Source organism: Hibiscus syriacus, unplaced genomic scaffold (assembly GCF_006381635.1).
Source record: "Hibiscus syriacus cultivar Baekdansim isolate YM2019G1 unplaced genomic scaffold, ASM638163v2 tig00001349_pilon, whole genome shotgun sequence".
Taxonomy (NCBI): domain Eukaryota; kingdom Viridiplantae; phylum Streptophyta; class Magnoliopsida; order Malvales; family Malvaceae; genus Hibiscus; species Hibiscus syriacus.
Window position 1 is genome coordinate 981,965 of NW_024061867.1, and position 71,947 is coordinate 1,053,911.

General features: G+C 34.9%; 2 protein-coding genes and 3 pseudogenes across 5 annotated transcripts; 2 read left to right on the forward strand and 3 right to left on the reverse strand.

The window, feature by feature from the left end:
* Positions 1–1,436: 1,436 nt before the first annotated feature.
* On the reverse strand, positions 1,437–4,198 carry LOC120126293 (vacuolar protein 8-like). 3 transcript variants are annotated; one of them, XM_039144526.1, is made up of 2 exons: positions 4,083–4,198; positions 1,437–3,292 (listed from the first exon to the last, which is right to left on the reverse strand). In XM_039144526.1, the coding sequence occupies exon 2, from the start codon at positions 3,252–3,254 to the stop codon at positions 1,584–1,586; it is 1,671 nt and encodes a 556-aa protein (XP_039000457.1). In that variant the 5' UTR covers positions 3,255–3,292; positions 4,083–4,198; the 3' UTR covers positions 1,437–1,583. The 3 variants fall into 3 exon arrangements, with proteins under 3 accessions (XP_039000457.1, XP_039000463.1, XP_039000451.1); XM_039144532.1 differs by lacking the exon at positions 4,083–4,198 and adding an exon at positions 3,970–4,018; XM_039144520.1 differs by lacking the exon at positions 4,083–4,198 and adding an exon at positions 3,404–3,576.
* Positions 4,199–7,914: 3,716 nt separating this feature from the next.
* Positions 7,915–15,927, reverse strand: LOC120126317 (annotated as a pseudogene).
* Positions 15,928–16,323: 396 nt separating this feature from the next.
* LOC120126327 lies at positions 16,324–20,658 on the forward strand (annotated as a pseudogene).
* A 24,834-nt stretch (positions 20,659–45,492) lies between these two features.
* Positions 45,493–46,514, reverse strand: LOC120125611 (ubiquitin-related modifier 1 homolog 2-like). 2 transcript variants are annotated; one of them, XM_039144007.1, is made up of 5 exons: positions 46,378–46,514; positions 46,135–46,210; positions 45,961–46,043; positions 45,734–45,854; positions 45,493–45,529 (listed from the first exon to the last, which is right to left on the reverse strand). In XM_039144007.1, exons 1-4 carry the CDS (start codon positions 46,398–46,400, stop codon positions 45,737–45,739), a joined length of 300 nt encoding a protein of 99 aa, XP_038999938.1. In that variant the 5' UTR covers positions 46,401–46,514; the 3' UTR covers positions 45,493–45,529; positions 45,734–45,736. The 2 variants fall into 2 exon arrangements, with proteins under 2 accessions (XP_038999938.1, XP_038999931.1); XM_039144000.1 differs by lacking the exon at positions 45,493–45,529 and having other exon boundaries at positions 45,579–45,854.
* A 12,652-nt stretch (positions 46,515–59,166) lies between these two features.
* Positions 59,167–62,088, forward strand: LOC120125506 (annotated as a pseudogene).
* Positions 62,089–71,947: the final 9,859 nt, after the last annotated feature.

Below are 71,947 nucleotides of genomic sequence, written 5' to 3' on the forward strand. Positions count from 1 at the left end.
TTTATCGCGTTTACCTATATAAGTAATTAGAACCGGTCAAAATAATGATGTTTTCGGTATTTTTTTACCGATTTTGTTATTTAAAATAATAACAAAACCGATAGCACCTTATTTTACTCGTATACTAAGGCGCCGTACGTGAGCGTTTCCCTTTTTTCACTCTCTGTCGTAAATGTTAAAATTTGAATATTATTGTATAAATATTGTGTTCTTTTCTTTTTAACAATTATATTGTTTACTCGTAATTATTTATAGGCTTAAATATATAAAATGTGTTCAATTTATGTTATTTTTTCAGTTTAATATCTAACGTTTATTTTATTTCAGTTTAGTGTATAATATTTTATTCCATGATTCAAAATAAGTATAGTCATAATAGACCGTTAAGTTTAGCGGTTAATTTATTAAAAATACCATCTGACATATTTTTAATATTAAAAATAATTTCTAAAAATAAGAAATTATTTTGTTCCAATTCGATACATATAGTTTATTTCGTTCTTTCTCTCTTCTGTTTCTCCGCCCAAAAACCCTAAATTGAATTCAATAACCCACCTTCTTCCACTTCTTCCTTTGTTCCACTCCAAACTCAAGAACCCACCTGTTTTGGTCGGCTCTTGCCTTGTTCTTCCAATTTGGAACTGGTGGTTTTGTTTTTTTTGGTATTATCCCTTCTTTCCATTTCTTCTTAGTTTGTTTGTTAATTTTATTAGTGGGATTCTAAGGGTTAATAATAAGTGAAATAAATTAGTTATATGAGAATTAGGATGAGTTTGAAATAGTTGTAAATGACAAGATTAAAGATTATCAACTCATATTTCTTTGGCAAAAACTTAGACGACGAAGAAGAAAAAATTCAGGAGAAACCATACATGATTTTGAATGTTGGGTCGTCATTGTGTTAAGATCAAAGGAGTGGAACAAAAGTACAATGGGTTATTGAATTCAATTAAGGGTTTTTGGGTGGAGAATGAGATGGAAAGAAACGTTAGTCACCAAATTGAATCGAAATAATTTCTTATTTTCAGAAATTATTTTTTATTATTAAAAAAAGATATGACTAACTGAATCGAAATAATTTCTTATTTTCGGAAATTATTTTTATTATTAAAAAAATATGCATATGACATTTTTAATAGGTTAATGGTCAAACTTAACGGTCTGTCACGGTTGGACTCATTTTGAGTCACGAAATGAAATGTTAGACACTAAACTGAAATAAAATAAATTTTAGGCACTAAACTAGAAAAACATGCATAGATTGAGCACCTTTTACATATTTAAGCCTTATTTATAACAATCAAACTTGAATTAGAAGCATAAGATCTGCATTGACACAAATAAACCGGAATCCAGAATTCTTACAGAACATCAAAAGGTTTATGATTTACGTCTGCAATGATCTGATGGAACATATAAACACAAGGGGATCTTGCAATAAATATAGAAACATTGATAGCATATATAACTACATTGTTTCATACAGACAATGGAACATCATACAAGGAAGATGGATGAACAAGGGGAAAAAGGGGAATTTTTCATTATACAGAAACGAGGGAGTTCCTTTCGTTTCTTTCTCACTATTTCCGGTTAAACAGACACCGGATTTTCCCCCTTTCGAGCCTCTCGAGTAGCTTCTTCCCACCGGGGACATCCATCTCTGAAAGCTTCTTGAGATACCCGATCGCTCCGTATGCGATCATAAGCTTCTTGCATTTCTTACTTGATGAAAGAGATGATAGGCATGACACTGCGTACTTTTTTGCAGTGTTTTGCGGGCTCGGATCGAGCAACTGGACTAGATTCGGCACGCTTTGATCATTCCTTTTCACTTCTCTGCAATTTTGGGAGACGGTTACCAAGCTTGAAAGGGCTTGAGCAGCTACTTCTCTAGCATTGCTTGATTTAGCCTCGAGCATTCTGATAAGATGAGGAATGAAACCGGCTTCACCCACGAGCTTTTTGGTTTCGCTCGTTCCGCATACTTGACAAATTGCCGATGCGGTAGCTTGTTGTGCACCCGGCGATCCGGATTTAAGCACATGAACTAATCGAGGGAGGAAGCCGAGTGACTTAAGAACTTCTATGGATACCGAGCCTACCAAGTTCCTCAAGGCTCGAACTGCGGATTCTTGGGGCGAAGGACTATCGAGGTATACCAATAGACTTCGAATTCCACCTTCTGATATGACGGACCTTCTCAGATTCTCATTGCTGGCAGTAAGGTTCTGCAGGCATTCTGCAGCATATTCTTTGGCACCCAACAAAATTCCACAATCAAGGAGATTGATCATTACCTTTATTATTCCTTCCTCTGCTAGTACTTGTCGAACCTCGGGAACGGCTGATATGTTTTTCAATGTACTAGCGGCTGCAGCCTGTGTAACCGAGCCTCCAGTTCGGCAGGTTTCGATTAGTGGTCGAACCCCACCATGTCCGACAATTGCTCGGGCTGTTTCGGTCGGGATCGATAATCTCTGCAGCGAAATTATTGCCTTCTCTTTACCAACTGTGCTACCAGATTCAACAAGCCTGATAAGAGGTGGCAAAACACCTTCCGAAACAAGCCAGCTCTCACAACTCCCGCATTCTGCAAGCGAGCAGATTGCAGTTACAGTCTTTTCCCGAATACGAGGCGAAGTCGCGGTTAACAACTCGACTAAAGCAGCAATATTACTCCGTCCCATAACAGACAATACACCCTTTTCATCCTCCTCCATGATCTCAACGAGGCTGTCAAGCGCTTTGTGCTTTGCTTCCAAGTGCCCTATATGAAGACGTGCAAGCAGTTCCTTTAGATGAGCCTGCGTCACAATCTCCGATTCCGACGAGGATGGACCGACCAAAGACACAGACAAAGTAGCTTCCCCGAGTACACCGGTCTTGATCAAAAGTCCACAATCCCTTAAATTCAGATCCAATTTCCCAGATAATGCATCCAGATCACTCTGCATCTTAAGCTTCCCTTCATACTTCTCCTTCAAACATGAATCCGCCAATTTGATCGCTTCCTTCAACGTCTTCGACACGGCCTGCAGTTGCTCCTTACATAGAGTGTTCTTCGAAAAGAAAGGATGGCTCGACAAATCCGATAACCGTGAAGGGACCTGCTCCAGTTTGGAAATTATCATCTTCCACCTACCGGGGAACACTTTCACCTCCCTTGCCTTATCAAGTGCCATCGGAACAAGCTCTTGAGCACACGATAAGCATTCATCGGCCGAGACCCCATTTCGCGTACCATCTCCCATGATTCAGATATGAATTTGGATCAAAATGATCATCAGAGCTGTATCAATGAACCAGATGAGAAAAAAAAAAGATGATTAATACAGAAAAAAATGATAAAGCAGTGCAGTTGCAATCATCAACCATGAAAATTATTAAATTATACAAATACTATTAAAGAAAAACAAAAAGGAGAGTTTCTAGAGAATCTTGTCCAACCACACAAAAGCTGGTTCACTGGAAATTGAAGTACCAAAAGAAGCCCTCAGGAAACCCTCTGCTTTAGCAAGTGATCATTAAATGCCAACTAAAAAAATTATGATCTTTTAAACAAAACATGTAACAATCATATGGGAATGAACGAAGTTTACTTTCTAACTACTAAAAGTTGAAGCCTAATCAATAAGCAGTCAATCCAAGTACCCAAAATACCCTTTTGAAGTAGGTAGAGAAAAAAAAAATAAACTTTTAACCATGGGAAATCCTTGTCTTGCCTTGTGAAGAATTTGCCTGACAACGAAAGCAAAAAGAAAATTGGATTTCTTATTATAAACCCAATAAATAGTGTTAGCTGGTGATGGTAATGAGGCAGAGAAGAAGACTTCACTTTGAAGAGAAGATAGTCCAAAGCTGGTGTATTTTTCGAGTGTATTTAAATTCTCCACGATGGAACAAACCCCACTAACAAATATATTTATTCCAAGAAAATTCAAAGCAATAAATTCCAAAAGAAAATACCTCAAATTGCTTTGACTTACCTTGAAATTCACAGCACTCTCTAGTCTCTACCATTTACAACATTCAAGCTCATATATATGAGAACAAAACGAAAGAAAGTAAGCTATACCAACCTTTACGACTCAGGTACTCCAAAGTTTGTCCCTTTTTTCTCCAGCAAGCAACCCACTGTGGCTTAACCTTCCAACTTTTCTTTCTCTTTTAAGACTCAACCCAGAAAAATAATGCTTCCAAGAATCAGCAACACGCCATGGATTTCGAAACTTTGAAACCTGCAGTCTGATTTCTATATAAAAAATACTCAGAACCCATTGTTTGTTCCCTAATGAAGGATCTTAAACTATGAAAGGCAAAGCAATTTCAAAACCCATTTAAGTATTCGAGGCTTGGAAACAATCAGATTCAAAACTCAAACCAGCTTCTGGTTTCTCTCTCTGTGTGTGTATTTCTCTCTTTATAATACTAATATAAAATAGAAGCACTGTGTCAGAACTCAAAGGCTTTTCAGATTCGGGTTCTTCTCTCTGTATAATTTTTAAAAAAGATTGTTTCTTTTTAAACTTTTGCCAGTTGCCAGCGAGGTTTCGATTTCCTAAAGACAGAATGACCATTGTGTTTTACTCATTTCGGACAGGAGTGTTTAAATGTCGAGCAACTTCTACGGTTTTGATTCCGCTTTAGGACAGATCCGACCGTTCGGATTTGGTTGCGATTTTTACAAATCGTGTTCCTTTCCGGAACCCTTTTCCATGCAGGGTTCGTTCCACGTGTTTTGTCGGTATTGGTTGAAGTTGGATATGGATTTGGTAAACCCAAACCCGACAAAGGTCAAACTCCAATCTATTTGTATAAGATAGAAATTTATGCATGCAGAGCTTACCTAGGATGCTTAAAAGTTCAATGGTGGTGGTAACTTACATTACACAGCAGCTTTTTCAAGTTTTAGACCTGTGAAAGTAAAAAAAAGTAAACTTGTAAAACTTGATCATAGTTATCCCAATTGTGAATCTTTATAAAAATTTATCCAAATTAATCGGACTAAATAATATATAAAAAAAATATTTAACATGCTATGTTAGTGTCGGCGTGGCCATGATGGGACGCTGGCGTTTGTCGGCTCTCTCTATAACTGTTTTGGTTTTTGGCTTTTTCTTACACCAACCTCCACGAAACCAAACAAAAAGAAGAATTGGCTCTCTTGTTTTACCGATAGTCGAGTAATTGACATTAACTTGACCAAAGGGGGGATGTTTTAGTAACATATAGCTTTCTGTTACCAAAACATGTCCGGTTGTAATATATTTGTAGGAAAATAGAATAGCTTTTACGTTATATAGCAATTTGTATAGTTTTTGGATTGAAGTGAAAGCACACCAACTGTATATATCATGAACCGACCAAATCCCATGAATCGATTCTAGAAACCGATGCCTAGAGGCTAGAAAAGCTTGTTCCGAGTCAAGCTGTACAACCGGCCTTGGTTGTCTCTTGGTTTTAGTAGAAATCACACATCTCTTACCTTCCAAATAATTATAATATATGGCATGATGTCAAATGTGGTATTGCGATTCAACAACGAAGTTTAATATCTTAAAGACGTTGTTATATCGATCAAATCAAACTTGAATATGCTTTTATACAAATTTATTATAATATATGATGATAAAAGTAAGTAAAATGATCACACACAAAAATGAGATATCAAAATTTTACATAAAAACACTAATCTGGAAAAACTATGATCAAAGGGAAGAAATTATTTGATTGCAAAAGAAACTTGCATAATAAAAAATCTACTCAAATTAAGTTTCTTACTTTTAATAGTCTAACAGTAGAAGTATAAACATGTATGGATTCTAATTGTACGAATTGCACCTATGATTTTTTTTGACAAATTTTAAATTTAATCTTAATTCTACTTAGATGAGAGAGGAAGGGGGACTCTAGAGGAAAGGAGTGCTCCCAGTAGATTTGAAATCTATGACCTAAGAAAATATGATTGAACAAAGGTAAGCAACTTGACCGATCGATCAAATGTGTTTACTCTATGCGTATGAATTTTTTAAATCATAAAACTCTAACAGAATCAACCTGCCAATTGAATTTATACGTAAATAACACTTGTTGCTTGATTATAGTTCAATATTAGATTAACTTTTGTGAATGAAATCTTTTAGCTCCGCAAGAGGAGTAGCACATAGTTCAATGTTCATCCGCAGGTCCAATTGTTTTTTTTTTCTTTGCTAGCATATTGTACCCTGGAGACAGATTATATAGCATTGGGGGAGAAGAACTTGGATAATTATAGCAGGCGTGCAGTTGCTAATATGTAAAATGTTTGGTATTCATGCCAAGTATTTGCATCCTGCAAGTTGCATACATCATGAATGTTATTGACCCCACACCAAAACGGGACCACTCAACTGCTTCCACTCTTAGTACCAGCACCAAACAATGATCACCGACTAGCTCTACCTCCGGAGTTAAATCGGATTCAGGATGAACAACTCGAAACAAGATAACGAAGAAATGGGCATTAGACAAAAAGGCATAGATATCTGGAATAACTTCACATTCAGTATTATGCACAAAGTGAAAGATCATGATGCTCTACATTCACATGATGGATCAAAAGCCATTGGTTGATTGAAATGGCGAAAGAGAAGAAAAAAAAGACATCCTTGGAAAGGATCAATCCTCTCTCTCTTTCTTTACTCTCCAGCTAAACTTAATCCACTCCAATCAACTAGTGACTCTTGACACATCAGTAATCACCATTTATTTATTTACTTCTGCAAACAAAGCCCTCTTATATCATTTTGAATATGATGACATGAACATCCTATATCTAGAATTAATACCCTTATGATTGGGTTTTGCCTTTAGAACTAGCTAGATAGTTTACCGTACGAAACTTATCTTCAATAAAAGCTTTTAATGCATTTTTCTCTTTTTCACAGAAAGTTTAGTTCACATATTCTTACTATAAAGTATATATCACATGCTATATATGTAATAAAGATCAAGCAATTGCTGCATCATGCACATGCATTTACTTGTTGTCTCTATTGTAGGTGGACCCTCCAAAAGTGTGAGGAACCACCATAGAAGTCAAAAAGAAACCTTGAAACCTCTTTTTCATTGAACCATGATGATGATCAGCAGCACTTATTCTTCAACTAATTTTGGGCTGTCGATCCATCCCATCGGTCATTAAGACTCATTGCCCCCATATCTGACCCATCAGACTCGAACCCATGTTATCGAGACCACTCCATTCATTGCTGCAATATGAAACGATAGAGCTTCCCCAATATGTGGATGGGGGCTGCTCATCTACCACATGGGACATAATGATGCTTTGGTTGCACCACTTTTCCAGTATTCTCCATATCAACTGGGTTCTGGTGTTGGCAGCTCCTAAAGGTTTTTTTTTTTGAAGGATGGCAGCTCCTAAAGTTAAGTGGTCACACACACTGCCTTTTGTAATTTGTATCACAAGCCCCTAGTCCCGGTCTCACACATTGAGATGAATCCTTGTTTTCTTCCACCCTAGGCTACTTTGCCTGACTCCCAATGATTTCAAACCATTGGCTCTGTTGGCTTAGTTATGGTATTTGCTGGTGTTAGTGATGACAGTGGTAGCCATGGTGCTTTGAGATCCTGCCATTAACACCAAAACTTGCAAGCAAAAGAATTAGTCTACTAGTAAGTGTTTAACTGAGAAACTAGCCTTGTTAGATCCAGTGAAGACATGTCAAATAATTTTTCATATATTATATTTGATTCAAAGAAAATTCCACTCAATAGTATGCTAAGCCCAGTCTGAATACTGTAAATAAATGATATTGTATTCGTTAGGGCAGCATGCACCATCATACAGAGATTGTGAAGAGGAAATCAGCACCATTCTGATAGCATATTCATCTCACAATGACCATAAAATAAATAAACTGAATAATAATGATCTTCCTCACACAAATTTGTTACAAACAGATAATGTCCGAAAGAAAAGTTACTACATACAGATGTGTAAAAGCACTTCCAGTCTTGACGTGACTATACATTTAGCATTCTCAGATAGTCATCTATTATTGAAATAGCAGATGAGCGGTAACCGGAGCCAAAGTGATTGTAATGATTTAGGTAATGATACAACAGATAAAGATCTCTTCTCTTTTCAAAGCCTGGTTGTTTGGGCATCACCTGGTAAATGATAGCAACACGAGAAAGTAATATATGAAGCTCAGGTTGCATTGATGAGGTTTTCTACAAGACTTAAATTCAACATGATGTGATTTCTGATGAATTTATGACTCAAGAAAATCAATAGTTATAAAGGGTAGCCAATCATTAAGGCCGAAGCTTCAGCAGTTCCATGAGCCGGAATGGCATTCAAATTGATTACAGGTCCCAATGGCAACAGTTAGCAGCCAGAAAACCTTTCAATTATTATTTTTTAAATCAAATGCTAGTGACCCTGAAAGATATTAATGTCTTCCAAAGCAAAGAACAATTATACAGGAATTTGATCATTTTTTAAGTCCACTGTGACTGTAATGCTTAAAACATATAAAGCTTTTTGAGAAGAACAGTACCTCAAAGTAAGAATTGTAGAAAGATCCTCCAAAGCCAGCACACCATGACATTCCAAATTCAGCCTCATTGTGCCCATCTGTGAGGGGCACAAAGATATAGTGAATTATTTCTTTAAGCAGCCAATTCCAAACGTATTCATGCCACTATTGATATGATAGATAACTCAACATCACAGTATTTGGCCTTAAATTGTTTTAGATTCAAGAACAATATAACCAATATGTATATTAGCTCCTTCAGGAATTCTAGGCTGTTGGTACGCAGAATTAGATTGATTCAAGTCTTAATATACGTACAAAGGAAAAATAAATTTACCAATTAAGAGTGATTTTTATCAATACAAATAATAACTTACAATAGCAAGCAGGATCAAGTATAACAGGTTCGCCATTCTTGTCAGAAGTGATATTTCCACTCCATAAGTCTCCATGTAACAATTATGGCTCTATAACGATGTTTTCAAAAAGAGGCTCCATGTTCTTTATCAACCTTTGCCCTGTAAATAAGTTGTCCATTGTTATTTGAAAAGTGCATGACACTCTGCTTTAACAAGCTGATGTTAGAGTCAATATCTATCTCATTTGAATTGGAATTCCTAAAAGTAAAAATTTCGGGTAAGTGTTTGTGAATGATAATTGCACTTTCAAATGTTTTTGAATCATCTTGGTAAACAAACTTGTCGAAAAAAAGTAGTTATCACTTATATCTTAAGAAGTGCAACTACCAAGATGCACAAAAACCAGAAGCAAGGAGATAAATATTCTTGCATAAATAATGCAAATACTCTAAAATCGTCAATTAATATGCATGTAAGTTACACATAATTAATAAATGTAGATAAACTTAACTCGCTATCTGTATCAGAGTATAAATGGCAAGTCACAGTGTTGAATACAATGTACATGAGAAACGTATACAGTGGTTCATGGTGCAAGAATAACCTCTTTGGTAAATGGTTGAATCACCATACTGGTCCTGTGCCAACTTCAGCTGGTAACCTAATCTCTGTTCTCCATAAAACTGAATCCAATCAGAGCACCAAGTATTTATCTGCGGAGTACTACAAAGGCAGCACATATTCACGCGTTAAAACTCAAAAAGGAGTTCTAAAGCATACAGACCATCTTGAATTCCTTGATACCGTCAAGGCTAAAATATCCAAAAAAAAGGTAAAATGATTGTAATGGCATTAGAAGAATGACCAATATGATTGAAAACAATCATGGCCTTTTAAAGATTGCACCTTCCAACAGTATTATTAACCGTAAAACCAAAGCCTTTTTCTGATTTCCCAGCCTTATGCATTTCAGCTAGCTTCCTTCCCAGTTCAGACTAACAGATAATAAATAGTTAAGGGTTAATAGGCAAAATAATATTACCGTTACCACTATCTACACAAACACACACAAAAAAAAAAAGAATTGAACTGGCTCACTTGATTGCTCCGAGATGCACCGAATTCAATAAATTCCATAATGATGAATGATCCACTGTTTCTTAAGGGTCCAACCTACAAATGCATAACAAAGTTCAATTACAATTTTCCGTGTAAAAGAATAGCATTATAGAAGTTTAAGAAACCAAGTTTTTTGGCATCAGCGTAAACTTAGACTCTTACCTTATAGGGCTTAGGCACACGAATTGTTCGAGTTTCATAAATGGCATCTAAACCGATAGCTTCTGCCTCAAACATTGACGGACCAATACTCCTGATCCATTTTTAATAGCAAAACAAAAACGTTCATTCATTTGGAAAACAATAACTCATCAAGCAAAAGAAACTACCAATTGTTGTAAATTAGCTGCATTACGAATGCCCAAGGCATTAAATTTTTTTGAACTTTGCATAACGTACCTATTTGTTTTAACAAAAAAAGAACCAGCATCAGTTTCATAACAACTTGCAAGATTGATGCAACCACCACCTACGGGGCGAATTCTTGTAATCTGGGTTGCTTTCCCTTAAGTGAGAATCCATTCTTGAACAGGATCATCACTCAATGCTGCCACTGTAGGATAACACCATCAATTAAGCATCAACAACAATTTCCAAATGAAGTCCTTCGAAGCACAATTTCAAAGCACACAGGCAAAACTCAAAAGTAAAATTCATTAAAGATTATCATATTTTGGTCTAAACAAAACCTTAAAGCGACTTCCAGAAGAAACATACATGAAAATCTTTCAAAGGAACTGTTAAATTTATAAAATGAATAATACTTCTCATTTAATTTAATGTATCAAGTCAATACAAATATATATACAAATTCAGCCTAACTAACTAACTGCTAATTAGTTACAACTTAAAACAGAAATAACAAACTTTCTACTTCTAACACTCCCCCTCAAGTTGGTGGGTAGAAGACATCCTTTACCCCCAACTTGGATACAAGATATTCATGTTGTTGTACTCCTAAGGCCTTAGTAAACAAATCAGTCAATTGCTCTGAAGAAGGCACAAATTCTGTTTTGATGAGTCCCTCTTGTATCTTTTCTCTCACAAAGTGGCAATCAATTTCTATGTGCTTTGTGTGTTCATGATACACTGGATTTGCTGCAATCTGAAGAGCAGCCTATTTATCACAATACAACTTGATTGGACATTTCTTTTCTAACCCGAGCTCATTAGCTAAGCCGTTCAACCAAGTCAGTTCTGCTGCAGTAGTTGCCATGCTTCTGTACTCTGCTTTAGCAGACGATCTGACCACAATATTTTGCTTCTTGGATTTCCATGAAATCAATGAACTTCCAAGCTTAATGCAGAAACCAGAAACAAACTTCCTTGAATTAAGACATGCTGCCCAGTCTGAATCTCAAAATGCCTTAAGTTCACATCTGCTACTTGAATCCATCAGAATTCCTTGACCAGGATTCCTTTTGATATACCTCACTATCCTCAATGGTGATTGCAAATGAGATTCTTTTGGTTGCTGCATAAACTGACTTAAGTGATGTACAACAAAGCATATATCTGGTCTAGTATGTGTGAGGTAAATTAGCCTTCCAATGAGCCTTTGAAAAACACTCTTGTCTACTAGCAACTTGTCATCAACTCCATTACTCCCTTTGGTGCATAACTCATCATATTCTGTTGTGGTGAGCCTTGCATTTTGCTCAAGAGGTGTCTTTGCTGGTTTTGAACCGCTTACACCTGTTTCCTCAATCAATTCAAGGGCATACTTGCGCTGATTGATTAAAATTCCTTCTCTTGATCTCATAACCTCGAGACCCAAAAAATACTTTAACTCACCAAGGTCTTTCATCTTAAATTTCTTGTTCAGAAGAGCTTTTAAGTCATCAATCAAACAACTATCATTTCCAGTGATCAACAAATCATCAACATAGATCAACAAAACTACAATCTTGTCATCCTTCTTCATTGTGAACAAAGAATAATCAAACTTACTTTGTTCATAACCAGCCCCTAAAAGAGCCTCAGTTAACTTCAAATTCCATTGTCTGGATACTTGTTTCAACCCATAAAGGGATTTTTGCAGTCTACACACCTTATTCTCCCCCTGACTGCAAAAACCAGGAGGAAGTTCCATATATACCTCCTCAAACAAATCACCTTGCAAGAAGGCATTATACACATCAAGTTGAAACAAAGGTCAATCATAAACAGAAGCTATGGCAAGAAGAAATCGAATAGTAACCAATTTGACCACTGGTGAGAAGGTGTCCACATAATCCACACCCTCTCTTTGACTATAACCCTTGGCCACCAATCGAGCTTTAAATCTCTCTATAGCACCAGCAACATTGTACTTAACTCTATAAACCCATTTGCATCCAATAGAAACTTTTCCCTTGGGTAAAGGAACAATTGACCGAGTTTTATTTGTTTCAAGGGCAAAAATATCATCCTTCATAGCTTTTACCCATTCAGGATGATGAATGGCCTCATGATAGGAGTGAGGCTCAACAGGATGTGAAATAGAGGAAATGAAGGATTGTGTAGCAATAGGAAGATGAACATAGGAAACAAAATTTGAAATAGGATAGGTAGAAGTTGAAACAGAATTGCAAACAAAATCATTCAACCATTGGGGTTGTTTAGAAACCCTAGTAGACTTCCTAACCAAAACTGGAGCTACTGAATCTATTGAAGGTGCTGACTATTGTGATGATTACCCAGTGTCAGATGCAGAATAAGGAGCAGAAGAAGCATCAGATTCAGATAGGACAGTATGAGTAGTTTGTTGACCAAAAGAATGAACTAAAAACTCAGAATCAAGAATGAAAGGAGTGGAAGAAAAAAAAAAACTCTGTTTGAGTAGGAAAATGAAATGGAAATATCTACTCATGAAAAACAACATCACTATTAACAAAGAATTTTTTAGAAGTGAGATCAAACAAGAGATGCCCTTTTTGAGTATTAGAGTATCCCATTAGAACAGAAGGTAAGGCTCTAGGTGCAAATTTATCATTTGGTTTGACATTAGTGGCATAATACAAGCAACCAAAAACTCTAAGAATGGACAAATCAGGGGGTCTGTGATAAAGCAATTCATAAGGAGTTTTCCATTGTAAAACAGAAGAATGAAGTCTGTTTATGATGAAGCGGGCTGTTAAAACACATTCACCCCAAAATTTAATTGGTACTTTTGATTGAAAACGTAAAGCTCTAGCTACTTCTAAAAGATGCCTATGCTTTCTTTCTGCAATTCCATTTTGCTGTGGAGTTTGAACACAGAAACTTTGATGTAAAACACCAAAAGTTGAGAAAAAAGGAGTACAATGAGAGTTGAAAAATTATGTACCATTGTCACTTCTAACAATCTTAGTGACAGAAGAAAACTGAGTAGAAACAAAGGAGATAAATTGTTTAAGGAATAAAACAACATCATTCTTAACTCTCAAGAGGTAAACTCAAGTCATTCTGGTGCAATCATCAACAATAGTCAGAAAGTATCTATGACCACTATGAGTGAAAATCCTATAAGGACCCCATAAGTCTATATGAATTAATTCAAAAGGTGTTGAGGATCTGGTAAGACTAATAGGAAATGACAGCCTAGTTTGTTTAGCTAAAGGACAAATATCACAAGAATGGACAGTATTTAAATTAAGTTTATTAGAAACATAAGGAGATAATTTGCGCATAGATGAAACAGAAGCATGCCCAAATCTAGCATGCCAAAGACCAGTTTTATTAGAAATTGAAACAGAACAAGCAGAAGCAACATACCCAGAACGAACTAAAGAATCAGGAAACAAACTAGTAGCTCTTTTAGACTCAAAAATATAAAGGCCATTAAATCTTCTACCAATCCCCTTGATCATGCCAGTGCAAAGATCCTGCAAGATGCAAATGTCAAGATAGAAAGAAACAATACAAGCATGATCTTTAGCAAGCCGAGAGACAGAGATCAAATTGTGAGATAAGCTAGGAACAAACAAAACACTAGAAAGAACTAAATCAGATGTTAACCTATGAGAACCTATATGTGATACTAGTTCAATTTGACCATTTGGTAGATGAATATAACGAGGGGAAGAGCATGAAACAGGAGATTGTAAACCCTTGAAAACAGATAAAATATGGTCAGTGGCACCAGTATCAATAATCCAGCGAATGCACAAGCCATTAGAAGCAGGTAAACCACAATTAACAGTACCTGCAAGATTCACACTGGAATCTGGAGCTGGATTCTTACTTAACAAACTGAGAATTTGATTGTACTGCTCAGTAGTAAACGCAGGCACAGTCGAAATAGAAGAAGAAACCATCGATTCAGTTGCAGTCTCTCCATCAGCAGTGTGCACCGAAGTAACTGCCATGGCAGCTTGAGGAGTCTTCTTTCGACTGAACTTGAAATCCGGCGGAAAACCGATAAAGCGATAACAGCGATCGCGACTATGGCCTTTGACCTTGCAATACTCACAGGTGCCAGTAAATCGCCTTCTATCACTCCCTTTAGAAATAGCCTAGAACATTACAGAGGATTCAATGGGTGCACTATTTAGCTGAATCCGGTGAGACTCCTCCTGAATGATCATTGAATATGCCTTATTAACAATGGGAAGTGGCTTCATAATGAGAATTTGGCTCCGAATGGCAGAGTAAGTCTCATTAAGACCTATCAGAAACTGAAAAAGTCATTGTTCCACATGATCAGAGTTCTGTCGTGTAGCCTCACACTCACAAAAAGAATAAGGGACAAGAGCAGTGTACTCATCCCACAAGAGCTTGAGACGAGTAAAATACACCGAGACTGAAGAGTCACCTTAAATAAGTGTAGCAATCGAACGATGCAGGAAAAAAAACTCTAGAACCGTCAACTTTATCAAACCTTTCCTTGAGATCTCTCCAAACATCTGCTACATTCGAGGCAAAGACGATCCCAACTGACAAATCTTGACTTACAGAGTTCAAGATCCACGAGAGCACAAGAGCATTGCATCGTTTCCACTGAGGCTGCAACGGTTCATCATAATCCTCTCTTCGACAGGTTCCATCCACGAAACCAAGCTTGTTCTTGGCGAGGAGCGCAATACGCATTGATCTACTCCAGATAACATAGTTTTCGTAGCCCGAGAGTTGATGCGAGACCAATTGGATGCCAGGCGTATCTGAAGGGTGCAAAAATAGGGGGTGATTGGAATCGATGGGGAAAGCCATGAACCCTAGTAAACGATAGGCAAAAAAGGGGCGAATCTGATTTGGGAGAAAGCGATGGAAGCAAGAAAGCGGGCCTCCGTGCTCAGCGAAAGATGAGCCACGCAGAAGACCCAAAAACGAAAAACCTGTAAACTGATACCATGTTAAATTTTTAGAATGAATAATACTTCTCATTTAATTAAATGTATCAAGTCAATACTAATATATATACAAATTCAGCCTAACTAACTAACTGCTAATTAGTTACAACTTAAAACAGAAATAATAAACTTTCTACTTCTAACAGGAACATCAAATAAATGGTGGGTAATGGACTCGATTAGTTCTCAAATCAAAACAAATGATTCATTCAGTAAATACTAGGGAATTCCTCAAAACCCCGTGGCTTGGTCCTAATTCACCTGAAACATCTAAATTCAACCATAAACAAACAAGTCCTGCAATTTTTTTTAAAAGGTAGTGGTAGTGTTGCTTACTGAGAAATGGTCTGCGTTTGGTGAAGCCAATTCGAGGAAGACAAAGCATAGACGGTAAAGAAACGCCCAGGGAAACAAGTCCCGCGTATGCTACCATTATCTGGAAGATTATAATCTCTCACTATGTTTCTCTTGTACTCTCACGCATACATCTGACTAGCAATTCTGTTCTGATAATGTCAAGTTTCTATTGGCTCACTGTTTAAAAGAGTTTTGGTCTGTTTGGCTGTGGGGCTAACCCTATTCCTTCTAACTTTAATCTATCCGTTATGTACCATACATATTTGTATTTGGTCAAGCATCATTCTATTATTTGAGTTTGAGTCTTCTCGATTAATTATTAGTTTTTTTTATAGATTTTTTTAAAGATTATTTTTTCCCTTTGAAATATTTTATATATTATGAAAAATCATATTTTCACATTCCCCCTAAAGTCTACAACTTCATTAATTTATCCTCTCTTTACATGCGGATTTCAGCGACATAAAAGCATTTAAGCATTGGAAGCGTTTGTATTGAGCGGGTAAAGGAGCGCAAGCATTCACCAACATATACATACTACCCCGCCCATCACGCCCATTCACCCGTTTCGCATGGCATTACCTGTTACTATTTGCTAACGTACAGTATACTGCTGGGGTTATTATAGCCTTCTCTAAAGAAAAAAAATAAAGGAGAGGGAAGGTAACGATGAATACCGCGCTGACGAAGACGACGAACTGAGCTGAAACTCACCTCTCTCTCTCTCTCTCAGTTCAAAATACATTAATCTATTTCACTCTCTTTCCAGATCTGCCAGCATCGCCATCCAACGACGTCGTTTTCTATCCCAATCCGGTAACATTTTCCGTTTCATTATCATTTCGGATCTGATCATTGTTCGTTACTTGATGTTATTGCTGATTGTTAGGATAATTAATTATGAATTTTAGGATGATTGTGCTTTGTTGTTATTGGCTGAGGAAATGAAACTGGAATTCGACGGTTGCAGGATGTAACTTTGATTGAGATCGAGTAAAAGAACCTGACAAGCTCATGTTTGAAAATCCGTCGGCAATTGGTTTTTCTCACAGTCCTCATCTTCGGAAACCTGGCGCCAAATCTGTTTCTTCTGACCTAGGTAATTTTTTTATCTGTTTCGATAATTGATTTTCCTTCTACTTAAATTCATCTAAAAAAAATGCGAATCGTTTTGTTTACTTATTTATTGGTTATTTAGGGGCTGGTGAACCTGGAAATATTGTTCAAGAAGGTTACGTGTTCCCTTTCGTGGTTGGAGAAATGAAGGGTTCCAGTTCACCTATGCACACCGCAGCCATAATGCCTTCTCCTACCTTTCTATGGAGATTTAAAGTCCTATGGTTTCTGATCTGGGCCTTCACTTGTTGCAAGGTCAGTATTTGTACCGTTAGCTAGAGTTTTGATTCTTGTGAGAATTGATCTCAAGAATGTTTGATTTCTTTTTCTGAAACAGATTGGATGGGATTCGGTCATGAGAATGAGTGTAGACTTAAGAGACTTGTTCTTGTATGAGGCATTCTTATATTATAACCCTCTCCTTCTTGTGGTTAGTTAACATATCTTTGAGTATGATTACAGATTGATATTTGATATTAGATGTCCATCGAATCTTAATTCTTGCTCTTGCAATTTGTAGACAATGATGGTTTGGCTGTGGGGGGTGTGTTTATGGGTCTTTTCCCAGAGCACTATTAATTATGCAAAGATATTTGATCTTGATCAAAACCACCTTACTCACAGAGAAATATGGAAGGTAATTGTTTTAAATGTGCTCTTCATGTTATTTGGATCTGTGCACTTCACACGCTTTATTGAGAATTTGCTCCTGAGATTGTGGTTCCACTAAGAAAAAAGAATATGTACTCCTATTATAATGTCTTTTTTCTGTTTTGCTACATGCAGTGTAGCATATGGATGACGGTTATAGTGCCAACTAGCATGACAGCTTACCTTTATCTTTACTCCCACGGAGAAGTAGCACTGGCAGCATCGCAACCAGTGTAATATCTACCCTGTTTCCCAGCATTATCATATCTTCTGTCCCTATAATTTAACTGCATATTTGCAAGACAGTAACCTTTCGCCTGTTTTCAACCATTAGATTTATCAATTATGGGCCTTACTACTTAATTATTACTTGTCACTTTAATGATTCTGTATGCACGAGTACGAATGCAAATGTTTAGGTGACTGTGTGTTGTCCTTTCATGTAGTTTTGTAGATTGGATTCTGTAGGAATTCCAAGTTTCCCATGCCATCAGTATTATGACACATTGATGGTTCTGACATTTGAAATACAACCTGCAGGTGATCCTCTATGTTGCTGTTGCCTTGGTTTTGATATTCCCCTTCGACATTTTCTATTTTTCATCTCGTTACTTCTTCCTAAGAACACTCTGGCGGATAGCTTTCCCACTTCAGGCTAGTTTCTTGAGTAGCTTTCTTTTTCTTTGTGCTTGAGCTAGCAAGCTGCATTTGCCAATTAGCATTTCCTCATATTGGGAGTATTTCGCTTTACTCTGGATTTTTTTTTCATTTTAGTGGATATTACTCGAGGTTCTCTTTCGCTGACATGCATTTGCATTTTTTACTTGTTTAATTCTTGTGTGACAGCCTATTTCATTTCCTGACTTCTTCTTGGCAGACATTTTTACCTCCATGGCCAAGGTATGAACCTGTAACATCATTTCATATCCTTAAGCAAGCAGCTTATTTTGTTTCTTTTAACAATTAGATTGTACCAATTAAAGGAGCAATCTATGAAAATACTCTCGTACTTTGATACTCTTATGAAGAAAGTTTCGGTCTCCTGTTGTTTAGATGCATGTCATTGGATAAAAATTACTGGACATACTCTTAAGGTCATTAAATTAGGATTTGATTTGTAAAAGGTGCTGTGTTTCCCCCTAATTGCTTGTAATCTTTATTTTGTGAAGGTATTTTCAGATTTGGAGCGTTCAGTCTGTTGAATGGTTCATCGCCAGGTAATTTCAATACTGAAGATTTTTAGGTAGGTTATTTATAAAAGGCTAAGAGCGCTCTCAAATTTTGTGCTTGGTGGTATTTTTTTATTTTTCCAAATTGGCTGACGATAAGACCTTCAATACTCTTCCCAACAGCACAGGAATTTCATTTAATCGTTAATATCTGCAAGTTGTGTTGCCTACTCCATTATGTATGCCTGTGATTCTAAGAAAAATAAGTTGATGGTAGATCCTTTCCAAACATGGAGGAAAAGGATCATAATGAAAGGCTTGATGAGGATCTGATTACTCTTGCTTCTGGTTTTCGATGCAGTTAAAACTCATTGAACTTGAGGCATAAAATTGTGCCTGTAATGCTTTACGATAAAGTTTTTTTTCGAATTGCCTGTATTAGGTTCTAATTAAACTAAGGCTTGTGGTTTTTGGCCAACCACTTTATCTATTTAGTGATGATGCAAAGAAACAAAAAAGATATACTTATTCTCTCATATTTAGTACTAAATATATTATGCTTAATTTGGATTCGATCAACATGGAACTGTTGAAGAACTTTTTGTTGACGCAATGTTTATCTCCTCAGATGAATAAGATGAGCTTTCTCTTGTAATGTAGGTTGCAACAATCGCATGGTTTGAAGCAGACTCGGTTTGTGGCAGCCACTCAGTTGCAATTCCACTAGTGCTTGTTATTCCATATATTTGGCGGCTACTGCAATGTTTGCGGCAATACAAAGATACAAAAGAGAAGCCAACCCTTTTAAATGGTCATATATCTAGTACCTTGATAACTTACTATTTTCTTATTAAAATTTACATCTGGTCAGAATGGATATGGATCAATGAACCGGTAATGTATACAATGTTTTGCCCTTAAGAAATTTCCTAAACTCTATGGAAAGCACATCATCAGCTTTGTTGGTGATTTCTATTACTTGTTCTCATGTGGTTTATCTCATATTGGCTATATGCAACTATTTACACCTGATGTATCTTCATTCTGTTTCTGTTTAACTTCTGTCTTTTTAATTCTAATCCAATTTGCATGTGGTTTTCAGCTTTAAAATATTCAACAGCAGTCCCTGTGATTTTTCTATCAGCCCTTAAATATCATGTTTCACCTGATAGTTGGACCTATGTTTATCGTCGCCTCTGGCTTTTCTCAAGTCTTGTTAACTCACTCTACTCATTTTATTGGGACATAACCCGTGATTGGGACCTTAGGTATGATTATATATCCCCTTTCCTGACAGTTTATATATATAATATTTGATTGTGAGGCCACTTTGGCATTCCTTGCGCCTAATTAAGTTCATTTTAAATTCTGTATTTACGGCAGTGTCTTCACTAGGATCTTCAAGTTCAACAAACCAAGTTTGTGTTCCAATTTGTTATATGGGCGAGGATGGGTAAGAATCTTAATGCTGATAACTATTCATGCAATTCATTCCACAAGACACTTAATGGGCACATCGTGAGGTATTTCACATGCATGGTTGCCTTCTTCGTAGGTTTATTTTTGGGTTATTGGAAGCAACTTGGTTTTGCGATGCACGTGGACATATAAACTGTCCGCTCATCTCCGCCACAACTACTTGACTGTGTTTATGATTACCGCGTTAGAGATGCTAAGAAGGTTCCAATGGATATTCTTTCGAGTAGAAAATGAATGGAACAAAATTACCAAGTCTGGCTTTCAGATTCCGATGACTGACATCCCAAGAGAGGAGGAAAAATTACTAGGCTCGACCAATCACAATGTGTAGATGATTACAAGTCTGTCTCTCTCTGGCTTTAAGTAGCTTCATATTAAATTCATTCTTTGCGCTGCTATGGAACATTATATTATTTCAGCCCTGAAGCAGTTGCTTCATTTTGGTTGCCCCTGTTTGACACTGATGATATATAGGTTGGATTTTCATGCAACAATTTTGAATTGGGTTAGGTTAGCTGTATAATGTTGTGGGGGAAAAAACATTTTACTGATGTTGGGGATCTTTTATGTCTTAAAGACTTGGACTATTTTCGAATGATGGTTTTTTTTTATCTATCTATGATGCTCTGTTGTGTTGGAGAAAGAAATAATATTTGAAAATGGAAAAAAATCCAAATTAAAAGTGATAAAAAATCATTAAATTTATTGTAAGAAGAATTTGTCGGGGGCAATAAGTTTTAGTTCCTGATATAATAAATGAAAAAGATAAATCACACTGTTGGTGACTAAATTTTAAGTTTTGTTTTGTTTTTTTTTAAAGAGGGTACTTTGTATAAAAGAAGAACAAAGTACATCATCTCAAGGACCTCATTAAAAAATATCTCTAATCCTAAATGGAGAAAAAAGAGTGTGCCTTGATATGGTAAAGATCAAATACACAAAACTCTTACAATATTCAAACCGTACCTGTAACAGTCTCAATATCGGGTTAGTGACTAAATTATAAAACTTCAGAATTTGGTGACTAAAGCAGAATAATTGAAAAGTATTGTAATTTGGTATAGGGTTAAATTTGCAAGGAAGAAAGAATAGAAGGACAAAATGGTCATTTGCAAGGAAAATAATTAATTTGGTTAGATATATATGGAGGCCACGTGTATGAGAGGAAGCAAATATCCAAGCTTCCAGGCATCTCTTCTCCTCCTTTCTTTTTTGTGCGTATGAGCCAGGCAAAGGTAAGAATTATTACTAGTTGTTTATTAGTTGAGATTTAAGTTTGGTTTTGCTCCTTAGATGCTAATTAAGCTTAAGGAAAACTTAATTTGCTTTAAAACAACAAGATGAAGGGACTATGAAGAATTAAAGATTTGGAGTTCTTAAATGAAATTTCGAAATAAAGTTCATAATGAGAATTGGAAGTTGAATTTGACTTGTCACCAAATTGATTAAGGGATATGAAGGGTTAGAATCAGATTAAGAACATGTGGGAATTTGAGTGAGATTCTTAAATTTTATGTGGAGGAATGAATTTTGAAGTTTAAGAGATATTGAATGAGTAGTAATTAGTTTAAATAGGTGTATAAGAGTTAAGAATATAAAAAGGGGTTAAATATGAAAAGTTGAGAGGATTAGGAAGGGATTTTCGTGCACAAGTATCATTTCTGGGTTGTGTGTATCGATGCACATTCAATGTATACCGATGCACTCTCAAATAAATGAACATCGAATGCCATTAGTGCATCGATGCATAAGGAGTGCATCGATGCATAAGGAGTGCATCCATGCATAAGGAGTGCATCCATGCACCCGCTTAAAATACAAACATCGAATGAGATTTGAGTACCGATGCACAGGTAGTGCATCGATGCACTCGTTAAGGAATGCATTGATACATTGTAGAGTGCATCGATGCATACCTTCATTATAAGGTAAAAATAACTTTCTTTTTAACCTAAGGAGTGATAGTTTAGAATATATTAATTAGTATACTGATTAGTATCAATGTATTACTATGTAGATATACAACGTAATTTCGTTCCGGAACAAACAAAGGATTAGGATCAAGTCAAAATAAACAAGGCCAAGGTGAGTGCATATCCTAGATGAAATGGAATTGAGACAAGACTTGTGATAAGTCTATCTCTTATCATTGAATTTATGATTTTATATTCATGCACATGCATACATATATATATGTGTTAACATTATAGAGATTTCATGCATTTTTCATTCATGATTAACATGGTATTATATGATGAATGCCATTATCAGAGAATTCTTCCAGATATGTGAAATAATGAAAATGATCATATATAGTGACTTATGTGTTTACATGGACAGTGATGAAAGAGATATGAAATGAGAAATATATTTATAATTAAGCCCATGTTATTTAATATGAGAGCTATATGTATAATTGGCATGCCAAAAGTCGAGAGATTATCAGTGGTCTTTCAAGACATAGTGGTTCTTCGGAACAATCAGTGGTCCTTTAGGACATAATGGTTATTCGGGACAAATATTCAGTGCCCCTTGAGGGAATTATACGAGCTGTGGTGACAGCATAGTGCACAACCTCTATGTACTCACATACCTTTGTTCTCCATAATGTACATGGGCAATTCAAAGATAAGTTAAAGTGGAATTATCATAAGAATATATGTTTTATATGTGTATGTTATCGTCATATATGTTATAGTGAAATAGATACATACAAATAAAGATGTCATGATCAGATGGTAAGAATGAATGTTCATGAATGCATTGTTATATATATATATATATATATTTATATTATGCCTCACTAAGTCTATGACTTAGCGTGTAAGTGATTTACACGTAGGTACCAAGAATCAAGAGGAGTAGTAATAGAGGTGGCAATGACAACATCACTACTAAAAGATCAGATCAGAAGTAATTGACAAAGTAGGTATTTTGGTTGTGTATAGAGTGTTGGCATGTAATAAGTGGTTAATTAAGAATGCTCTGATCGATTTTGTATTTTTGTGGTCTCTTTTATGTAAATTAATGTATTTGGTTTTAATGAAAGTTTAAAATTTCTCTGTTTTTCTTTAAGTGTCAAAGTTTGAAAAGTCAATGTGACACCTCAGACTCATATTCAAGTCGGATATGGGTTAAGGGTGTTACATTTAATAGTATCAGAGCTACGATTTAGTCGATTCTCGGCATAAACCGAAGTTTAGAGTGTCCCATAAGGCATACATGTCAACAAAATAGCGAAAACTTTTGATCTAATATAATATTAAGTATGTTGTTTTGCTGATAGAACGATATGAGTATGTTTTTATAGATGTCCGGACATGGTAGCTCTAGAAGTGAAGTGGAAGACGATAGACCCACTGAAAGTAGCAATTCACATGCCCTGGCCAGGCAGAGTGAAGATCAAGCACCCTCTGGAGTGCCTGTGAGTGATCAAAATGTGTTTTTCAGAACACTGGATGCAGTATTGGCGCGTTTGCAACCTTTCGTTACTTCAACTCTGAGAATGAATGTTGCAAAGGAGTTGAAGGGTTAGGAGCACCAGAGTTTAGAGGTGAAGCCGAAGAAGGTCTTGTTACTGCGGACCTTTGGCTTAATGATGTAAAAATCATGCTTGAGGGACTTCATTGTTCCGATCTAGAGAAGCTGGATGGATTAGTCTCATTGCTCCGAGGGCAAGCAAGGATTTGGTAGACCAACATTACATTGAGAATGCCCGATGATCAAGTAACTTGGTCTTTGTTCTTAGAAGAGTTCAAGCATAAATATATCAGAGATCAGTTCATCAGACAGATGAAGAAATAGTTCATGAATTTGAAGCAATGGAATCGTACAATGTATGAGTACGAATATGAATTCAACAAGTTGAGCCGTTTCACTGCGGAGTTAATTCCTACAGAGAATGATGATTGCGATTGGTTTGTTGAGGGATTGCATCCTCGTCTAAAAGAGATCCTTATTTTGTTGAATTTATCTTCGTTTCAAGAAGTGGTGAACCGTGCTAAAGCTCTGAAAAGAGCTCAAAATGAGAGGTTTGAGGATTCTCGAGTTCAGACTTCAAAAAGATTGGGCACATCATCGAGTGATGTACCATCAAAAAGGGGCAGAGATGTGAGTTCTTGACCCCAAGAAATTCAGAGTCAGTTGTATCTTATGCAAGGGGATCAAATCAGATGAGGGGTCGACAGACACAGTCAATGGATTTGGAGCTATGAGATCTAACCCGAGCCAAGTCAGGCAATGTCCACATTGTGGAATGAACCATTCGGGGATATGTAGAATGATTTCTGGAGACTATTTTAAATGTGGGGACACCAGACATTTTGTTCGGGATTGTCCCATGTTAGCGGGTAAATCTGCTAAGCCAGAGAGGTCTGCCTTGGCTACACGGAGAGGAAGAGGTAGAGGTAGAGGAAGAAGTCAGTCAGAATCCTCGACTCCACAAGAGATACGCTCAACAACTCAGGTGTATAATCTCAAGACTAGCGAGGATAAAGATGACCTAGAAATAATAGCAGGTATCTTTCAGTTGTATGATAAGAATGTGTTTATATTGATTGATTCAGGGTCTACATATTCTTACATTTACAGTAATTTAGTGAAAGAATTGAATATTTCATTAGAATCTACTAGCAGCGAGGTAATATTGACTAATCCGTTAGGATGCAGTGCTTGAGTTAATATGGTATGTCGAGGGTGTCCCATACAGATTCAGGGAATTGAATTCCCTGCTAATCTGATGGAATTACCTTTTGACGAATTGGAGGTAATACTGGGAATGGACTGGTTATATCGTTATTACGCTAATGTTGACTGTAGACTGAAAAGACTAACGTTGAGAAGTTCAGAAGATATAGAAGTTATTGTATTTAGTGAATGATGGAACCCATTGGCTAATCTAATATCAGTGATGTCGGCAAAGAAGTTATTGCTACATGGATGTCAAGGGTTTATTGCAAGTGTGCTGGATGTGAGAGCAAAAGAGAAGGGGATTGAAGAAATTCCTATAGTTAGAGAGTTTTCTGACGTTTTTCCTGCATAGTTACCAGGTTTGCCTCCAGACAGAGAGGTAGAATTTCAGATTGAGGTAATGCCGGGAACTGCACCTATTGCCATGTCACCATACAGAATGGCCCCAAAAGAGTTGCAAGAATTAAAGATCCAATTACAAGAATTACTAGACAAAGGGTTTATCAGATCGAGTATCTCACCATGGGGAGCTCCAGTTTTGTTCGTCACAAAGAATGATGGATACATGCATCTTTGCATTGATTATAGGCAACTCAATAAAGTGACCATCAAGAATAAGTAATTGATTATTTGTTTGATCAGTTAAAGGGAGCTTCAGTGTTTTTGAAGATTGCTTTACGTTCTGGGTACCATCAATTGAAGATTCAAGATAAATATATTCCAAAGACGAAATTCAGAATGAGGTATGGTCATTATGAATTTATCGTGATGCCGTTTGGAGTTACGAATGCCCCGGATGCTTTTATAGATCTCATGAACCGAATATTTCAACCTTATTTGGATCGATTCATTGTGGTATTCATTAACGTTATTTTAGTGTATTCGAAGTCGGAAGAAGAGCATAGTTAGCATTTGAAGATCGTTCTATAGACTTTGAGAGAAAAGAAGTTTTATGGCAAACTCTCCAAATGTGAATTCTGGTTGAAGAAAGTGATATTTCTTGGACATGTAATTTCTGCAGAAGGGATTCGAGTAGATCCCCAAAAGATTAAAGCCATTTTAGAGTGGGAAGTTCCAAATAATGTCTCAAAAGTCTAGAGTTTTCTGGGGTTAGCTGGTTATTACCGAAGGTTTGTTAAAAACTTTTCGATAATAGCATTACCCCAAACTAAATTATTGAGGAAAGAGGCAAAATTTGCTTGGACTCCGGAGTGCCAAGAGAGTTTTGAAAAGTTAAAGAAGATTTTGACAGAAGCTCCAGTCTTGGTTCAACCCGAGTCTGACAAGAACTTTGTAGTGTATAGTGATGCATCTCATAACGGGTTGGGATGCGTGTTAATGGAAGAAGGCAAAGTGGTGGCCTATGATTCGAGGTAATTAAAACCACATGAGAAGAATTATCCAACACATGATCTGGAGATGGCGACAGTAGTGTTCGCTCTTAAGATCTGGCGTCACTATTTGTATGGTGAGCGATGCTACTTGTATACGGATCATAAGAGTTTGAAATATTTGATGACCCAGAAGGAGTTAAATTTAAGACAACAAATATGGGTGGAATTCTTAAAGGATTATGATGTAGTGATCGATTTCCATCCGGAGAAAGCGAATATGGTAGCGGATGCCTTAAGTTGAAAGACATTTGTAGCCTTAAGAGCTTTGGATGTCAGACTATCATTAAAAGAAGATAGTGCCATATGTGCATAATTGACTCTCAAGCCATCATGGCTAGATCGAATTAAAAAATTGCAAGCTAGAAATGAAAAATGTCTAAAGAAGTTACAACATATAAGGAATAGAGATGTTACGGATTATGAAATGAAAGCTGATGGGAACCTATATTATCAAGGGAGGCTAGTGATTCTAGATGATGATGAGTGGAAGAAAGACTTGTTAACAGAAGCTCATTGTAGTCCATTGACTATGCATCCGGGAGGAAATAAAATGTATATGGATCTCAAAAGTCGATATTGGTGGCCTAGAATGAAGAGAGATATTACGGAATTCGTATCCAAATGTTTGACGTGTCAGCAAGTCAAAGCTGAACATCAGATTCCGTCCGGACTGTTGCAACCTATGTCTATTCCTCAGTGGAAATGGGAGAATGTAACAATGGATTTTGTAACGGGGTTACTTTTGACCCCGAATAAAAGAGATTCCATTTGGTTGATTGTAGACAAATTGACTAAGTCAACTCATTTTATTCCAGTACGAGTTGACTTTTCCATGGATAAGTATGATGAGTTATATATCAGGGAGATTATACGTCTACATGGTGTACCTGTTTCTATTGTTTCAGATCGAGATCCTAGATTTGCTTCACAGTTTTGGAAACCATTACATAAAGCGTTGGGAACTCGATTGAACTTTAGTACAGCGTTTCATCCACAAACCGATGGGCAATCCGAGAGAACAATCCAAATTTTGGAGGATATGTTAAGAGCTTGTGTTATCGAGTTCAAAGGATCATGGGAAAGGTACTTGCCTCTTGCTGAATTCGTGTACAACAATAGTTATCAATCAAGCATCAAAATGGCACCTTATGAAGCTCTTTATGGAAGAAGATGGCGTATGCCTCTAAATTGGTTCGAGCTTAAAGACAAAGAAATTCTTGGTCCGGAGTTGATCTAGGAAGTGAAAGAAAAGGTTCAAGTAATTCAAAGTAATCTCAAAGCAGCAGCTGATAGACAGAAATTATACGCGGATCTAAAGAGAAAAGAAATCAAATATCAAATAAGAGATAAAGTGTTTCTCAAAGTGTCTCATTGGAAGAAGGTTTTGAGATTTGGTCGAAGAGGAAATTTAAGTCCTCGATTCATTGGACCTTGTGAGATTGTAAAGAGAGTTGGACCACTGGCATATCAACTGGCGTTGCCACTTGAAATAGAGAAAATTCACAATGTCTTTCATGTCTCAATGCTTCCGAAGTATCGATCTGATCATTCCCACATTGTGACTCTAGAAGAAGTTGAGGTTCAACCGAATTTGACTTATGAAGAGGAACTGGTTAAAATCTTAGCTCACGAGATTAAGCAAATAAGAAATAAGACTATTCCATTAGTTAAAGTCTTGTGGAGGAATCACAAGATAGAGGACGCATCATGGGAACGTGAAGAGGATATGAGGATTCAATACCCCCATCGCTTCGCGTAATGAATATTCGAGGACGAATTTTCTTAAGGGGGAGATTTGTAGCAGCCTCAATATTGAGTTAGTGACTAAATTATAAAACTTCAGAATTTGGTGACTAAAGCAGAATAATTAAAAATTATTATAATTTGGTATAAGGTTAAATTTGCAATGAAGAATGAATAGAAGGACAAAATGGTTATTTGCAAGGAAAATAATTAATTTGGTTAGATATATATGGAGGCCACATGTATGAGAGGAAGCAAATATCCAAGCTTCCAGACATCTCTTCTCATCCTTTCTTTTTTGTGCGTATGAGCCAAGGCAAAGGTAAAAATTCTTACTAGTTGTTTATTAGTTGAGATTTAAGTTTGGTTTTGCTCCTTAGATGCTAATTAAGCTTAAGGAAAGCTTAATTTGCTTTAAAACAACAAGATGAAGGGAGTATGAAGAATTAAATATTTGGAGTTCTTGAATGAAATTTTGAAATAAAGTTTATAATGAGAATTAGAAGTTGAATTTGACTTGTCACCAACTTGATTAAGGGATATGAAGGGTTAGAATCAGATTTAGAACATGTGGAAATTTGAGGAGATTCTTAAATTCTATGTGGAGGAATGGATTTTGAAGTTTAAGAGATATTGAATGAGTAGTAATTAGTTTAAATGGGTGTATAAGAGTTAAGAATATAAAAAGGGGTGAAATATGAAAAGTTGAGAGGATTAGGAAGGGATTTTCGTGCTCAAGTATCATTTATGGGTTGTGTGCATCGATGCACATTCAATGTGTACCGATGCACCCTCAAATAAATGAACATCGAATGCCATTAGTGCACCGATGCATAAGGAGTGCATCGATGCACCCACTTAAAATACAAACATCGAATGAGATTTGTGTACCGATGCACAGGTAGTGCATCGATACATTCCTTAAGGAATGCATTGATACACTGTAGAGTGCATCGATGCATACCTTCATTAAAAGGTAAAAATAACTTTCTTTTTAGCCTAAGGAGTGATAGTTTAGAATATATTAATTAGGATACTGATTAGTATCAATGTATTACTATGTAGATATACAACGTAATTTCGTTCTAGAACAAACAAAGGATTAGGATCAAGTCAAAATAAACAAGGCCAATGTGTGTGCATATCCTAGATAAAATGGAATTGAGACAAGACTTGCGATAAGTCTATCTCTTATCATTGAATTTATGATTTTATATTATGCACATGCATACATATATATGTGTTAACGTTATAGGGATTTCATGCATTTTTCATTCATGATTAACATGATATTATATGAATGAATGCCATTATTAGAGAATTCTTCAACATATGTGAAATAATGAAAATGATCATATGAAGTGACTTATGTGTTTACATGGACAGTGATGAAAGAGATATGAAATGAGAAATGTATTTATAATTAAGCCCATGTTATTTAATATGAGAGCTATATGTATAATTGGCATGCCAAGAGTCGAGGGATTATCAGTGGTCCTTCGGGACATAGTGGTTCTTCGGGACATAGTGGTCATTCGGGACAAATATTCAGTGCCCCTTGAGGGAATTATACGAGCTGTGGTGAAAGCATAGTACACAACTTCTATGTACTCACATACCTTTGTTCTCCATAATGTACATGGGCAATTCAAAGATAAGTTAAAGTGGAATTAGCATAAGAATATATGTTTTATACGTGTATGTTATCGTCATATATGTTACAGTGAAATATATGCATACAAATAAAGATGTCATGATCAGATGGTAAGAATGCATGTTCATGAATGCATTGTTATATATATATATATATATTTATATTATGCCTCACTAAGTCTATGACTTAGCGTGTAAGTGATTTACACGTAGGTACCAAGAATCAAGAGGAGCAGTAATAGAGGCGGCAAGGACATCATCACTACTAAAAGATCAGATCAGAAGTAATTGCCAAAGTAGGTATTTTGGTTGTGTATAGAGTGTTGGCATGTAATAAGTGGTTAATTACGAATGCTCTGATCGATTTTGTATTTTATGGTCTCTTTTATGTAAATTAATGTATTTGGTTTTAATGAAAGTTTAAAATTTCCCTGTTTTTCTTTAAGTGTCAAAGTTTGAAAAGTCAATGTGACACCTCGGACTCATATTCGGGTAGGATATGGGTTAAGGGTGTTAAAGTACCCCCACCCTACCACAAGCCCTGATCCGATAAATAATCAGACCACCACAGAGAAACCGGCAATCTGAATAAAGAACACACTTAGAAATATACACAGACAACAAAGCCCTTGGAATAAGACTAAACAACATATCAAAACAGCAGAAACACTCATAGACCAAAGGCAACGCACTAAGAAAAAGAAGCACTCTTTCTGGCCCACATCCAATAAAACAATCCTTGGAGCTCAAAGAAGAACATGGATTCACCCGACAATATCCTAGCTTCCCACAAAAAGAACAACACGCGAGAACCTGCATGTCAGATCACTATCTCCAATAACCTCCTATTTCCCAAGACAATACTTGCCCGAAAGCTCAGGCACCCAATCTTTGAATCACTGCCTATCGAAGCTGAGACAATGGCGCCCACCGCTTCACCCACACCAGAAGCTCGAACTACAGATGAGTTATTCAACCGAATAATACTAGCAGGACTGCCAGAGAATACAACACCCAAATTACGTGATCTTCCAAAAGTCTAGAGCAGGACATAAACATAAACCCTAGAACTAATACAAATGAATCCTACCCAGCTGACCCAATACATCTCTTGCAAAATGCAAGACACTGGCATCATAACACACCCAAACCATGTAAACAACATCACATAAATTAGATTGCAGCCTCACCTTTTCAAAACCCAATACCAAGAGCATAAAGCACACATCTCCCAGCTCCCCAAACCACGAAAGATCACACATAAATGAGATCGCATAAATAATAAAGGAATATACGAATGCAGAACCAGACATAGATCGTTAACAAACCATGACATAAACCTTAAAACCAAAACCTATAAACTCCCACAACCCCTGATAGTCACGCACCTAAACCAAATAATTATACAGACGCTGAAACCTTGAGAACAATCACTATCAGAATAACCATCATTAACGAATCCAACCCTATAACCTACTCGACTCCTCTTCATTGGAAAGAACACACACAGAGCCTCACCATAGTAACCCACACTCTGCCATAAACCTTACCAATGAAACATATTGGTAGGTTATCCACAAACAAAGAAGCAAATCCGAAGGAAATACCTGAAACACTCACCCTCCTACTGATTAATCAAACAAGAAAAGACTGGTTCACTATGGTTTTAACACAAACATCATGCGAGCAGAAATCACTATCGCAACCAAACTCCAAAAACTGGCTAGAAATCCATGTAGTAACTCAAAAACTTTGAAAATAATGTCAAAAATAACCCAAAACTCAAGCACAAAACAACAATCGAATATAAATAGGAAAATAATCACAGCTGAAAGAGAGAGAATCGATCTCACCAAGCTAGGAGGGAACACCCAAACAAACGAGAAGAAAAAATGGGAACGAGAGCTAAACAAACCCTAAAACCAAAAACACCATAGCAGGGCCCGACCAAACCCTTGTTCGAAGAACATGAAAAATGTTCAACGACACTACGTTAGACTTTTGAGAGCTTGGGATAAGTGGTCGAAGGGTAGCAAAGGTAACAAGAACGGTGGTGGAGGCGGCTACCACCTCGCAAAGTAGGCAACCACCGCCTCGCCGAAGAAAAACTAAATAATGGAGTAGGCAGAGAAAAAAGATATTAGACTTTAGATTGGCCGGGGGATTCTTCTATTTCTGATGACTTTTTTCTTTCAGTTTTGTTTTATTTTAGTTATTGTCCGATAAAAAGTTTTAATTGTTATTATTTTTTTCAATTATTTTTATCAATAAACTGTTAAATTATTAACAGTAGATGATGTAATCATAATATTATTAGTTTTTTTATCTAAAAGTCACACAAAATTTAAAAAAAAACTACTAAATCAACATTGTTTCTTTAAAGTTTACCGAAATAACACCCTTTCTAAGAGAGAGAAAAAGATGCATTTAATTATAAAAATATACATTCTTAGGGGAGCGCCTTATTTGACATGATAAGCCAACTAGGAAGCGTGTCTCAAGGGGTAAGTTTTTTTTCCAAATTTTTATAAAGCATATTTAATAAAATACACTTTAAAAAATTAAAAAATAAACTATAGATACTAACAATGTAATTTAATACACATTCGTTCAATGAGATAAAGAGCCTAAGGGTGTTAATTTATATAGACATGGTAGAGTGTTTAGCCTATATTTGCTAACAATGTGAGATAAAATTAAAATGAGTTCTCCTACCGTTTTCTCATTAATCTTTATTTTCTTTATTTTTATTTAATACATTAAGTTAGAGTTTTACTATTAAAATATAAACCGAGTTTATACCAATTTAAATTAAATATTTTTTATATTAAAATATTTAAAATTTTATTTTTATTTTTCTTGTATCATCTATCCATGTAAACATCAACAACTCTGAATTATATCAATTTCTCCCCAATAAAATGAAGAGAAAATAACTTCAGTGACCGAAAATGCCTTATAATATACGATTTTAACCAACTTTTTTTGGATTTGCGAAAATGACCAACAAATTCGCAACGCGAACTCAAATTTCGCAACTCAGTTTCCAAATTCACGTTGCAACACAATTGTAAACAGTATAATCGCAAATTATAATCTAAAACCCTAAATCACAACTCAGTCACATCTCCATCTCTCACTCTCTACGACGACATCCATCCCCATCTCTGACGAAATCCGTCCCCATCTCCGGTGAAATCCGTCTATCTCCATCTCTCATAGCCACCCTCACAACCATTCACGGTCAGAAATGAAAAATCAACCACTGATGGTTAGTTTTTTTAATTATTTTATTTTGAAATTTTTGTATTATTATTAAATTTTTCATATTTAAATTGATGATAAATTTATTGGAAATTTCAGTAATAGATTAACCATTTCACTTAGATTGTTTAGTAAATTCATTCGGTTGCTGCCAATACTGCTAAACTGTTTAGTCTTTAACCCTGTGAAGTTAGTATTTGTCTTTGTTTTGTCTTTTGGTTGAAGTAATGCAATTCATTCAAGTTTCTATTTGCAGAAGACTATTTGAACCTTAAATTCGTAACACGAAAATGAAAATCGCAACGCGATTTTAGTTTCGCGTTGCGATTTTAAGTTTCAGAAACTATTCTTCTTCTGCAAATTGAAACTTGAATGAATTTTATTACTTCAACAAAAAAAAAAGACAAATACTAACTTCATAGTGTTGCGAATTTAAGTTTCAAGAATAAACTACTACTCTTTATGTTGTCCTTGAACCTGCACTAAACCTATATGTTGTCCTTTTAAATGTTTATATAAGTGCTTACTTCTGGAATGTTATCTGATGCATTTTGTGAACTATGATAAAATAATGACTTGGGTGAATACCGTGCAAGTTTGAAACATATTTGGCTTTGCTTTCACTGTTTAATATCATGTCTGTTTATAGTGTATAATTTGTAGTTTTTGGTATATCTAACTTGGTATGTTTGTTGTTTTTGTAGAAATATTTTTCGACTTTATTGACCTTAAGGAATAAATTAAGCCTAGCCACTATAATTACATCGACGCTTACACCTGTACAAAGAAAATTTTTTGAGGATACTTGCTTCGGGCCATGGCTGAAAGTACAACATCCAGGTCGGTACACTAGTCATATCGCCCGCCCATCATGGTTATCTCGGGTTTTTCCTGAGCTGGCAAAGGCGAAGCTGAGTTTACACGTCAACGACTTAAAAAGATTATTTGTTAAAGATGGTTTTACTCGGATGGATGACCTCGATGTTGTCCGAGTATGCCATTTATTACTTTTGCATGCCGATTTTTTAGGCAAAGAGGCCAGGCAACCTATTTCTGAGGACCTAATATTATTGGTAGAGGACTTAATATTATTGGTAAAGGACCTAAATGCATAGAACCTGATTCCGTGGGGTTCATATCTATGGAAAGCTACCTGGAAAAAATTGCCGTCTGCCTTTGATGACCGAAAAAGTTTGCGTGGCCATGGTTCCAAATACACTTTGGCAGGCTTTATTTGGGCCTTTAAGGTAAGAATTTCTATATAATGTTTCCGAAATTATAATTAATTATTTAACAATTACTAATGTTTGTGTATTATATTGTTTGTAGATTTGGATATTTGAGGCTTTTCCCAGCATGCAGACATATGCAATCAAAAATTCAAATGATATTCCTAGGGCTATTTCCTGGAGGAGGATCCGACTGTTGGATTGGGAAGAGTTACTACCATATACGACGATGAATGATGTAAGTTAACATAAATACTACCATATATAAAAAGGTTATTACTAGTAGACATTTAACTTTGTTTGAGCTTTTATATTGTTAGGAGGCCAACTATCCATTACAGAAGCTGACACCCATAGAGGCTGAGCTTGCCACTGATTGGTGGCAAGATAGTAAGCATTTTTTTGATGGCATGGATGATGAGCAGCCCCCATTTCGAGAGCCATCACCTCTCCCAGAGCCATCACCTGATCGAGCCAATTATACACCTCCACAACGAGAGCCATCACCTATTCAATCACATCATCGAGCCTCTTCTCCACCATCACCTCATGATAGGCGACCAGCAAAGATGTCATGACATTTATCTCCCTATTCTGCACCTCTACGGGATGAGTTAGGGGAGTTACGTGATGAGATCAATGCTTTGCGTGAGGAGGTCGGTACTTTACGTGAAGACAATGGTGTATGGCGTGATGAGGCACGGTCTTTACGTGGTGAGGTAGAGGTTTTACGCGATGACAATGGTGCTTTACGTGGTGAGGTATCTACTTTACGTGGTGAGGTAGCGGCTCTACGTGAGATTGTTGCATCGTTGTAGAATGAGGTTCATACTCTACGCAATGAGATAAGTTTGTTTAATACTATACTAAAAATGCAAATAACCTTTTTTCGGCATTATTTATTTGTTTATTTACTGATTTATGTATTAATTTATTTTTAGCGGCCCGATAAGGTAGATGCTTTACGTCGGGTTTTTCTTGCACGACGAGGTTCACGCATCAGACGTCGTACACGTGCCATTATGTCTCAGTTCACCCTAATAGTGCCAAGACTCCATAAGAAGAAGCCCGATTCACCTGTCATTGTTCAAGAGGCCTCTCCTATCGTTCAAGAGGCCCCTATCATCCTTCAAGAGGCCCTTCTCACCGTTCAAGAGGCCCCTGTCATCGTTCAAGAGGTCCCTCCCATTGTTCGAGAGCCCGATTCATATGGCATAATATGTCGACATATTAATAAATCCCCTCACATGCCCGACATGATGGATGAGAATTGGCTTTCGTATGAGTTATCGGTCAGTACCATTCCGATATCTGAAGTAGAGAGGAGAACACTACCGGACACAATTCTGGATAATACCCTTTAGGCTAAGATCGCAGTTGATTTTTATCTACATGAGCGGAGCCAGGGGTGTTACGCTGACATATGCAAACTCGACGATGATATGCATTTGTTTCTTGATCGGTCTTGGTGGGGTGTGTTATTAGGGGTTGAAGACAATGGCTATTTCAACGGGGGTAAGTCTTATATTCTTTTTATATTGCATTTTGATTAATTTTTTTTTGAATTTATGAAATTCACTAATATATGTATTTTTTAATAAAACAACATATTGATGCATGGGTGTCACATCTTCTGATAATAAAGAAATTGAAGAAAATAAAAAATACGCGATGGACTATTATGCCGACGTCTTTTCACGTAGCTCACTTGAAGGATCAGAGAGACATTTCATATGTGTTGGGTAATGGAAAAAGTTAAACTTTATCCTGCGTGGTGGGAAGTCGATAAGGTTAGTATTTATTTTTGAATATTTTAAAGGTGTTCATAAATAAAAATTTGATGTGCACAATTGAATTATTATTTATGATTGCAGGTGTTTATTCCTATTTTGGAACGTCGTCATTGGCTTCTCGTCGAGCTTCAGCTCCCATCCCTGAAGACAATGGTATATGACAACATGTTGAATTACATATCATTGTCTGATTTGAGAGATATTATTTGTAAGGGATGGAGCGCTCATTTGGCTAAATACTTGGATGCGATTGATTATTGGACTAATTCTGGAAACAAGAGGCCAAAGAAGATCAAAGTTACAAGGATGAGAGACGAGACCATGCCACAACAAACGCAGGGAGCCAGAGGAGATTGTGGTCCTCTCGTATGCATGTGCTTGGAACATTTGACGACATGAAGTAAACAGTTTCTATCTCCTACAGATAGAGATAGAGGTGCAGTAGACTTATGGTTTCGATATTTTATGGCTAGAGCGATATATGTGAGACGCTGCCTACCTGCATTTGCGTGCTGAAAGTGTGCATAAACAATTGGTAAGTTTGAGCGTTATACTCTTTTTTGGTTTAAAAATGTTTGGTTAAGTACCTAGAATTCAATAATTTGTTGTTTGTTTGTTTTAGATATGTAGAAAGTGTTGTTTGAGCAAATGTTTGGTTTCTGCAGGTTAATCCTGAAGTGAGTTGCGTGAAATTGATGTATTTGTGCATAAACAACTGTCTGCATGAAATTGATGTATTTGTAAAAGTTGATTTGTAAAGTTGATTTGTTTAATTGATGAGGGAATCAGAATTATTTTTTGCTTGTTTAATTGATTTGTAAAAGTTGATTTGTTTAATTGATGTGTAAATAATTCTTATTTTTTGTTTGTTTAATTGATTTGTAAAAGTTTATTTGTTGTTTTAAATTTCAATCTGCATTATGTTAAGGCAAAAAAGACCTGTTGAAGGTACACTTTCGCAACGCGAAAGTCAAATTCGCATTGCGATTTTCGCGTTGCGATTTCGCGTTTCGTTTTTGACTTTCGCAACAATCGCAACGTGAATTTGACTTTCGCGTTGCAAATTTACTTTCGCGTTGCGAATTTGACTTTCACAACAATCGTAACCAAAAATCTGATAAGTGATAACAACTGAACATATCATAGGAATGTTCAAACTCAAGTTACTAATGAATGTCTAACTGAAATGTATGCATTCACACATAAAATACACATAATACAACGTTTGCATTTAAAATTCACCTAAGTTAATAAGTCACAAAAGGTGAAGCTGGTTGTGATTGGGATTTTGATTTTGATTACGATTTTGATTTCCTTTTGCTTGGCACCATATGAGCTTTGGATTTTGATGATGATCCATATTTTGGTAGAGGAAAAGATGATTGTGATGGCACTGGTGATCCACAGGTCAACCTTGTATGACCACTTTCCTTGCATCGACTACATGTCAATATCCTCTTCTCTTCACCCTTAGACGGTATATGATCTTGATTTTTTGGTCGGCCAGGTAGCCTACTGTCCATGACTGGTGGCAAAACTGTTTGTAAGTCATCTGGTATGTCCCACTCAGAAGGATGTGGAATAGGGTAGAAAATCTCGACATAAGTCTGTCGATATACTTCTGTAGTGTAGCAATACATAGCGTATGCGCTTGAATCATCTTGGTTTAGATGAAGAGCAACTTTTATAACATGACCACACGGATAACCAGATGTTTGTCATTTCATACAACTACACGTCTTTGCATTTAGATCGACAATCCCATTTAAGTTATTATCCAATACTTCAAACAAAGTGTTTGAACATGGTTCAACACTCTATGATGTTGACTTCACAAGACGTTTCGTTATCTTTTTTTCAGTCCATGGTGTAACACGACGTTCCAATGTTCCTGTAAATTTAAATAAATAATACTTAGTAAAATATATGATAAGTTACGAATTTAAAGAAATAATGCCTGCATGGTTTCTTTTCTTATAGTACCACTGTTGAATAGAGGCTCAAAAAACTCCATTAACATAGTAATGGGTAATTTATGGGAATAACGACTTAGAGCGTTGATTGATTCTGCACTATTAGACGTCATGAAACCATATCTTGCTCCAAGTTGATGTACTCTTGACCATCTTTCAAACCCGACATCTTCTAGTGTTTGAGCACATTGAGGCAAAAAACGTCTTAAACAATTTATATGCTTATTAAAATCCACTTCTCGATAAGCTTTTGCAGCATTCCAGTATGTCCATTTGTGATTTTTTATACCAGCATACCTTGATTTTAGATTTCTGTACAAATGAACACCACAAAGTCCATGAAAAGCATCTGGGAAACACCTTCTAACAGCGTTGTCAATTGAGTTTGCCCTATCGGATATGATTGTCAGATTGCTAATAGGACCTATACAATCCCTAAGATGGGCCATAAACCATGTACATGAATCAGAGGTTTCAGATTTGCCAACCCCGTAAGCTATTGGCAGTATCCCATTGTTAGCATCCATGGCTACTGCTAATAAGTTTACTCCAAGGTATCGACCTTTCAAATGTGCTCCGTCAACTATAATAACTGGGTGCATGCAAGTAATAAACGAACGAATCTACAAAATAATATACACAAGAAATATAATCATTTAAATGTGAAATGCATGTAACTAACAAAAATGAGTCAACAAAATTATATTGATTTACTAACCGAAGCACCAATGGCGATAAACGGCAACTCAAAGTGTCCATCTCTATCTGTTTTGATATGAGTTACAAACCCAGGATTTTTCAGCTTTAAATTGTGACAATAAGCCGGTAGTTGGGCAAGTGATGCTTCTGGAGACCCCCTCAATAATTCCAAGGCATAACATTTGGCTCTCCAAGCTTGAGAATATGAGATACTAATCTTGAACCGAGCATTCATGTCAGTTATAATTTCATGTCCCCGATATACCCTGCCATTCAAAAACATTAACTCAGTCAGAAAACCACCAAACACCTTTTTGTTTGCCTGTCTATGGTGAGGAAAAACTTGGGTTCTTGAACATGTATGTTTATCAATAAAAGTCCTAACTTGAAACATTTCGTAATCTTTTATCCTCTTTGCAATCATACGCTACGTACAGTTTTTGTCAATCATACACTTTGTTTCAAAACGATCTTTGCTTGATTTGTTAACTTTTAGTTGATAGCCATCTTCCACACATTTCGTATACAAAGCTATCTTCAAGTCTTCCTTTGTATCAAAACAATCATCTTTCTTGATACGAATAACTTTTGTGTAACAATCAACTGTTTTCTTTACCAACTCTTCTTCCGGTATCTGAAGCAATTCTGGCATATTCCAGTTATACTCCCGTGGCATTTTTTTATTTTTCTTTTCTTCGGGGACTTCTTCTTCTTCAGGGTTCTATGAATTACAGAATGGATGTTCAACATGTTCATTCTCAATCGTAACTTCCTCCTCATTATTATCAACAACATCTTCCTCGGCAACGGTTGTTTCATCATCAAAATTCAGGTATTGACCAATATCAAAATCATTACACGCAGGGTCTGTTTCTTCTTCTGAAACATCATCAAAATCTGAGTATTGACCAAGATCAATATACGGGTATTGACCAAGATCAAATTTCGAATACTGACTAGTACTCACAAATTTTTTTGTTGGCTCATAATCGTCTAACTGGTCAATACGAAAACCGAAATTTGGTGCTAAAAGTTGATTGAGATTTGGATTAGGAAAAGGTTGCGGGTTTTGAGATTGTGTTTGATATTGTGTTTGGTATTGGAAATGTGGTGAAACAAAATTTTCTTGGTGATGAAATTGTGGTGGAACCATTAAATTTTGAGGTTCATAACAACGTTGTACATTGTGAGCACCATAAACTGGGGTTGAAGAACTTAGTTGATTACTACCCGCTACTGACCCAACTTCACTACTTCTAGGTTCAACAAAATACAATGTAACATCATATTCTTGCGAAACACTAATGTAAGCAATGAATCGTTCAACATCTTCATTGTCGGTTAACAAATAAATTTTACATTTTCTCTGATAAGATAGTCTAAATCCACTTAGAGGCTCTAAATTCAATTTCTTTGCAACACGTAACATTAGAGTTTCATAAGTTAACTTTTTTAATGACAGTTTTAGTTGAAGATTCATGGGTAAAGGTATAAATTGTAAAACACCATGAACATTCTCCCATGACCCTCCAAAACACAAATCTATCCAAACATGATCAACATTAAATGATTTCATTCGACAAATTGTAAATTAATTTACTAAACAAACGAGCTATAAACTACATATCATCACTAACTTAGAGAAAAACATACCTTTATTAAGTTGATATTTGATAATTGGGAGAGAAATCATTGAAAAATTATATAGAAATAAAATTATGTAAAAAAATTAGAGATGGGGAAGGATGTCGTTGGATATAGGAACGGATGTCGCCGGAAAGAGTGATAGATGGAGATGGAATGAGTTGTGATTTAGGGATTTAGGTTATGAGTTGTTGTTGTTGCATAGTTATATACCCAAAACATTTGTGTTGCGAAACTAAAACATGTTGCGAAATTAAATTTCGTGTTATGAATTCGAAAATCGAGTTGCGAAAACAAAATTCGCGTTGCGAATTTAGAAATCGAGTCGCGAATTTGAAATTCAGTGTTGCGAATTTGGAAAAGCGCAACGCGATTTACAGATTCGCGTTGCGATTTACAAATTCGTGTTGCGATTTACATATTTGCGTTGCGAATTTGGAAAATCGCAACTCGAATTTGGAAAATCGCAATGGGAATTTGGAAAATCGCAATGCGATTTACATATTCGCGTTGCGAAATTGGAGTTCGCGTTGCAAATTTGTTGGTCATTTTAGCAAATCCAAAAAAAGTTGGTTAAAATCGTATATTATAAGACATTTTCAGTCACTAAAGTTATTTTCTCTTTTATTAAATATATTTTATAAAAATTTGGGGAAAAGCTTGCCCCGTAGGAGGCACTTCCTAGTTGGCTTGCCATGTCAACTAAGGCACTCCCCTTATAACGTACATTTTTGCTATGTGTGCAAGGTATATTTCACAAAATGCTCTTTTCTCTCTCTCTCTCAGAAAAGGTTCTACTTTGGTAAAATTTAGAGAAATGGTGTTGAATTGGTATTTTTTAAATTCAGGGTGATCTTCAGATATAAAAACCAATTCTTATTTGCAATATATATATATCACCTCGATCATCATTAATTTTTAATCATTAATTATGTTACAACAACTTTCATATTTACTGTAATAACTCAAATTTTGTCTAGTCACTAAAATGTAAATTTTGAAAGTTTAATGGCTAAAGTGTAAACTTTGAAAAGTTCATGGACCAAAAATGTAATTTTAAAAAGTTGTATATTTTAGCCTGTAAATGAACAGTTTGGCCTAAAACAAGGATTTTCTTGGGAATCATATTTTCTCTACGGGATTTGTTAAAAGCTATAAAGCGATAAAGTTCGGTTTTGAAATCAGATAATCGGATCGAACCAAAATTTTACACAAATTTTAAGGATGTTATAAAATGGTTGGAAATATTATTTCCATATTTTAGATCAAATAAATTTGGCTCAGAATAGTGTAATTTTTCAGATTTGACTGAACAGTGGAATTTTAGTGACTAAAATGCAATTTTCAAAAATTGCATGGCCAAAGTAGAAAGTAAAAGCCAAATTGATTCATCTTTGGCCAAAGAATATTTTAATAGAGGAAATTACAATGGAAATTGGTAATTTTTAAGATTTAGTAATGGTATTTTTTGGAATTTCTCGTAATTGAATAAAAAAAATTCAATTATAATAATTTAAAGGCAAATGTAAAGCTAATTTAATGTTAGAATAATCAAGAAACTAGTCATTTTCAGCTTGTTGTTCTTCTCTTGGCCGAACTACCTTGCTCAAGGTAAGAAAAAATTTTGTTTTGATTTTTGAAGTTAAACACTTGATTTTTGGATTAAGCTATTAAATAGAGAATTAATTTACATGAAATTCTCTATCATTTGGTATCAATATTTCATGGTGAAGATGATTGTGTGATGAGATTTGATTATAGGCTTATGAAGAGCTTAGTGATTTTAAAAAGTTGATGAATGATTTTTATGTTTTTTATGTTAGTGATTATTTCTAAAGCATGTACAATGATTAAAATTAATTGTACATGCATATATATAAGGTTTGGTCATGTTAGGGTTTATGGAGAATCATTGGATTATGATTCAAATTGATGTTGTAATGATGGGAAATGTATGAATTTAATCATAGGAGGTTGAATTCATGCTTGAAATTGAGCAAAATGTTCACCTATTGTGACATGATGGATTCAGCTATAGGGAAAATTTCAGGGGGAAAATGTTGAAAATTTTTCTATGGTCTAGAAATAATATTAGAAGTGTTCTATATGATTTGGAGATTGATTTGGGTATTTGGAACCTTGAAAGTGAAAAAGGGCTAGTTTACAAGTTTTAAGGATTGTGGGACATTATTGCATAAATGTGAGATTTGGCGTCTTCAATGTAATATTTAGTATTGAGATGCAGGAAAATTAAGTTGGAAAATTATTTGGAACCATTGCAAATTTGGTAGAAGTTTGGGTTGGAATTTGAAAGGTCCTAAGAAAATGGGGACTTGTTTGCAAGTTAGTAAATGTAGAAGTATCATTTTGGTAAATTAGGACAATTCTGGATATTCTGGAAGATTGCTGAAATTTTTGTTTAATTATTAAGTTCGAATCAAATTACAAGTTTATAGAGATTGGAGGTTGAATTGACAAAGTTTAACTAAATTCATGGTGAAATTGTAAGCTTTTAAATGTTTAAGTGTTGATTTGAATATTTTATGAAATTGCTGGAAATTTCATGTGAATAATATGATATGATTATAATAGTGAAAGGCTATTGTTAATTTAATGGAATAGGTTGGGTAAATTCTAGGAAGAACTCAAAGTTAATGGTTTGGTTTTGGAAATTGGAAAAAGTCGAGGGATTTAAATTGGAAATAAATATTTGGGAGATTAAGATTAAGAGTATTTTGAGAAGTTTGGAAGTTTAATTAAAGTTTGATTTAAGTATCGTATTGATTTTTAATTCATAGACTTTTATATTTTTAAGCTTCGATTATGTTAGTTTGATACTAACATATAGTTTGATATGTTATGTTATGATGTTATATTGTCAGACTATGATAAACCTAGCGATCCGAAAGGAAAGGAAAAAGTACACGAATAAAGAATTAACAAAAAAAAGTTCGGTAGTGAAGCAAAGGTGAGTGCAATTTGTTTATTTAACTATTTTGATCGAGGACGACTTGTGATAAGTCCACCTCGCATTATTTATTTTAAAATTATTAGTTATGTTTTGATTTTTGAAATTATATCCAAAATATTTTAATAAGTTTTATGAATGATTTTGGGTATGAACTACTTCTGTTATATTTTTGTGAATGTGATATGAAAATGATTATGATATGATATGATTTTTATCAAATGATTATGAATTGAAATGAAAGTCCATTGTATGTTGCATTGAGAGTCATAGGTATAATTTGCATGGCATGAGGTGGAGTGATTATATTCTGATTCTGATATATTGTGGTGTATCGGTGGGTACACTAGTATATATTCCGACGTGATTGCACTTTGTATGCATATTGCGATTTTCGATGTGATAGCATTGTTTGTGCTTATCTGTTCTGATTCTGATGATAGCACTAAGATATTTATTGTGCACACTAGTCTAACTCATATACCTTATATTCTCTTAAATATACTTTGGGCTACAAAAATAGAATATGAAAGTTTTGAAAAGTGTTTGATTGAAAAGAAATATTGACTGATTATTCTGTCTAATATAATTTAATATGATTTTGTGAAAGTCATAAGATGATTTCTTTCAGGTTTTTTATAAAGATACAACATGAGATGTCCAGTTTGAAAGTTATGAAAATTTTGTCTGAATTATTTTTAAATGATTATATATATATATATATATATATATATATATATATATTTCGATATTTTGATACTTGATATATTTATTCTCACCTTTAATATTACTGCCTCATGAAGTTGTACTTAACGCGTAATGATTTTCATGCGTAGGATCTGATAAGAAACCGAACGTGCAGTGAGGAGCCTCCCGAGCATCTTTTTGAAGATCATCTATAATATCAATATAAGTAAGACATCTTTGATGTTTCTTTTGACTAGTAGTGGCATGAATAATTATGTTATTAATCTACTTTATTAGTTTTAATTAATGGCGTGTAATAGTAAATCAAGACCGTTTATTTTGATTGTTTTAGTTTAACAATATTTTACATGAATAGAATATACATATATAATATTATGTTTTTTTTAAACCGTATGGAAACTGAAATATTTACAAATAGTTTTAAAGTTAAAAATAAGAAAATTTTAAAAGAAACAAATTTTTAAAAAAATTGTGAACAATGAATATTGGTTTGTTTAATGTGACATCTATAGCTTGTATTTCTAAACATATACGGGTTATGAGTGTTACATTTACTCAACTTATTTTTAAAGAAATCTATTCAAAATCAATTAAAAATTCTTCTTATAAGATGAGATTAATTTTAATCTCCTCTAAGAATTATTAAATGAGATCAATTTTAAGTTACATTATTTATTTTCTTAGAAGAATGTTTCTTATTGTTTGAATTTTTGAATAAAAACATGAAACGTCTCTAGTTCGACAATCCTCAACCACAAAAAATGATAAAATTTTCAATATTTAATTTTGTAAGTTTTGAAGAAAAAAAATTGATAGAGTGATAATATCTGAGACAAGCTCATTAATATTTAAAGTAATTGAAAAAAAAAGTCTAAGAACAAAGATTTTCAATTGAAAATGAAAGAAAAGATCTTAAGTTTAATAAAGAAAATGAAGAGATCGAAAAGAGAAGAAAAAAATGAGGATAAAAGGAATAGCTTTTGCATTTATGTCGGTACAAAAATACTCACTCTCCAGCAAATTCCCATTAGTGGTGGCCCCCCCCCCCCACCAACCCACACACTATAATAAACCACCAATACTTGGCCTCAACCTCACACAACACTTCCATTTTCACCTTCACTACTCAAACCTTTCCCATGACTTCCGATATTCGTTGCCGGATTTGTGTATTTGCATCAACATCTACGGCTGAAGGCGAGGCTTCTTGGTGCTGTGTCTTCGTGTTGGTAACCCTAGTACTACTCAACTCTTTCGAGGAAACTAACTCTACGATGAAAAGTGAAGAGTATGAAGTGATTGGCCATCAGCTGTTGGAGCAAGCGTGTGATGAAATATATGTTGTTGCGGAAGGAGAAACCCTTCACTCTATAAGTGATAAATGTGGGGATCCATTTATAGTGGAACACAATCCTCATATTCATGACCCTGACAATGTCTTCCCCGGACTCGTCATCAAGATTACTCCTCTCAACTCTCTGTCTTCAACATCGTTTTAACCCTCGTATTCATGACCCTGATGATGTTTTCCCCAGACTCATCACCAAGATCACTGCATGAGTGATAAATAGGTTGGAAAAATTTCCATTGATTTCATTGGTTTTTTAGGCCAATCGACAAACCATTGTTTTAGGTCAAGTAGTATGCTGTTTGTAATACTTGAATACCTGCCATGGAATTTCTATGTATAGCAGACGACAATGAAGGCAGATAAAGAACATGAAACGGTACAAATTTTCATTGCAATTTCATATAAGACCTTCAATAATGAAGTTCAAAGGTGAAAACACTTCTGGAAAAAAATGGATACACTCTTCGTGAAACAGTACAAATTTCATTGCAATTTCTATGTAAAACCTAGATGTTCATACCATCTATCCACCATGCAAAGTTGAAATGAAAACTACCACATCCTTCTCTTCCAAGGTTGTATCGAGCTGACCGCTCAACTCCCAATCGCAGTCGTTAACAAGGACGAGAACACCGGGTCTCCTGCACAAACCAATACCACCTATCAACCCAACAAATTGCTTTCCCAATTCAATATTTTGCATCATTGCAAATGAGTGGTCAGAGTCTAAACCCTTAAAACACTTACACAGACTCCCCTTTTATGAACATTTCAGGTCTCTCTTTGATCAAATTGGTACGAACCCAAGCTAGTAAATCCTTCATGGTTAGCTAAGAAAGCACCAAAACGAAACCCAATACATTAAAATCATCAAAATTTTGAAACACGCTGAGTTTAAAAAAGGAAAAGAAAAAGATTTACCTTATCTGCTCCTTTTGGCATATCAACATTGACATTATGAACTTTAACAGACTCACATAGAAGTTCTAAGCCTCCACTGCATCAAACAATGAACATGATAGAATTAAAGTTAAAAAGCAACAATTAAGTAAATTAAAATGAACTTCATTACTGGAAACCGCAATACAGATTAGGATTAAACTGATTGTGCCACAAGAAGAATGAAAAAGTACCCAAAGCAATAAATTTGATTAAAAATGTTACCCAAACTCGAGCGTCAAATGCATTTTGAACAAAATTTGCAGAAATCCAAAAACCCTAATCGTGTGCCGCTTTGTATTAAATCAATAATTTGTTTTCAAGGAGTCGTTACAAATATTTGATCGTCCATTCTTTGGGCCAGAGTTAATGGGCTTCGGATGCTAGTACATGGACCTTCCTTTAATAAAGGGTTTATCATGAACAGTCATATGAAATACGTCAAATTATATCATTAATTTTCGTTTAATTTGATATTAGGAGTCTTTATCGACCTTTGGGTTAGGTAGGTCGAATAAATAAAATTTTATTTTTAAAATAATTTAAATAAATTATTTTAAAGACAAAAATTAGTCTATGTATTACCAGAAATTTATTTTTAATGATTCGGGAGTAGATTAAGCATAGGGAAGAGTGAGCACCTGCACAACACCCAAAGTTGGTACTATTCGATTATAGGTTGTCTAATTGAATTTTACAAAATTTGAATTTAAAAATTAAATTACGATCCTTTTATTTCGATGAATTTTAAAAATGAGTGAATTTTTTTTAAAAAAATGCTTGACTCAATAAAAGATGGTTTAATTCACTTAGATTTATTTAAAAAAAATGTCCTCTCGTGGATTAACGGAACTTGAAATTCAGTTATGTTAGACGCAATTCTATTAAAGACAATATTGCCTTTAATTGTCTTAGAAAATGAGAAAAAAATACATAATTCATTAATGCATTAATAATAAATGATATGTACAGGATGGATGAGATATTCACAAAACATGACAAATAAGTAAGTAAAATGAAATAAAACTAAGCAATGATAAATAAATAATTAATTAAATAAATAAATAACATAATGAATATTTATATTTATTAAAACTTAAAATTTGGTGGGATACCTTTCATTTCGCAACTTAAAAAAAGTAATATTCCCCATAAATCGCTCTTCGTTCGAGACGTTATCACAAAATAGAACATAATTTAATTTTATTAAAATAATTATATGAAAAAATACCTTTATTTAAAAGATGCATATTTATGTACTTTTAAATATTATAGGCATAAATACATAGTAAATAATAATAAAATATTTTTATTCGAATAACCCTTAAAATGACACTCTAAATTTTTGGAGGCCTTCCATAGGTCAATCGAATAACAAGAGATCTTATAAAACTATAATATTTAAAATGATAGATTTTTTATTAAATAAAAATGCATATATAATATATAAAAAACACACATTTTCATAAAATATATATATACATATGGTACTACATTATATATATACACACATACGTATGACTCTAGTATTTATAGGTGAATTAGAAAATTATTTCAAAATATAAAATATGTGCATTTAAAAATATGGGACGAGAACTAAATAAGTAAAAAAAAAACAAACACTAAACCTATAAATTGATCACTTAGGCTAAGGATAAAAGCAAAATATAACTTGGAAAACATGGATTAATCGTATAAATAACCATAAGAATATTCAAGCATTAAACTAAAAAGCAGTGACCAAAATGTAAGTGAGATAAAAGTTAAAGCTTAAAACATGAAAATTAAAACTTGTATTTACTGGCTAAACGAAACGTTGCAAAATTTGGACTCCTCCTTACGTGCATATACCATGCGCTAAACATACAATTACCCGACCCCAAAACAACGTCGTTTTAGAAAACATGTAAAATCCATATTATAATTTTTAGAAAGCTCTGATCTCTTTTTTTATTCCTTCCCCGCCACTTCTTCCTTTTCTCTTTACCTTATGTAGATACCAGCTTTTGTTCGGGTCTACAAAAATATTTTATTATATTTATTTATTTATTATTATTATTATATTTTTATTTTTATAGGCCCCACACTTAATAACCCTGATTTAGTGAGATTCAGAAAATAAATCAACGTATTTGAGTCCTATTGAAACACTAAAACCAACGCATTTGAGTCATATTGAAACACTAAAACCGAAGCATTTTGAGTCCAAGTAGGACTCTAAATCTAAGCTAAAAATAGGTTTCTTTAGACTATAAATAGACTCAAACATCAAGAGAAAATGACATAGAGAAAAACGTGGGACCACATTCTAAAGTCTGAAACACAAAGCACCCAGTGTATTGTTGCTTCACACGATCCCAAGACATTTAAATCCAAGTTCTGTATTACACCAGTGGTGCAAAAGCAAGCAAGAAGAAGCGCTAAGGATTTGTAGCTTAGCTGAATACATGGACTTTAATTTCCATTTGCAGTTCGAAAAGTTTTTTTAATTGCTTTTGTTGTTTTAGAACGTGTTTGTTTGCGGAATTTTATAACTAGATGGATATTAAATGCCTTTGAACAATGAGCTGGATAACCCCATGATATGCAATGGACAAATTGTTGTTTTTTTCCTGCTTTATAAAATACCAACGCTGACTGTTTTGAAATGGATGAGTTCTATATTTGTTGTGTTTATTTCACATGTTGGTGTTTCTCATGTTCATTTGTCATAATAAATAGGAAATAGGAAATGATAATACATTATTTATTATTATTTATTTATTTTATTATTATTATTATTATTATTATTTATTATTTATTATTCATTTTTTCTTTCTTTTTGTTTAGCATTCAATATTTTATTTTGTCATCTACCATTTTGTTTATTTTTTCTTCGGTAGTAATTTCAACCGAAGGTAAATAATTTGAATCGGAATTTTAAATTTCAATTTCAATTTTTGCAATTAAAGACAATCGATAAATTAATTGGTATCGAAAGGGCGGTTCAAGGGTGTTAATCCTTCCTTGACCGTAACAGACTCTCAAACCCGACACGTTTCTGGTACAAAGTAGATCAGGTAAGATGGTGTCCGACCCACCTAAATTCGTTTCAAAATGGTCGGTGGCGACTCTAACCCAATTCATTCAAGTCGAAGCCCCATTTTGGGGCCCAACCGAAAGACGGTTCCGACAGCTTGGCGACTCCACTGGGGACAGATAAGTGAGTCAGGCCGAAATTAATTTTCAGTTATCTTTTTTGAGTGAAAATTACAAGTTTAAATTTTAATTTATTTATTCGATTCTTATTATTTATCTTTGATTTTTTTAAAATAAATAGTTGTACTGACGTTTTTTAATGGTTTCATATTTTCAAAATTTTCATCACGGGCTCTATACCCAAGCTCTAAACCCTATTTAAGTGGGGGTAAAAGCGACGCCTTCGTGTGAATTTATTCACCGCATATGCCTAGCAAGTAACCATCGGGATTCATATATCTTATGTCTTCGTGTGAATTTATTCACCGCACAGACATAAGGGAATGTGTCCTCTCAAGTTTAACTTAGTCCACACAAGCTTGTAATAGGCTTAGGACTAAGGGTCTGGCAAGCCCAATGGGACACCAGCAAGGAGAAATTGGGTACCTTTTTAGAACCTAAACTGGGAAAATACAAAGAATTAGAGCCCACCCCAAAACCTCATTTCAAACCCTAGGATGCCTGAATTAATTCTTGTTTTACTTTATGTTCAAAGCATGCGAACTAGACAAATATGCGGTTAGGATTTGTTTGAAATTAGCATGAGGGATAGAGATCATGTCCGAGTAGGAATTAAAGTATGTGGGGTAGATATCATGTGAGGTAGGATCTTTGATTTTTATTATTGTTTTAATTTACCTCACTAACTCTTTTATTTTTTGTTCTCTTTTATTTTGTTTTCATCATTTGCATCATTTAAAATAGGTATTAATCTACCAAAAATGTGTTTGTTAAACATGAATAATCTGCATTAATGGACAAAGGGGTTGTAATTCAAGAGATGAAAATGTAAATGACAGTCTACAAGGCGACTATGTGTCACATTCAATCCAGAAGACGTGTGCCCACAATTGAAGATTATCACTCTGATGCATCATAAAGGATTTAGAATGAACTGGGTCTACATCAAGCACAATGAAAGTCTATCTTTGAAGAACTGACTGGCAGAGGTTACAGTGGCAAGATGAAGATTACTGATCTTGGGAGTCCCTTCAAAGACAATAATGGCAAAACAATATCTGAAATTGGAGACCATTGCTGACGAATTCAAGAAACAGACAAATGAACTTCACATAATTCCTATCAATTGAGGACTTCAATGACGTGTTCGTTGGGAACAGGTTTAACAAAAGATAAATGCCAGAGATACAGTCATTCGAGACTTCTTGGGCCAGTACAAAAAGCAACTCAACATTTGCACGGTTTATCCAGAGAAGCCAGAGCGGTTCGACAGGTTTTTCAACCGATGACAGAAAAAGGCAGAAAACTGGTTAACGTGTCAGAAGATGTCATAATATTTTTGTCTCTTAAAAGATAAAACACTTTTGTCCCCAATAAGGATTATTTCTAATAACATATACATTTTTTGATCAATGCCTCGAACATTGCATGCATCATGAATTCTTGCATATTTCGCATTATTTTTATTTCTTTTTATTACATTCACATATCTCATAAAAAATGAGAACATTCCGATCCTATGACATATAAAGAGTTTTACAAACAGTTGTTTGACGCACATGTGGTGTCACCATATCCAGAGAAATTCATGAAGCCCCCGTACCCAGGTAGTATAATGAGAATGCTCATTGTGAATATCACGGCGGTGTCCCAAGGTACACAATTGAGAATTGTTACGCATTCAAGAGAGTCGTGCAGAAGATGCAAAACCAAAACTAGATCGACTTCAACAACTTGGGGGCATCCAAGTGAGGAAGATTATTTCATCATTTGAGACATTATGTTTGAGATTGTTTTTTTATCTTTACTCAAGTTTTCGTAAGGACTTTTAAATAAATTTATGTTACTTTAAAGATGACGAGCAATGAATCAAATTTGTAAAATTGCAATTATTTGAATATCATATGAATTAAGAAATTCTGTAAATGGTTTAAAATTACAAACCTTTGACGAAGTAACATGATTTAAAACAATAATTTGACCTTACTCAGAATATACACTCAAAACACCGTACACTGCTCTTGCAATTAACCAATGTAACATTTTCCTTTTATAAGGTGCGGACAACATGGGGCATCATTTGCATATGACAATTACTATACTTTTCGTTTAAGACATTCAGTGATGATAATGATCTTCACAGATGGAATTGTCGAATAAGCAAATCTAGTTTAGGTCAGTTGCTTGGAAATTGAACTCTAAAGATGAGATTCCTTGACTTTCAAAAACACCTAGACTATAACAGGTTCTTCTTGACAATCTTAAGAAATTAAATCCGTAAAGCTGAGCTATTCTACTAAGGCAATTGGTTACAGAGGAAACTCGAAAGCCCTGACTTTATTAATAGATTGCATTCAAACCATGACATTGCTCGGACACTTGGCAATTTGGTGTTTGCTCTACTGCTTTTGTCAGGCCGAAGACTCTGCGATGAGATGAACCCTTCAGTTAACTTGATAAAAGTGATTATAATATTAAGTTCTCCCTCTAAAGCAATTGGTTAAACGCCCCGGCTTTATGGATTCAGCTAGCTAGATAATGGCAAGTTAAATCAAATTTATCTCAGCAAGAAATTTTCGGTAATGATGGACTAAGAGAGTTAAGGAACACTTGTTATAGTCAAATTCACACGAGCACTCAAGAATTTTATTTTTAGACCGATATTTATGCACTACCTTGGTTAGAGGTGCATATAAAACTTGAACAAATGGAAGATTTCAGATGACCGAAATAAAAGGTCTAGTAATTGATCATGCTAGTTGCATCATTTTGTCCGCACCCAATTAAAATGCCAAAGCATGTTTCGATATTTCAAAAAAATTAGAAAAGAGGTCAACCTAAAGTCAACTCATCTATTTGAACATTTGTCAAAGAGCTGTAACTCTGAAAGCATTAAAAGAGCTCTTAATTCTTTTGATATTTTTTGAACTCGCGTTTACAATTTGATTCAATTGCGAATAATATTTTTCAAAATTTTTGTCATTTTCCCTCCTAAATCAAGAAAAAGGGGAAAAACATTTTCAAACAGAATAGTCTCAGATATGAAAGGTTTGTAAAGCCAAGAGAATGGTGCACGATCGATTCTATGAACCAGATTGGCAGACAAAACACGAGACTTCATCCAAGAGATAAGACATAATTCATTCATGTTGCATACATCGTAGACATACTTAGGTGCATCACATTCATCATTTTAGCATATATGATTTTTTGCAGCTTTTAGATTCAAGTTTCTACTTCAGGATGAAGAATACTCGATTCACAAGCGCCTTTAAAAAATGATGGTGGTTGCTTAACTCAGCAGTGAGAAGCTACACCTCAACCGACTTGACATATCTATAGATCTCAGAATCAATTTCAGATAGGTTCGAGAACCAACTCAGATTAATTCCAGTTTAGCTCAACTCAACAATGAGCAGCATGTTTCCAGTTAATGTCTTCAAGCCAGATTTCAATTCTACAACAGAAGATATCTGGCTCTCAGAATTTATCAGTGGGCTTTCCATAAAAGGGGAGTCATCTAAAAACCACATTACTTAGTTCAGACCCACTCAGGGGAACGGCCTGAAGAATCATGATCGGCTTAGACCCGTGAAGGGAAACCATTTTTTTAAAGAAACTATTTGCAGCATAGCTTAAGTCGAGAAGGGCTATCTGCCAAATACCCTCGAGTTCGATTACACTCAGCTTCGAGGGCACATCATTTACAGCATAACTCAAAGCTAGAAGGGTTATCTATCACCAAAGACCTTCGAGTTCGACTACGTTCAGCTCCAAGGCACATCATTTGCAGCATACCTTAAGTCGAGAAGGGCTATATGTCAAATACCCTCAAGTTTGATTACACTCAGCTTCGAGGGCACATCATTTACAACATAACTCAAGGCTAGAAGGGTTATCTATGACCAAAAGACCTTCGAGTTCGACTACGCTCAGCTCCAAGGAATATCATTTGTAGCATAACTTAAGTCGAGAAGGGTTATCTGCCAACAAAGACCTTCGAGTTCGATTACGCTCAGTTCCAAGGCATATCATTTGCAACATAGCTCAAGGAAAGAAGGGCTATTTGCCAACAAAAGACCTTCGAGTTCGATTATGTTCAGCTTTGAGGGCACATCATTTGTAGCATAACTTAAGTCGATAAGGGTTATCTGCCAACTAAAGACCTTCGAGTTCGACTACGCTCAGCTCCAAGGCGCATCTTTTGTAGCATAACTTAAGTCGAGAAGGGCTATCTGCCAAAGACCCTCGAGTTCGATCACACTCAGTTTCGAGGGCACATCATTTACAGCATAACTCAAGGCTAGAAGGGTTATCTGTCACCAAAGACCTTCGAGTTCGACTACGCTCAGCTCAAAGGCACATCATTTGCAACATAGCTTAAGTCGAGAAGGGCTATCTACCAAAGACCTTCGAGTTCGACTCCACTCAGCTCAAAGGCACCATCATTTGCAGCATAGCTCAAGGCAAGAAGGTATATCTGTCAAAGACCTTCGAGTTCGATTCCATTCAACTCGAGGGCGTATCAACCGCGTTACATCAGCAAGGAACTACTTTCCGGTCAAATTTTTACACCCATGTCTTTAAATCGAGAAGAAGACCAAGATTGACAACAAAGAGTTATTTTTCGATTCACCCACGATTTCAACTTCAAGAAGAAGGATATCGTGCTCAATGGATCAACTTAGTGTCACAACAAACACTATCAAGTCTCAAATCAAAGAGAACCGGACAAAAATTGGTTATCTTTTTCATCTTTGCTCTATTCTTATTAACACAAAATGTGCAAAGAGGGGCAGCTGTAGACACCCATTTTTGTCCGAGTCTACAAAAACATTTTATTATATTATATTTATTTATTATTTTTTTGTAGGCCCTACACTCAATAACCCTGATTTAGTGAGATTCAAAAAATAAATCAACGTATTTGAGTCATATTAAAACACTAAAACCAACGTATTTGAGTCCTATTGAAACACTAAAATCAAAGCATTTTGAGTCCAAGTAGGACTCTAAATCTGAGCTAAAAATAGGTTTCTTTAGACTATAAATATACTCAAGTATCAAGAGGAAATGACAAAGAGAAAAATATGGGACCACATTCCAGAGTCTGAAACACAAAGCACTCAGTGTGTTGCTGCTTCACACGATCTCAAGACATTTAAATCCAAGTCCGGTGTTATACCAGTGGTGCAAAAGCAAGCAAGAAGAAGCGCTAAGGATTTGTAGCTGAGCTGAATACACGGACTTTAATTTCCATTTGCAGTTCGAAAGGTTTTTTTAATTGCTTTTGTTGTTTTGGAACGTGTTTGTTTGCGGAATTTTATAACTAGATGGATATTAAATGCCTTTGAACAATGAGCTGGATAACCCCATGATATGCAATGGACGAATTGTTGTTTATTTCTGATTTATAAAATACCAACGCTGACTGTTTTCAAATGGATGAGTTCTATATTTATTGTGTTTATTTCACATGTTGGTGTTTCTCATGTTCATTTGTCATAATAAATAGGAATTAGAAAATGATAATATATTATTTATTATTATTTATTATTTATTTTATTATTATTATTATTATTTATTTATTATTCATTTTTTCTTTCTTTTTGTTTAGCATTCAATATTTTATTTTGTCATCTACCATTTTGTTTATTTTTTCTTCGGTAGTAATTTCAATCGAAGGTAAATAATTTGAATCAGGTTTTTAAATTTTAATTTTCGCAATTAAAGACAACCGATAAATTAATTGGTACCGAAAGGGCGTTCAAGGGTGCTAATCCTTTCTTGATCGTAACCGACTACCGAACCCGACACGTTTTTGGTACAACGCAGATCAAGTAACATAGTGTCCGACCTACCTAAATTCGTTTTAAAATGGTCGGTGGTGACTCTAACCCAATTCATTCAAGTCGAAGCCCAATTTCAGGGCTCAACCGAAAGACAGTTCCAACACCTTCTTATCTCAACCGAGAAGAAATTAGATAATCTCCGACCACCATATACCGGTGGCCACGGCGGGGGACCAAGCCTAGATATAAAAAAAATAAAACTATCTTTCGTCTTTTGAAATGAAAATGGTCATTTCTGGGTAAATCTTCCATATAAAAAAATGGTAAGATTCTTCTTTCTGGTATTTTCTTCTTTTTTTCGTTTCTTTTTCTTTTCGAACTCTCATTTTTATCTTTTTTTTGGTCTTCTTTTTTGTTTTAGTTTGAATTCTTTTTCTGATTGCTTCTCTTTTTTTATTCCCCTCTCTAATTTTTTTGGTTTTCATTTCCAGGTTTTATAGAATACGAAACTTGTTGGAGACGATTTGGACGGCCACTTGTAAAGTATCAACATTTCTCTATGTTTTCTGAGTTTACTCGGGTTGATGATGGCCTTGAAAGTGGCGACGGCTGATGGGATTCTTGCTGACGATGATGGCGGAATAGGGGAAAGGGTTAGTAGGCCTGTAAACAAACCGAACGCACACGAACGGAGATATGTTCATGTTCGTTCATTTAATAAATAAATGAACATAAACGAACACGAACTTAAACAAACAAACAAAAAATTGTCCATGTTTGTTCATTAAGGAATATGGCTTGTTCACGTTCGTTCATTTAATAAATAAATGAACATAAACGGACACGAACATAAACGAACATAAACGTTGGAGACCCTACCTTCCATTGTTCTTTCATGAAAAATAGTCGACAATGCAAGTCAATCAAATATACAGTGATAAATAGCATAAGAGCTGATTAGCAGTGATGAAATATTTAAAGATATCATATATTTCGATCGATCTTTTAAAGATATTAAATGATTCACACGACTTTAATTTAACGCTATAACATTTATCTTAGTAGTCCATGATTACATATGAACAATCATTTTCCACTACGTTATTATAATAAATTCGCCGGCTAAAAGTTTTGTGACATCAATGTCAGACTTTAGTGAGATTTGTTAATATTGGTCTTTTCCGTTGGCAGAGTAGAAAATTTAACAGCATGAAGATTTCGAATGGTTCAAATTGAACTACAAGGCAATAACATAAATCTGAAATCCCTCCGATGTTACATATCGTAACTGATGTTATTGCTAAACCACCATTCAAAATTTTAACGTACCTAAAGTCTACTCCACAACTAAAGGTCACACAAGAACTATGAAAACAAAAGTTCATTGTTAAAGTGTATTTTCTACTTATTAATGGGTTCTTCCTAGAAAACCCATTACTTTCGCTATTACACTCTTTTTCAGAAATTGCATAGAAACCTTTGTTTTGTTTTCTGACAAATTCTATATATTTTTCTCTTTACTGATGCTCATATACTTCTGATTGTTACCTTTATCTTCCCATCTATTTCTAGAAAGAAGCATGATGTTTTTAAGCTTTCACCGATCATCTCCACTCTCCAGTGAACACTAGGGTTTGGGGGAAAAAAGGGAAAATGAATATAGGTGTGAGGTGCCTCACGTGTTAACATATTGAATTTAATCTCCAAATAAAATTGGGTTAATTATGGAGTTGGTTATCAGAATATTAGATTAATTAATATTTTTAAGATACTTACAAATTGGCCACCAAAATTGATTTAAGAAGATTGAGTTAAACATAAATGAACGAACATAAACAAACATAACCGAACGAACATAACCGAACTTTCACGAACGTAAATGAACAAACGAGACCTATGTTCGTGTTCGTTCATTTAATTAAAGGAACACAAAATCTTGTTCATGTTCGTTCATTTAATAAATAAATGCACATAAACGAACTTCCCGTCGCACAGTTCATGAACGGTTCGTTAAACGTTCAGTTCATTTACAGGCCTAAGGGTTAGGGTAGACTATGTTAGAGTTTGGGTCGATTTGTGTTTAAACAGACTTGGGTATGTTTTGGTTGTGGGCTGATTGTTTGGGTCTAGTGGAAATTGATCTTGTATTTTGACTTGCAAAAATGTACATAATATTTTATATTAATAATAGTAATAATAATAAACAATAAATAAAATAATAAATAATAAATAAATGTTAATATCAAACACCAGGCGAAAATGGTTTCAACAATATATATAAATAAATAAAAACAAAATTTGATAATACATAGCGTAAAACAAGTTTCAGACTCTAATATCAAAGCAAATGTAACATGCATGTCCCCTAATTACATGCGATGTACTATACAAGCAACGTAGGAGGAATTCTTGAAATTGATGTCGATAAAAGCAAAGAATCATTTCCTTTAACCTGGAATGGTAAGTATTAGAATAAGCCTTGAGAAAACTTATTAATACAGAACTATCAAATAATGCAAAGGGACAAATAAATATAAGTAATACATGAAAATTCTTTAGTGATGTTGGTATCTATAGGCTCTAGAGAATAGTTGAAATTTTATTAATTGATCATTAGAATAACATGTTTGAATGTTTTAATAAATTAAACTATTGTTTTCACTCAAATACTTGCACATTTACTATCATTGTGGGTATGATTGGAGGAAATGTCTCAAGCTTAGAATATAACTTGTAGAATCTTACTGTAGGCTCCTCTACTTTGTGCACATAGTAGGTCCTTACCGCATGCTATTATGCTATCAGTATATGGTTCTTATCGTGTGTATACGTGAGTGTATGGTTCTGGGGAACCTACACATTCGGTGATTGGATGGGGTAGTGTTCATGTTTTCAAAACCTATTTTATAAATCAACTTTTACTAAGATATTTCATCTGTATGTTTTTATACACCACAAGGAGCACACTAAGCTTTATAGCTCACTTTTAAATTTTTAACCTTTTAGATATTATTAGACTGTAGGCTAGCAAACTTAGCATCAGGATGATCGACAGTTCTCCATTTTGTACCCAATGTATATTTCTATAAGTCTTTTCTATTATATTTTCGTGACACATGTTTTTACTATTATCTTTATATATCTGTATTACCGATATTTTATTTCTGAACATGTTTTATACAAGACTTCTGATGATAGTATATGTATATGTTTACCGTATGAACTTTACCGTTGCACATTTTCGTATTTTTACCGCTATAGGGATTTTATTCACTGAAAAAAATTTATGTATACGACATGTGACTGCCTAGATTCATTAAGTTCATCTAATAGGTTACAATAAATTTCTCTTCTACCACTAAGATCACTTAGTTCATGCAAGACATTAAGTTTACCAATCATTTTTAAAATAAATTATTTTTAAAAAATATATATATAATTAAAAAATTATGAGAGGTATTAAATTGATTTTTTAATTAAAATTCAGTCATTAAAATAAAAAAAATAACATTTTTAAATGATAAAAAACTCATTTATTTGAGGGTTGACGTGGTTGATGATTTCGGATTTTTAGTTCAATAAAGATGATGAATAAATTTATTAGTTCAATAAGGTAACTCAAAGTTTATTTTGGGAATTAAAACATTTACTATAGTGAAAGGTGAATTTGTTATATAGGTGACAAATTTTGAAAAAAATACTTTTTGTTCAAACTATCATATGAGCCTGACGAATTTCGAAAAAAATAATTTCTTATTAAATTATATCACATTCGAGCAACAAATTCTAATAAAAATTATTTTGACGAATTTCAAGATACGATAGTAAATACTGCGATAATTAATTTTTTAATCACCCTAAAAATCTAAATAATTATTATACCAGCATTAAATGTCTGATTTTGCCGATGATTTCGCATAGTTGACGCTCCATTGCTCATTGAAATGCAGAAACCCATATCTCCTGCCCAAGTTTGCTCTTTTAGATTTATGGTTGATTCTCTGCTTTTCGTCACCTCAAGACCGCTGTTTCAGTGTTTCCCCACCGATAAAATTTGCGGTATCTTACATCAATCGGTTCATCGGAGAAGACACAGATCGTAACCAAAACTAATGATAATTCTACATCACAGATACACTTAAAACGCTCAAGGATCCGATACCCAATTTTAGTAAGTAAACAGAGGCCCCACATTCATTACATTCTTCCATTTTCCCCTTTTGCAGAGCCGATGTATACGTTGCAAAGTTCATTGTTAGCGTGTTTGCTAATCTGGTTTCTTCCAAAATTTCAATTGCTGGCGAAGATTGAGCATGAATCGGCTTGTTTGTGACTCAACGAGTTGGGGTTTTGGAATTTCTGGTTTTTGATTACTTGAAAAAAGTTTGTGAATCAATGGAAGCTTATAAGGCATGGGTTAGGAGGAACAAAGACTGCGTGCACTCCTTGGATTCTCTTGCCAATGTAAGCCTTTATCTATTTCTATCTATTATAATTACACAAAAGTAAAAAAATGTTACGTTATGGTTCTTGGTAATGGCAATTATAATTTTGATATTTTGAATATTTAGCTGCATCAAAAATGGAAATTGCCTTTTACATGTGTTTTTCAAGATGTTGGACTGGAAAGCTCAGTAAATGTAATGTTATTGTATTGGGAAGAACCATGATTATATGCATATTTACATTTTGCAGTCTCCGGTTAGCGGCTTTGAGTAGATTTAATATTTGATACCATTGTAGGCAGTAGTACAGTACATCTTGGTTTTTATTTTTATTTTTTTGTATCTATGAACTATGATAATTTGACTATTTGGATACGATTATTTTCATGTTAAGAATGAGCTTGTAATGCAGGCAAGATTTGTGAATGACTTTGGATTGTGTTTCGAAAGTTGTGTATGGCTATCTTATGCTGTTATCGAAAAATGTTTTGCAGGGATTGACATGGGTTCTTCCTGAAATGTTATTCGATTAGGAGATAGGGACAGAAGCAGGTTTTTGTCGAACTTCGGTAACATTGGTAATTCTTGCTAGCTTAGAAACTAATAAGGTTCCCTGCCCCCAGTTGATTTATAGTAATCATCTGATTGATTGCTTCTAAGTTGAAAGGAAAATGCATTAGCACATTAAGTGTGGTGTTCCGACTATATTTTGATTAGGACCCATTTAAATGTGGCTCCCCCATCCATTCTTCATTGTCTTCTTTATTGTCTTCGGCTTTTCCCTTATTGACAATTTGATACACTTATGCAATAACCTCGATTGTGGGCCTACTAACTACTATGAACGAGCATATACTCGATACTGCTCCTGATGAGAGGCATAATGACTCAGCTGACCCTTGGTCATTCCCTTATGCGAAGTGCTTATCTGTGCTAAGTAACTTGGAAACTTTGGTTGAAGTTGAGGCAGAAAAATACCGTGGTGATAAGAAATGGAATTTTATTACAGAGGCTATCAAGTAAGAAACATTCATTATCTGACTAATAGCACTTCAAATCTTCACTTGGATTTTGTTTCTAATATATTTGCGTTAAGTGTTTGCTTAGTTACTTGGTACTTGATGTACATCAGGGTGATTCTTCGATTAGCTTTATTCCGGAACTGTGGATACAAAATGCTTCTTCAAGGTGGAGAGACACCAAATGTTGAAAAAGATTCTGAGCATACAAGTTTACAACATATAATAGGGGGTTTCCAAAAGCTTGGAGTCCGTAATGGACCTTGTTGGTTACAAGACGATCATGGTCAAAACCCATGGAGTGTTGAAGGAAGGGCATTGTCTGCTTTGAGAAAATTTGGAGAGAGTGGTCTGATGGTATCTGACCAGTCATGGATGCAGAGAATTAAACAAGAACATGCAATTATGGAGCCTCGAAGTGATTATTTTGTTAAAATCTCATCATTTATTACTCGTTATAGTGAATTGACCAGAAAGTCTAATAAAATTTGCTATTTTTCCTTTCACAGCTTCAGTTATTGAAAGGCCTACTCTTTCAAGGATTTTATCGGAGCTTTATTTGTTCTCGGGGAGGTCCTCTTTATTACGAGACCACTTATTTACGTACTGTTCGTTAGAAGATACAAAATTAGATCATGGATTCCTTGGTTTCTTTCCCTGGCCGTGGACTTCATCGGAGTAAGCTTTCTCTCGTTACGAGATCAGGGAAGAGCGGAAAAGAGCAACGGTTCCATCTTTCTGACTCTGAAAACGATGAGGTTGAATCATTAGATAAATTTTCAAATACATTCCGACTTATCAACTTTAATTGTGATTATCTGCAAACCTGCTTTGTGGAAACAATATCATTGCTTAAAATCATTACACTAGAGCTTTGCTGAACTGTTGTGGGCACTTTACCTCATGAGAGAGCCATTCTTTAATAATTACATCAGGTAACCGATGAAGTTATCACAAAGTCACTTCGCTATTCTTTTCCCGATGCATTTCCCATTTGCAACGATTTTAACAAATTAGTATATATATATACAGGAAAAAAATGAATATACTGGAAAGCTATTGGAACCTGTACCACTAATGGGAACTCTAGCAGGTGCATTGGACAGATTATTTCCCCTTTAGTATCTTGAATTCATTGAAATCATGCCAACCACATTATTGATCAAACATTGATAGGTAGAGTTAATCTTTTTTTGTTTCAACTTTTGGCAGAAAAATAGTTGAGTTTATAATTGTTCAGACAGGTACACGAATATGTCGGGGTCTTGATGAGTGCTGCAACCGCAAGAATTCATGCTTCGACGTAGTGAGCTTTTTCTTTCTACCTCTTCTGTGGTGGCATACGCATTTTTGTTGCTGTTGTATTCTTTTAATGTAGTTATAGATACTGGTCTAAAACTGACAAGGGGACAATCACTATGCTATTACCTACCATCTGTATCAGCCATGCATATCACAAAATTCAAGTCTTGATTTTGTAATTTAAACCATTCAATATCATGTTGATGTCGCATTAGTAGCAAACTGAGTAAACTACTAGAATCATGGGGTTTGGAAATTCCGTGAAAACCATAGAATGTTGAAACACACGGAAAATGTCGTGGAAATAGAAACCCTGTCACCCTCTGAAGGTTCTGATGCCCTTGTGTGTGTTCGAGATTCCGACGTTTCCTTGTCACTCGAGCGGCTTACTTAGCTCGTCATTGAGGGACATCAATGAGTCATGTTTGTTGCTTATCATTTGTGAAAAATTCAGCATTTCTTCATAGTTTGCGGTGTGTAATCTGTGTCACACTGGGGCCCCTGAACTTAACGGGTTTAGGGTTTAAAGTATAGTACTTTAATAATCAAAATGATTAAACCAAAGCATTTTAGCGAAAGGCAAAATGAATGGCTGGTCCAAATTATTAAATATTAAGAGTGGAGGTGGGGTCCAATTGGCCCACCAGAAAGATGAACCGTCACTTGAATATTAAATAACCAAAAAGAGGGTCCCGGACCCTCTCATTAGTGGATTGTGGCGTGGTGGTACAGGCTAAAGCCTCCTCCTACCAGGTGAATAAAAAATTAATCTAATTATAAAAAAGAAACTTAATCTATAATAGAAAATATAGAAATTAGTAATGAAATTTAAGTTAATCATTATTATTGAATAAAACTAAAATTTAAAATTAAATTCTATAATGTATATATAGTATTGAAATTGATAGAAATAAAATTTGAGGGGAAAAAACATGTTCAGTGGTGGGGTATGTACACGAACACATTGAGTCCATAGAATTTTAAATTAACTTACTTTTTTATTTTGATTTATTTTATTAAAAGATATATTGGGAAATAGGGTCCTACCCAATAGAGGGTCCCCATCGTAGAGGAGAAACTAGGGGCTGGGGCACTTGAAAATGGCAACTGTCAAGTGGGGTGGCACTGGCAATGGCAGTGGAGTGGCCATACCACCACATTTGTGGCCTACCCTCAAACTAGACCCCACCACCACCATCAAAGGGACAAAGCTGAAAAATGGGATCAAATTTTGCTTTGATTTTGTAAATTTTAATTTCTATATTTTAAAATTTGTAAATCTTATTTTTTACCCAAATAATATTAAGATAATATAATTAAATTATAATGGATTTAAATAATCAAATGAGGAAACAATAACTGAATTACAATTTGACTTGATAGATATTTCCATTACTATTTAGTTCAAGATTAAAATTTAAAAAGTATAGCAATTAAAAAGGAGTAAATTAAAGGAATAAATCTACAATTTAAATATACTACAGGGACTAATAAAATAATTTGACCAAAAGGGGATGAGCCTTTTTAGTTGGGGCCCACAACCCATGGTTCATGGTGCTCTCGCACCTTCACGAGACTTGTGAAAATGGTGGGACCCCACCAACACCAGCAAAGGCAGGGTGGACACAGAGAGAGAGTCCTATGTGGTAGGGTCCACTATAAGGTGTGTAAATATTAGTAACGGAGCCGTCGGATTTACAGATTTGGGGGGGGGGGGGGCAATCATAGATCGGTTGCCGTACACTACACAGCTTGCCAGGCGACAACTTAGAATACAACAGAGAAATGTTAATATATTGGTCTGTTACAGTTACAGTTTCAGTTACAGTTTCAGACACACCCACAATACACACACTGTTTGATTACCATTTATGTTTCATTTTAATCCTTTTTACTTCCCACTTATTCCCAAAAAGCATTCAAAAGTTCCTACTAACAAAAATAAAGTTGGTTACTGTTAATGTTCCTACGGATCAATTTTATTTTAAATTTTTATATGCAAATCGAGTCGAATCAGATTAAATTTGACTTCATAATAAAAAGTTTAATATAATATAATATTATAAAAATATATTTATAAATAATTACGATAATGTCTCTTTTTATTTTATTTTTTAGCTAATTTTTTATTTTATTTATTAAAAAATAAAGTTTATATTTAAATCATGTCGAAGTGGTTTTAGTATTAACCTAAAAAATAATTTAGATTTTTCGGTCAAATATGAACTCCTAAACCTCGAGTTAAATTATATATGAATGGAAAAATTTATTTACCGAATCGAGTTTAATTAAACCAAAAGTTAAACTTTATCTGAAGTCTGAATTCCATCTGACTTTGTCTATCTCTACTTACATAAATATTTTGTTTTGTAAGACTTAAGATGAAAATTGATGCTTTTCTTACTGTAACATATAATATAAAATTAAATATTAAAATACTATTCATCTATAATTATTTATTGAAATTATACTTTTTAATCTAAAATTCAGAAAAGATGTAGATGATTAAACGTGTTTTTTTTGTACGTGACATTCAAAATCGGGTAAGAAACCAGTGATGAAGCACCTTTTTTTATTTATTTGAGCAATGGACAGACAAACTAGCATGTCAATTATAGTCACGTATTAGCACAGACATAGATCACGAGCGGATGTAGATGTATGTCTTATCTTAATCTCTTAATTAGTAGTGACGGATCCAAAAATTTATAAATAGTAGTAAAAAAATTTATTTTATTTTTATAAATAATGGGAGTGCAAAAAAATTTCTTCTATTTTTTTAACATATTATACTAAATTTCACTATTTTCTCTAAATAATAGAGATGCACTTGACTCCTAGGGACTTAGTGCATCCGCTCTGTTAGTGGGTGTATGTTTAAAATTTTATATTTAAATACTTGAAAATTTCATACATATGTATTGTTTTCACCATTCGGCTTGTATTAATGTGTCTTCAACTGTTTTATTTCTAAACAAAATTCATTTTTTTCTTTTTACACACTATTTTCTTCTCTTTATTTATTTATTTATTTTTGATTTAGCCCTTCAATACATACTTGTAATGCCACATGGATAAAAACATATCACGTCAAACATACTTTTGGAAGGTGTACATTAAAAATGTAATCCGACTGATAATCAACAATCAGTACTATTTTTATGTTTAATTTAAAAATTATATATTTGGATAAGAAAAACGTTAATTAATAGTTTTAGTAGTGAAATAAAATAAAAAAACATTTAAATACTAAAACAGGAAAAATAATACAATTTAAAGGTCAAATGAAGTCGATTCGAGAATAAAATAACGGCATCTCTCCTTAGTTAACCAAATCTCTAAAAACCTCACCTCTGTTATCATTTGTTATGTTAAAAGGTTACAAAAATGGTTGTGAATTGATAAAACCCATATTGTCTTCATGGTATAGTTTGTAGCAGTCATTTTTACAAACATGTGGTGTGGGTGTGAATAAGTTGAAGATCATTAGTGAAAGGGGGGGCATTTTGAGAAGTGATGGACTTCCATTTGTCAAAGTTCAACCACGCATGCATGGTGGGGGAAACCCCTCAACTGGCCCTTCCTTTCCATGCCTAATGCTCGCTTAGAATTCCAGGGTTCTGCAATGGCCCCACACTACTTGGCGTTGTCGGTCGTTCAATATTCTTGTTTCTCTGGGTAAATTACACTATTAATGTCTGAAATTTAAAATTCGTCTATTTTAAGCCATTGATCTATAAAAAGTTTTAGTATTACCCTTTTCTTGAATTGTTTTGTTTTGTCATTGAGTCGTTAAATTATTAAACGTGGCTGTTGTCTTGTTTTTTTATGCAGAAAACTGTCAACTCTCTTTGACGATAGCAATAAGATCATTATCAAAATGTTATGAACATTTTTTTTATACCTTGTTTTTAAATTATTTTTCACAAAATTTATTAAAAATAACACAAATTTATCTAAAGCTTTGTTCTTTAATGTTTTGATTTGCACTCATAATTGTTTGATGAAACTAGTTTTGATAGTTTGTCTTCTCATAAGAATATTTCTTACCGTTTGTGTCATAACGTTTCCCGTGAGGATCCCTTAGACTTTAAAAAATTTAGTTTTGGGGGTAAACGATGAAATTCGATTTGAAAAAAACAATTTGATATTAGAGTCGCCACCAACCTTTAAGTTAGGTAGATTGGAAACCTTAAACATCATTTTAATGAGTTTAGAAAAATCATTAAAAGATGACAAAATGGTCTGCGTTTTACCAAAGATTCATTTTTTAAGAGTTCGGGAGTCGGTTACGTGTGGGGAAGGGTGAACACCTCCACAACGTTCAAATTTTGGTACCTAAACGATTATATGTTGTTTAAATATTGGGAATTACAAACTTCAAAAATATATTTAAATTATGATCCTTCTATTTATTCAAAATCTGTAAGTGTTAATAAAAATCTTTAGAATAAGGAATGCAATTAATGAAAAAGATTAAATAACCCAAAAGATATTCTTACAAAATAAAAATATTATAATTATTTTTTATGAGAAAGTGTGTTATTTTGTACGAACAATCCTTGAAAATGCACTTCCTTTATAGTTAGGAGACTTTTTCATAGATTCATCTCACAAAAATAGCATTATTCCATATTTTCACGAGATAAGATGAGTTAAAATAAAACAAAAAATAATAAATAATAAAAATAATTAAATGTAAAGCTAATAAAATTATTGAATAAAACATTTGTGCGAAAAGTCTTCGAAAAGATACCTTCCCTTTAGTTGGGAGATGTCTTCGTGGATTTTTCCCACAATAAAATTTCTTTCTTTACATACGTAATAAAACAAATAATGATTTGTAAAAAAATATGATGCAAATAATATACAACATAAATCGCACAAAAATCTAAAAGTTATGAGATTAACTGTACAACAAAAATAAAATGATAGTATGTCAGTGGCAAGAATAAAATAATAAAACATAAAGTGCTTTAAATCATAAATAAATAATGCTGGAATTGAAGTATATTAGTGACTAAATTATAAGCAGCGAAACTTAAGTGGCAAACACGAAATAAAACAAGACAGATGCGAGATACGACAATGTATTAGAGGTTCAACATAATTTTACGCAAAGAAAAAAAATTAGTGACCAGTTTATAAAAACGCTTAAATGTGTAGGGGTCTAAGCGTGATTTTACACACAAGTTTGGTGATCAAGATGTAAAACACGACAGAAATTTGAAAGGCCTCAGCGCGGTTTTCACCATTTTTAATCTATATATTTCACATTTTAAACCATTTTGGATGAACATAACCCATTTTTGTATCTTCCTCTCTTCTTTCTGTCTATCCTTCTAACAGACCCCTCTTCAACTATTTTTTCTATTTTTTTAGCCATAGAATTCACATAAACAAGCATAATCAAATTATAAACTACATTAGGTTTTCTAATTACATCTCAAGAATCTAACAAGATAAATCGAAATAAAACGAAAATACCTCTTTAATTTGCTTGAAGATTTCGGTTCTAATTGATGTGTTTTATTGCTGAAAAAAACGTCCCTTTTACATAGAATTCGATTGGGTTTTATACCCATTATAAAATCATATAATAATAATTTCATGATGGTGGAGTGATGGGTGAAGCATGGGCAGCAACATGAGTGAGGTATGGGCTGGTATTTGGTGGTGTGCAGCCACATGTGTTGGTGCTGGTAAGTGGAGCATGTGCTGGTGCTGGTGTGGAGAGTGGAGCATGTGCTGGAGTGGATAGTGGAAATTGTACAGCTTTGGGAACAACAAGGTATGGGGGACAAATATTGGTTATTACAGCTGCCCCTCTTTGCTCATTGTTGTGAAAACAGGAATAAAGCAAATACCTAAAACACCAATTTTGGACCGTCAACAAATCTCAAGCTCTTCTTTGATTGGCTCCAATTTCTTCGATTAATCGGTTTGATATTGAAGACGACACTGCTCATCCGCGATGAAGAGATCGGGTCACTTTCGATTATGACACTGTTCCTTCGTGATAAGGAAATCGGGTCAATCAAGAGATAATTTGGGGACAATATGGTTCCTTCGTGATGAGGAAGTCTTATTGTCTAAGGGTGACACTGCTCCTTCGTGATTAGGAGATCTGGTCAGTTTGATGTTGAAGACGACATTGCTCATCCGCGATGAAGAGATCGGGTCGCTTTCGATTACGACGTTGTTCCTTCGTAATGAGGAAATCGGGTCAATCAAGAGATAATTTGGGGACAATACGGTTCCTTCGTGATGAGGAAGTGTGATTGTCTGAGGGTGACACTACTCCTTCGTGATGAGGAGATCTGGTCGGTTTGATGTTGAAGATAACACTGCTCATCCGCGATGAAGAGATCAGGTCGCTTTCGATTATGACGTTGTTCCTTCGTGATGAGAAAATTGGGTCAATCTGGAGATAATTTGGGGACAATACGGTTCCTTCGTGATGAGGAAGTCTGATTGTCTGAGGGTGACACTGCTCCTTCGTGATGAGGAGATCTGGTCGGTTTAATGTTGAAGACGACACTGCTCATCCGCGATGAAGAGATCGGGTCGCTTTCGATTATGACGTATTCATTCGTGATGAGGAAATTGGGTCAATCTGGAGATAATTTGGGGACAATACGATTCCTTCGTGATGAGGAAGTCTGATTGTCTGAGGGTGACACTGCTCCTTCGTGATGAGGATATCTGGTCAGTTTGATGTTGAAGACGACACTGCTCATCTGCGATGAAGAGATCGGGTCGTTTTCGAGTATGACGTTGTTCCTTCATGATGAGGAAATTAGGTTAATCTGGAGATAATTTGGGGACAATACGGTTCCTTCGTGATGAGGAAGTCTGATTGTCTGAGGGTGACACTGCTCCTTCGTGATGAGGAGATCTGGTCGGTTTGATGTTGAAGACGACACTGCTCATCCGCGATGAAGAGATCGGGTCATTTTCGAGTATGACACTATTCCTTCGTGATGAGGAAATTGGGTCAATCTGGAGATGATTTCATTCAGAAAATATCAAATGACATGTATGTCATATGCAGTGTGTCCTAAAGATGATCTAATGTGAATGTAATGCATGAATGTTTATTTGTTGCATCAAATTTCAAAGTGTGGAATCTCATCGGCTTTTAGTGGTCTTCACTTGATTAAAACCGTCAGGGCTTTTCTACTGCCATTTTCTGGGATTCCAAATGTGACTGCATTACTAACCCCCTTAATTGACGAATACGTCAAATTGAATGGATAAAGCTCTGATTTAAAATCTCTTTTACTTGCGTAAACTGTTGATTAAAGCTATCTTGCTTACGTAGGCTTCCCGTTGGACACATGTTTTGAAATTATTGTTTCCTCTCACTCTTCTCTGAGTAATGCATAATAATCCTTCTTTTTATAGAATACCATTATTAATCAAAATTTTATATGTATAATGCTTACACAAAGAAACAACAAAAACATCCAATTGATTAAAGAGTGGCAAAAAAGGTATAATTTTTGGACGAAGATTTCTTTTTCTTTTTTTTTTTTACGAAAGAAAGGCAAACATTTCAAAAGGAACAGAGATTAGGTACACCCGATATCAAGTGCGCGAGTCTTTCTATCATTTTGTCTCAAGTCTCTCCTGAGATTTGACATGTGTTTAGAGGATTCAGATAGTACTAAAAGATGTCTGAGTATGAGAACCTCTCCCCTAACTGTCAATATTATGAGCCTAACCCCAAATATTCAAACCGTCTCTTATAGATTTTCAACTCGAATCCCTCATTTGGCTTTAAAACATACATCTTGAGTTTTTTTCTTGATTCCCTGTTCCCTTTTCTTTGCTTCAGGTGTAGTATCTCTTGACTGAATCAGAATTTACGGGATTAGACAACTCATCTCCATCCATTTCAGTCAAAATCAAAGCTCCTCCCGAAAATATCTTCTTTACGACATAGGGGCCTTCCCAATTTGGCATCCACTTTCCTCGAAAGTCTTTTTGCATGGGTAAGATTTTTTTCAGGACCAAATCTCCTTCATAAAATTCTCGAGGTCGAACTTTCTTGTCATGAGCTCGTATCATCCTCTTTTGATACATTTGGCCATGACAAATAGCTCTCAATCTTTTCTCCTCGATTAAATTCAACTGATCAAATCTGTTCTGAACCCACTCAGCCTCTCCTAACTTGAGCTCCATCATTACTCTCAGAGAAGGGATTTCTACTTCCACTGGCAAAACTGCCTCCATCCCATAGACAAGTGAGAATGGTGTTGCCCCCGTTGATGTTTGGACTGATGTACGGTAAGCGAGTAAGGCGAAAGGTAGTTTTTCATGCCAGTCCCTATATATTTCGGTCGTTCGGGTGACAATCTTTTTGATGTTTTTGTTTGCTGCTTCTACTGCACCATTCATTTTTGGGCGATAAGGAGCTGAATTATGATGTTTGATCTTAAATTTCGCACATATTTCCTTCATCGGGTCGTTGTTCAGATTCAGAGCATTATATGTGATGATTCTTTCTGGGGTTCTATATCTACATATAATTTCCTTTCTTAGGAATCTGCACACTACTCCTTTCGTGATACTGGCATATGAGACAGTTTCAACCCACTTGGTGAAATAGTCAATAGCTACTAGGATGAAACGATGCCCGTTTGAAGCCTTTGGTGAGATTGCCCCAATAACATCTATGCCCCACATTGAAAATGGCCACGGTGCGGTCATTACATGAAGTTGTGAAGGAGGAACGTGTATTTTATCACCATGGATTAGACATTTATGGCATTTGCGTGCAAAGCTGATGCAATCCCCCTCCATTGTTGACCAGTAATAACCAAACCTCATAATTTGTTTGGCCATTGTGAAACCATTTGCATGTGTCCCACAAATTCCTTCGTGGACTTCTTCAAGTATCTTATTGGCTTCAAATTTGTCTACACATCTCAGCAGTACCTGATCTTTTCCTTTTTTATACAAAACATCTCCATCAAGGACATACCCCATAGTCAATCTTCTTAGGGTTCGTTTGTCGTTTTCAGTAGCTTCAGCAGGATAAGTTTGATATTTCACATATTGAAGAATATCATAGTACCAAAGGAAACCATCCTCTCCTTCAATATTACAACAGTGAGCCGGTATTTCTCTTATACTCATTCGGATGGGCATCATGCGAGCTTGGTCATTGACTTTAAACATTGACGCTAGTGTGGCTAAAGCATCCGCCATCTGGTTTTCTTCTCTCGGGAGATAACTAAAAGTAATCTCCTCAAATCTTTTTATCAGATCCATGACTAGATTCTTGTACTCTACCAATTTGGAATCTCTAGTCATCCATTCTCCATGAAGTTGATAGATAACTAAGGCTGAATCTCCGAATACTTCTAGGATTTTGATTTTACGTTCAATTGCAGCTCGGATCCCCATGATACAAGCTTCATACTCAACCATGTTGTTTGTACATTCAAAAGTGAGACGACTGGTGAAAGGATAGTGATTTCCTTCGAGTGACACCAATACTGCCCCAATTCCATACCCAACAGCATTTGATACACCATCGAAATTCATCTTCCATATTTCATCTTTTGGAGCTTCCTCTCCTTATATTGTATATATGGTCATTAAGTCCTCGTTTGGGAATTCGAATTTTACTGGTTCATAGTCTTCTAGTGCCCTATTTGCCAAAAAATCTACAATGACACTACCTTTCACAGCTTTCTGGCTCACATATACCAGGTCGAATTCTGCTAATAACATTTGCCATCTCGCCATCCTCCCATTCAAGATTGCTGATTTCATCATGTACTTCAAAGGATCCAATCTGGATATTAACCACGTGGTGTGGTATAATAAATATTGCATTAGTCTTTTCGTAGTCCAAACCAGGGCACAACACAGCTTCTCGATGTGAGAATATCGGGTCTCGCAGTCAGTGAACTTTTTTCTTAAATAGTAAATGGCTCGTTCTTTCTTTCCTTGTTCATCATGCTGTGCTAGAACACACCCCATTGAATTTCCAAAAACGGTCAAGTACATAATTAATGGTCTATCA

Bases quoted from the DNA above. Each gene is read 5' to 3' on its own strand.
- LOC120126293 (XM_039144526.1), bottom strand. From the start codon at position 3,254: ATGGGAGATGGTACGCGAAATGGGGTCTCGGCCGATGAATGCTTATCG.
- LOC120125611 (XM_039144007.1), bottom strand. From the start codon at position 46,400: ATGCATTTGACGCTCGAGTTTGG. The intron at 46,211-46,377 runs GTAACATTTTTA...TGTTTGATGCAG, and splicing joins CATTTGACGCTCGAGTTTGG to TGGAGGCTTAGAACTTCTAT. The intron at 46,044-46,134 runs GTAAATCTTTTT...GTGCTTTCTTAG, and splicing joins TGCCAAAAGGAGCAGATAAG to CTAACCATGAAGGATTTACT.